We start from the raw sequence: 51590 nt of genomic DNA on the forward strand, positions 1-51590 counted from the left end.
GAAGGACATCAATGGGACAAAATGCCTCCCTAGGTAGCCATTTTTTTTCCAGGTTAGCTCCTCTCTGTCACTGTGAGATCAGTTGCAATCCCAGGAGATCTCCAGCCACCCCCTGGAGGCTGGCAACCACATTTCTAAAATGGAACTTGTCTTGTTTTTATTATAACGGTTAAAAAAAAAAACACCTGCTGCCCAGTTAACCAAGAATGTCGTTTCTAATTGACCAATGTTGACAGATGTTTTGATCCATGAGCTAACCAATTTATTGATCAAAGTTTGTAGGTCCACAAAGAAAGGAAAGAAAGACAAACGTCAAGAAACAAGTACAGAGACAAAGCACCGGGGGAACAAAGTGACCGGGGCACCTCTCCAAGAGTTTTTCCATTCCTGTCCAGCACCATTCCAACCCCGCAGGGAGCAGGTTAGATAATAGGAGGCAGCCTTATGAACTTTACAACATCCGGAGTTTGTCTCCGAGACCCCTGGTGCGATTCCTGTTTCTTAAGGGTCTCGGAGACAGATGTTTCTTTATTTCGGTGTTTATTATCTTATGAAACAGAAAGAGGGGGAAACAAGAAACCCCCCCTGAGAGTTTGATATCCCGCAGTCATTGGCCCATCTGCAGTGGGACCTGTTCCAGTCTCCTGGGTAAACATTGACCTTGGCTGCCCTTCGAACAACAACGGGAACGATTTCTGAAGCGGTTTGTTTGTGTGGTTAAATTTGGACAAGGCTTATGAGAAAATCTTGGCCCTCCCAGGAATCAAATGTCCTTATTTGTCAATAAAGGCAGCAGAAATCTGGAAAGGCCCTGGCCGCACAGTGTGGGACTTTCCTTTTCCTAATCTGCAAATGGGTTTCTCATTTGTTTTCTTGATGCCATCAAGAAACTGTAAGGGAGATTACAGATACGTATGAAATTTGTGACGTGGATTTAGGGTCGGCAGCTCTGGGTTGGGAAATCTCTGGAGACTTTAGAATTTGGCTTTAGATGAAGACTATGATAAGCGAAGTAAACATAAACCGCATACGTTTTGTTACGTGTCAGCGAGACTTTGTGAAGAATTTGTGGCCAGAGACAGTCTCTGGAATTAGCAAAATGACCTGCTATTGTCACTCATTCAGTGCAATCTGCTGTGTTCTTACTTTGGAAACATTGCATGTAATGGGTTGTCCAAGCAAAACGCTTTGCAACAGAAAACTCATCCTGCAAATCAAGAATTCCAAATCTGTTTACAGTCTCAAAAGGAGCTGTGGACACTTGATCCAGAGTTACACTCCCCTGTACAGTCTGTCAGTCCGCTAAACCAAGGATTGTTGTGATTCGTAACGGCTTACTGGGGAGAACAGGGTTTGAATCCCACTGGGAGATCTTTGGGCCAATTGACCTACCACACAGGGCTGGCAGGACAGTAAAATGGGATGCACTCCTGAGCTCCAAGAGGAAGTGTAGGATTAATAGATAAATAACATTTATTTATTCATTTAATTTCTTCAAACGTTTATCGACTGCCTTCCCCCAAGTACGGGGCGTAAAAAGGATTATTTCTATTAATTTTATTCGGTATATTTGATCTGTACATACTCTGGACATTTCCTGCTTGTTCTCTCAATAGCTCATTTTCTTGAAGTGGGTTTTAGGGAATAGTAATTTAGGCACAAAAGTCATTACATTCCCCCCCCCCCCCCCGCCACCAGTTTTGCAACCTGCTGTTTGTTCTTGAGCACTGCTAGAATTCTGTACATGTTCAGGTCGCTTGAGGGCATGCAGAATCTCCTAGGGTGCATCTGCACTGGCACATCAGCACATGATGTTCCCCACCCAAGGCACATTGCTCGCTTGCCCTCCTAGGGCTGGGCCCGCCGTTATCTCTTTCTTCTTGTGTACAGCTCTTGTTTGTCGGAGGAAGTGTCTTTCATGGGCTTCCTCATATTTGTGGCTGCTGGAGCACGCCCAACAGGAGCCGGGCGTCGGGCGCATGCATCACTCACATTGTGCGGCATTTCCCGACACGGCTGAGACACTTGTCCCAGCAACATCCCGGAAGGAGAACAATATCCTAACAAATCAAATCTTGCCCCATAAGTGACCCCAAAAGGTCTTGTGCCCGTATCCTGACCTCTGAAGCTGCCCATGAAACTACAGCTACATACTAATAGATCAGTGGTTCTCAACCTGGGAGTTGGGACCCCTTTGGGGGTCGAATGACCCTTTCACAGGGGTTGCGGCAGGGCAAGCAGCTTGGCTAGGGGGGGGGCACCATCCACACAACAGCCTTGCGGGATAGATTGAGATAGAGCGTTTGTCTGTCTGGAGCAGCGGAAAAGAGCGAGATCGGCATGGTGGGACAACAAGCACCTTGCAAGGCAGGTGGGGCCAAGAGAAATTGCTGTGCAAGAACAGTGAGAACAGGACTGTGACTGCCCCAAGGTCAACCAGCCGGCATCCTGTGGAGGCATGGGGAATCCAGCCTGGTTCTCCAGAATAGAGTCAACCACTCTTAACCCCGATATTACAATGGATTGCAGGTCCAATCTCGGCATCTCCGGTTTAAAAGGATCGAGGCAGCGGCTGCCGTCTGAGCAGACAATACTTTTGATGGACCAAGGGTCTGATTCAGTAGAAGGCCAGCTTCATGTTTGTAAGGCCTTAGGTAAGGCTACCTGGCAGTAACGTTCGAGGCCTCCCATCAGCGATGTTGCCTGACCCTCATAAAAAGAATTTCTGCTTTGATGCTCCCATAAATACACCCCAAACAGTGTCTCGTTTGTTCATCCCGTTGGCTGCCGCCCGTTTTCCTTGCATCGCCCTCTGCCAGCCCCCCCCCTTGGGGCTCTCAGCTCTGGGCGGAAGATCTAAAGATCTTGGCATTGCTTCAATAGGGTTTTTTTTAATGTATCTTTATGGTCTGTCATTCCCCCGCCCCGAAACCGCAGGAATCAAATTCATCTTCCAGGATGACGAGGGTGCCAAGCAGCCAATTCTGGAACGGTCACATCGGACTTGAAAGGCTTGGACGTTATCCCGAGGAACAATTATTTGGGGCTGTTGAAGGGGGGAAAGCGCCTGAAAGAAGCCAGATTGCTAGACGGTTATCGCAAAATCTGGCTCCTTTTCCCCCAGGAAGCTACAGAGCTGGGGTTTGGGGAGGGACCAACGCAGCTATTTTCTCCAGGTGAATTGCCTGTAAATCAGTTGTACCCTCAAGACATCTCCAGGCTCCAGCTGGAGCCTAACTCTACCCTAAGGTATCCTGAGCAAGGCCAATCCTAGCAGATCTCGGAAGCTAAACAGGGACAGCCCTGGCTAGTATTTGGATGAGAGCGTCTCCAAGGAGCAGCAGGGCCACGACTCTGGGGCGGGCAGCAGCAAACCATCTCCAAGCATCAGCCAAACAATCTTAGGGTTTTCTGGTGACGTTACGCACAGGCCCTACGATAAATAAATAAATATCTGGAAGTTGGCAACCGTGAGAGCGAGAATTCAACACCTGGCAAAACGGCCTTCTCGGGAAAGCCCTGCCTGTTAAAATGTGCCTGCGAAAACAGCCTTCATCGAACCTTCTTGCGAATTCATCTACCAATTAAGACTCCCCAAGTGGCACCAGTTGTGCTGGAGATAAAAATCATTTTCGTGCAACTGCACAGCCGAGTTCAAAGCCTGGAAGCCGCGCCTGGAAACTTTCAGGTCAGGCCGCCTCGCGGCAGGTGTGCTCAGTCACCCCTGCAGAGGAACGGTTTCCTTTCTGAAGCCGAGCCAGGGAAACGTGGCCAGACCAGCAGCCCTCTCGAGGGCCCGTGCTCCCTTGGCAGAGAGGCTAATTTGTGCAGGCAGGGAGGCTAATTTGTGCTGACAGGCGCGGTCGTTGGGACCAGGGACCGCTCTGCAGAGTTGGCAGCGCCGCCTCGATGTGCACGCCCGGGAAGTCTTTGGCAGAGCCGCCCTCGGGCCTACCTGTCGACGGAGGCGCCTTAGGAGTCCTCACCTGGCTGACTGCTAGTGCTTGGTTCTCAAACCTTGCTCGTTCTCCTCTTTCATTTCGGGCGGGGGAAATGGCTGGGTTAAGGAGACCCTGTGGGGTTTTTTAAGGTGAGAGACATTCAGAGGTGGTTTGCCTCCGTGTAAGGACCTTGGACTTCCTCGGTGGTCTTCTGCCGAAATACTAACCGGGGCTGACCGTGCTTAGCTTCTGAGATCTGACAAGACTGCTCTCACCTGGGCCATCCCCATAAGGGCAAACCAATCCCAAAGTCCTCAATTTTGCATTATTTTCAGTTTCTTTGTGCGAAATGGTGTGTAAACTTCAGGAAGCTCAACCAGGGCAGGGCCTTTTTAGTCCTGGCCCCTACCTGGTGGAATAAGCTCCCAGAAGGGCTAAGGGCCGTGTATGAGCTATTGTAGTTCCACAGGGCCTGCAAGATGGCGCTCTTCCGCCAGGCGCTTGCTTGAAGTCCGGATGAGGACGAAATCTTGGGTCCCTCCTCTGAGCCCCCAACTGAAGCAATGGGCTGAAGGGGTCTATTATGTTTGGTGGGGGGAGAATGGTAGGGGTTTGGAGGATTTATGGGTATTGTGGGGTTATTGTTTTGTATTTTAACTGGTTGTAAACTACCGCGAGCCGGCTGGACAGAGAGCAGTGGTCAACAAATGCAAATGCAAATGCAAATGCAAATGCAAATGCAAATGCAAATGCAAATGCAAATAATAATAATAATAATAATAATAATAATAATAATAATAATAATAATAATAATAATAATAGGATTTTTCTTCTTTTTTTGCCCTCAACTAAGTTATGGTGACCCTTCATACAATTTTCAAGGCAAGAGATGTGCTGGCCTAACCCTGGATTTCCTTGGTGGTCTCTATCGAAATCCTAACAAGAGCTGACCCTCCTTGGCTTACAAGATTCTGATGAGATTACGCTAGCCTGGGTTAGCCAGCGTTTTAGGCAGGGGAAATTCTGAATCGTTCCTCTATATTGATTGAATTTGAAAGTATGTGTTTGATTTTGTTACTCCCGTGTGTGAGCAGAATCGTTGATTCCTTCGTTGTGGCTCAGTTTATTGTTTCTGCAGCGCATGACAACTTTTCCTCATAAAATGCACGCCGTTTTCAATGTGCATCAGTAAATCAGCGTTGTGCATTATAGATGCTCCACGTTACTTGTATGAGTGCCAAAGTAACTGGTCTAAAACTGAATGATAGTGATATACAGTATGAACAAATCTGCAACATGATCAGGAATGAGCGAAGAACAAGACATGCTGACCAAAAACATAATGAAACCATTGCGCTCAGATGAAAGACAGGGAATCGTCTGGACCCTCCCTTGGAAACGCCAGAAGACAGAGAGACCATTTTGCTGCACGGACGGTTGGTAAACTCAGCGCCAAGTGGATGCCGCCAGCATTGTCGAGCTCTGCTTTCCTTTCCTCAAAGCCCTTCCATCTCCCAATGAAATCACGGGCCACTTTGGCGGGGCCAAAAACAATGTCTGTTCCCGAGGGGGATCATAAATAAAGCTACACATGTCCCCCCACCTCCCTCCTCCCCAGCCAGGCCAAGCGTCTCCTCCGTGCAGAAGGACACACAGAGATGAACAAGTTGCTACTGGTGGCCATGGGCCAACCTTGGGGAAGACAAAAGGGAGTTTGTGGGAAGAAAGAGCCGACGGTTGGCACGCAAACCCTGACTGCAAGATCAAATCAATCTGGAGGAATCCACGCTGGACTCCAAGAGCTGCTAACTGTCCCCACGGGCTAAGCTCACCCATTGTTGATCATTTCCCCCTCTTCCTCCACCATGTCTGGGTGGGCAGTTTGGGATGGTGAATATAAATAGATCTTTTCCCCCACCCCTCCTTCTCCTCCTTTTCCTTTCTCCTCCTTTTGGAGTGTTACAGCCAGGGATCTTCACACTGAGGGACCGTTGCCTCCTGCCAAAGGAGAGATTGTGCCAAGGCCTCAACGGCACCAAGAGACGCCCATTGGTTCCCATGGCAAGGACCGGGTTTGGATGGATGGAGCCAGACCGCCAGCTGGTGTAAGCACCATCTCGGCTCTGGCCCGGCACGTCTGGTCAACACCCGTGGGGGAATCTGACTTTCGCAGCGTTCGGTTTTGTAGCTGAGAGGGAAATTTCCCACATGCTGGCAAAAGTTAACTCAGGTATTGTTTTGAGAGTCAGGATCAATATTCCCTCCATCTCCTCCCACTCCTGAGAAGAATATAATTTCCTGTAATCTTAAAACGGTCAAAGGGCACCGCACAAAGCAATGACCCTTTATTCGTGCCGTTATCCTATTAGAGAGCTTTTGGCGGCTTAATCAGCTGCCTTGGCCATTAAATTAAAATGCATCTATGTACGACCCCAATCAGCGCCTGATCCCCACCCCGATTTTTCAGAGAAGAGGATAATGAAATGTTTTTGTCCCTCCCAAATTGTGGCCTTGGATAACCTGCCCTAGGGGGCTCAGCCGTTTCCGATATTACACGCTTCTCCTCCCAAAAGGCATTGCCGCTGTGCATTTCTCGGGAGCCAGCTGCAAACATCTGTCTCTATCAGCTGGAAGGGGTCAGCTGCCGATCAAGACAAAACCTTTCGAAGTCAGAACGGTCGTGCCTTTTCTAGTGTCAGAGAACAGAAAGGGTGACTGGCGTTTTTGACCCCGAAATTTGGTTCCGGGCCCTGAATCCTTTTTCTTAACTCAGGCTTTCTCAACCAGGGTTTCGTGAAACCCTGGAGTTTCTTGGTAAGGGTGTCCTGGATGGGTGGGAGTTAATTAATTGTTCATATCTTTTTTTAAAAATTGTTAAACGTTTATCAGGTGATACGACCACATACGGTCATGTCGACCCATTTCCCCCTTCCCAAAATGATGGGTCTGGAGGGGGGTGGGAAGGGGAGGGGCATGCCCAGGTGGGCTCTGCTTCCCAACCAAATTCTGCATGATTGTGCCACTTCTGGGGTTTCTCGAAGCCCGAAGAATGTCACAGGAGTTTCCCAACGGTAAAAAAAACCTGAGCAAAGCTGGCGTAGAGTTTGAGAACTGCCTTGATTCTTTTTTTTATTAAGTGTCAACAGAATCCTCTGAAACGGATTTCTTTTTCCACATCTCATTATCGGTCTCCCTGAATCAATTGCAGCTGGAGAATCTCGATTTCGGTACACACCGCCTGTCAACAGCCTTGTCCATTTTGGGGGCTGTGAACATGGAGGTCTGCTTTGGAAAAGCCAAGCCACAGTCCTCATTTCTATTATTTAGGGGGTGGGTAGGGGCAGCAGGTTCCTCTGGCTCTCCCATCCGTGGAAGGCGAATGCTAGGAGTCCTCGAACGAAAGGTATGCTTTTTCCATTGCTGCGTTGCTCTAGCCCGGAGGGCTTTTGGAAAAATGTGGTCATCGTTTTCTAGCTTGCGAGACGCTTCCTGGAGGCTGCCCATGATGGGGGTGTGGGAACAAAAACTATGCTTTCAAAGATTTTCCATGCAAGGGACACCTTGAGAGCCGGCGGGAGCCCCGGGGAAGGCTACGAGATGGCTTGTCACACTGCACACGATGGGAGAGGGGGAGCCGTGTACCGCTCAGCCTAAACTACCTCGCGGGATGTAAAATGAGGAGGGGAGGGCTATGTACATCACCGCCCCTCAGCCTAATATACCTTGCAAGCTTAATGTAAGGATAAACAGTGAGTTCAGAGCCATGTGCAACTGTCCCGAGACCTTTTTCCTGCACCTCACCAAACACTCAAACATCCCAACCACAGTCAAGGAAGGAGATAGTTGTTTTTTTAAAACTGCAAGTTGCCAAGCAGAATCGGACGTCCCCTGAAATAGCCCCTGAGCGGCTCGAGGACATTGTCCAAAAGGACTCTTGCCCATTTGGGGTGTGTGTGTCTCTCTTTGCATCTCCGTTCCACCTCCTGCCCAGTCTGGCATCATTTGGGAAGTCGGGAGTGATGGCCGTCCCTTCCTCAGCTCTCCGGAATGCCCAGCTGGCTGAGAAGTCGTTTTGGGTTTGCGCTTCGCCCTGACGGGCTGGTGCTGTGTGACAGGCCGGCCGCCCCGCGGCGCCTTCAAGCGACAGGCGCTCTGATCCAAAGCGATGCGATGGAGCGACCACCAGGCACCGAGTACACATAGGAAGCAGGGAACTCGTCCCGTGTTAGCTCGCCTTTGCGATGGAGTCACTCAAGTGGACGGGGGGAGCGTGGAAGATTCCACCTCAGATAACCTCTCTTCTCCTGCTTCTTCTCTAGCGAGGTTCCAGGCTAGAAGCTGAGCCCAGCATGTCTTCAGGGGATTTGATCCAAAGTCTGGAAGTTAAAGCCGGGGAGGGGAAAAGTGCATTCTTTGGCTACAAAGCTAGAACCTTTTGTTTTGTAGAACCCTTCCTGTGCAAGGATCATTTGGGGATTTCTTATCCCTGTGCCTTCGACCCCGGAGGGGGCATTTGCAGAAGATCCTTTGGTGAGGTGGTGCAATGCACCATGCGTGGAGAGGCATCATGATTCATGGCTTTCGGTAAGACATGCCACAGCAGCCATCGCGCTGAGACCAAGCAGCGCCCCACCTGGGAATAACCAGGGGAGGTCTTGTACAGGGGCGTTTCTGGAAGAAGAACTGCTTCCCATTCGACCCCGTGGGCGGCTCCTCCTTCGTCACCTTCGCCGGGAATCCTCGTGCAACGGGATCTTCTGGCCTCCAGGATCTGGGCACAGATTTGAAAGGTGACACCTCGGCCTGCCCACGTTGAACTCCTGACTCATCTCTTGTTCTCTGCAGGCCAGAGCAAAGGGATGAGTCGCCCTGGCTATTTATAACCGAGGGCTCCGATCCAAATTATCTCAGGCCACCTGGACTGGCTGATCTTAGTTCATTGCACCCAACGCTTCTATGGCTGCCAACCTCTGGGCGGCAGTGGCTAGAGCTCTTCTGCTATTCCAAATGACCCCCCCCCCCTTTAAGGAGCCTGGAATCACCAGGGAAAAGGCAGGCATTCACCCACAGGATGTGATAGAAGGAGGCAGATTTCTGCTACAAGCCTCTACCTGGGATTAGGGATGCCAGCTTCCAGGGAAGGAGGACCTCCTGGGTATCCTCGCGAATTACAGCTCCAGACTACTAGAGATCTGCTCCCCTGGAGAATATGCTCTAGAGCAGGGGTGGCTGAACTGTGCTTCTCCAGATGTCTATGGACTACAATTCCCATGAGCCCCTTGCCAGTGCTGGCAAAGGCTCGTGGGAACTGTAGTCCATGGACTGCTGGAGAGCCATAGTTTATCCACCCCTGCTCTAGAGGGTGAATTCTAAGGCATTGTACCCCACTGAGGTCATAGAGTTGGAAGGGACCTCCTGGGTCATCTAGTCCAACCCCCCACACTGTTCAGGACACCCACAACCCTAATGCTCATCCACTGTCACCTGCCACCCCCTTCTAAAGGCTCCACCCCCAAACCTCAACCTGAAGCAACCGTATCCCCCCCTCTGCCCCCCCCACCAGTGGTGGTGGGGAAACTGAAAACCCTACCTGGGAACTTTTCCTGAATGCTACCACCCAATCCGCCCAGAACGTCCTTAAATCTGCGGAATTATTTTGGACAGTCTCAGCTAATGGGCATGTGAGCTTGAGTCACTCAGATAGTATTTCGGTGCCGGGAGCCAGACGGCGGAGGGGACGCCTGGCGAAGTTTGGGGCGGCTTTCGTTTCATAACAGCCAAGGGCAGGGTGCCCGTTCCTCTGCCAACCCCGTTGGGAAGAGCCAGGGCATGCGTGGCAACGGTCACATCGTGTTCTCGGTGCCCTAGACAGGGCTGGGCAGCCCCGACCTGGGCTGGGTCCTATGAATCTGCCACAGCAGACCGGCTGGCTCGTTTTCAGAGCCTTTTAGAAAAAGGAATTCAGAATCCTGACTTTATTACCTGTGAAAAGTGTGGCCTGCTTTCTTTTACTGGGCTCGTGATTGATATCATGATTAAGAGCAGTGGCTTCTAATCTGGCCAGCCGGGTTTGATTCCCCGTTCCTCCACATGCAGCCAGCTGGGTGACCTTGGGCTAGTCACAGTCCTGTTAGAGCTGTTCTGCAGAGCAGTTCTGTCAGGGCTCTCTCGGCCTCACCTCCCTCGCAGGGTGTCTGTTGTGGGGAGAGGAAGGGAAGGCGATTGTGAGCCACTTTGAGACTCCTGGTACAGAAAAGCAGCATATAAAACGCTGGCAGGGGCTCATGGGGATTGTAGTCCAGGAACCTCTGGAGGACCACAGGTTGATATGGGACCTTCCTTCTCTCTCTCACCTGCTTGGAGCTATAGCCAGGTAACCATTTTAAAGCCAGTCTGTTCGCAATGCGTTAAATGTACCTCCATGAATAGGGCTTGTAAGCAGTAAGTAAAATTTCTTTCTCTCGTTCCCATTGGAATCAGGTCGTCTCTGTAATTTGTTTGCAAAGCATTTCCCCCTTATCCTGGAAACGTGGAGGATGGGAGAGAGGCGGTCCCAATGGGACCATTTGCCTGCTGTGCCTTGCCCTCATAAAAACACAGCCAGAGGGATTTCGTTCAGGCCGGGTGAAACTGCATTGCAACCAAAGTGCGCCCAGCCGAAACAGCCAGAGATCTGCCCAAGGCACTATGGCATTAGCTTTTACAGTGCATGGAAAACAACTTCTCAAGCATGCGCAAATCACCTTTGGGTTCTACCACCTCTATGCGCAGTGATGATCCTTATGCGGGGGGGGGTATATAATATCAAAGAAGTCCCCCCTTCAAAGCAGCCATTTTCTCCAGGAGAACAGGCCTTTCTGGTCTAGAGGCTAATTGTAACGGCAGGAGATCTCCAGGCCTCACCTGGAAACTGGCAACGGTAGTGCTGGACGGAGCTATTTCTCTCTGCTGCCGTTTTTGACCGGTTCTAGCCTCTTCTCTCTCTTTTTTGGCAAACTGCAGTTTGCAGTCCCTGAGCATTGTTCTATGTCTGATGTATTTTTAAATCCCCTTGGCTAGCTTTCGTGCTGCGCCTGAATGGTGTTATTGTCCGTGATGTTATTTGCTTGGAAGGCTTCTTGAGACGGCCTCTAGAGTGGCAACATGCAAATGTTCCAAAGAATTACTGTTGCTCTTCTAGAAGTAGCATCTGTTCAAGGTAAGAGACCTTCGGACAAAAGCCGGGGGTTTATACCCCAATTTTTCAGTGCCCCAAGGAGTCCCAAATGCCTTCCCTTCCTTTCCCCACAACAGACACCTTGTGACGTCGGTGAGGCTGAGAGAGCTCTAAGAGAACTGCTCTGTGAGAACAGCTCTGAAAGAACTGTGACTGGCCCAAGATCACTCAACTGGCTGCAGGAGGGGAAGTGGGGAATCAAACCCTTTTCTCCAGATTAGAGTCCTCTGCTCTGCAGTCACTACACCACGCGGGATCTCAAGAGGTGATTGGCCATTGCCTGCCTCTGGGTCCCAACCCCAGTATTCCTGGAAGGCCTCCCATCCAAATACTAAGCATGGCTTAACTTCCAAGATCTGACAGGTCCAGGTTAGCCTTGGGGCATGAGTTAATTCCAAAAGGATTCCAACTCATTATTTTAAAAAAAAAATAATTTGTTTTCAAATACATCTCAGGGGAAGGGAGGCGGCCACTTTTAACATTCCTCTGGGGAACTGCATGAAAAAGGCGTCCACTCCCCAAACACTTAGAGCAGGGGTAGTCAAACTGTGGCCCTCCAGATGTCCCTGGACTACAATTCCCAGGAGCCCCTGCCAGCGAATGCTGGCAGGGGCTCCTGGGAATTGTAGTCCACTGACATCTGGAGGGCCGCAGTTTGACTACCCCTGACTTAGAGAGATTCTGGTTGGGGGTGGGCAGGAACTCGACCGTGGCTCTGTGGAAACAGCGGCCTACAGATGTGTTTTCCAAAGGGAGGGATTGCAAGAGGAAATGTTCCCCAATTCTGGGATGCCTGGGAGCAATTTATGGGAGCTGTGAGTGCTGTTTCTCTGAACAGGGGGGAAAAACATGGGAGGGAAGGGGGAAATCCGACGCCCCCCATGGTAGCTTGACGGCTGTCGTGATGCAAGAGAAGAGAGAAGGAAAGAGAAGCACAGGCTTAACTTGTGAATGAGACAGCGTAAACAGCCATCCTGGAGTGGGTCAGACCTCCCTGGAAATGCACACAGAACTGCCAATCTGAGGTTGCCAACTTTTCCCCTTGGTGGAGCACCTGTGCCTTTGAAGGCTGCTGTGGAATCAAAAATCAAAAGAGACGGTGGCTTCTCCCATTGCTGCATCTCTCTGCTGGGGACGATCTCTCTGGGTGAGCCGATGTTCAAGGCACAAGAGCCCTGCTAAGGGAAACAGTTGGCAACCTCAGGGCCACTAACTCTATTCACGCTGGCTTCAAAAGTAAAACCCGTGTCTGGAATCAGAGGGGTGTTTGTCGGAGTAAAGGAGCCGAGGTTTTCTTGTGAATTTGGCCCTCCTAGGTTGCCCCTTTCTTTCCTAGCTGCATTTCTGTGTCTTTAAAGCAGACTAACAGGAAGGGGTCAGGCGCCTGAACCTTCTCCCAATACTTGGTTAAGGAAATCTTTCTTTATTCAGCAAGTGATGAAAATGTGGAATTTGCTACCAGCGGATGCGGTGATGGCCACAGGCACAGATAGCTTTAAAAGGGGATTTGAGGATGGAGGCGAGGTCTGGTGATTAAAGGGAACCTCCATGTTCAGAGGCAGTCAGCCTCTGGATACCAGTGTGAGGAGGCAACATTAGGGGAAGGTCTCGGCCTCTCTGCCCTGTTGTTGGCCCACCAAAGGAACCAGTTGTGGGACAGAAGGCTGGACTAGATGGACCACTGGCCTGATCCAGTAGGAATCTCTTATAGTATATTACAACAGTTATGATTTCCTTTCCAAGAAGATACCACCAGCTAACTCTCTGCTACCACAGAACAGCGGACAGTTTTGGTGTTTGTTTTTACCAAGTATCTTTAACAGAGTTGCCAAATTGTCCCTCTCGATAACAGCAAGATCCTTTGGAATGAACAGACAATCCCGTTACTACCCAAGCCTTGAGAGCAAAGTGTCAGCTTTCAGACCCACAAAGTTTATAGAACAAACTCTAAGTCCCCGGGCACCTGTGATCAGGCTTTAGAAAAGTTTCCGCAGTTCCTCCGGACAGACGGCTACGGAGAGGATCACCAAGTAGTCCGGAAAGCCTGAGAGTTCCCAACCGGCTGAGGACACATCTGGCGCGTCCAGCCACTCCAAGGCAGCCTCTCCGTCCTCTCTCCAGCCAGAGTCCAACTTTTCCTCCAGACGGCACTGCAGTGCCGCCGGAGAGGGAAGGAGGGGTGGCTTTCGCTCTGCCTCCCCTGTCAGAAAGGATTTACGACTGGGGGGGAGGAATACAAGGGAAGGGGAGAAAAGAGAGAGGGGTGGGGGGAACTGACTTGGAGATTTCGCAACTGAGCAGGAGGGGGGGGGATATTCCTGAGCAGGACGGGTGGGGGTGTCTCTGCTGAAGGCGAGTGTGGCATAAAAGCAGCGGCTTCACACTCTCCGACGCAAGCGCTCGAATATGCCCGTGCTCGCTTCCGCCCGCGTCAAGGTTTGGGGTTTAAGGTAGCCGGCGAGGCGCAAGGCATTGCTATGTATGCCCGGATCCTGGTGCTGCTGCTGCTGCTGGCGCTTCAGGGTCTCCGGGGACAGACGATCCCGCACAGAGGTGAGTGGCTGAGACCCTCCTGGTGTCTCTCTGCCCCCTTCCCCTTTTCCTGGGTGTTGTTGGCGTCTGTTTGCCTCCCCTCGAAGGAAACATCAGCGGAAGGGGCAGGGGAGGTCCCAAAGTGAAGGGGAGTTGAGCGAAGGGGCTTCAGCTGGTCAGGGAGGGGAAAGGGAGATTCTCGGGCAGGAGATGAGGCGCTTGATCGGAGCACTCTGCCTTGAGCTGAGAGCCTCAAGCGAGGCGCTCCGGGGGCGCCTTCTGAGGCAGCGGCTTTGGACAGCCAGTTGGGGAAGTTGTGTCTGTTGCTGTCCGAGAATCGCAAAGGCAGGACGCCTTCTTGCGTGCCTGCCAAGAACGGTCGCTTGCTTTTGTGCCTGTTTCTATATGGAATTGTTAGCCGTATACGGGGAGAGGCAGACTGCCCCTTAACATGGAGGTTCTGTTTATTCCAGTTCTCTGCACAGGGCTGCATTCTTAGCAGCAGGCTGCCTCTGGATAGGCAGGTTCCATTTTTCTACATAAGACAAGAGTCTTACAGAGTGGTATACTGCCCTTGAATTTGGAGGCTCGGTGTGCCTATCCTCTGTGAACTAGATTAATCTTCCGTCTAAAATTTATTTGTTTTATTCATTTTGATGATGCCATCTTTGTCCCCAGTGGGGACCCAAAGAGAGCCTGTTTGGTGTTGCGGTTAAGATTGGCGGCCTCTGTTCTGGAGAACCGGTTTTGATTCCCCACTCCTCCTCCACATGCATCCACCAGGGTGACCTTGGGCCAGTCACAGTTCTCTCAGAGCTCTCTCCGCACCTACTTCCCAAAATGTCTGTTGTGGGGAGAGGAAGAGAAGGCAATTGTAAGCCGCTTGGAGACTCCTTTGGGTAGTAAAAAGCAGGGTGCAAAAAAACAGCTCATTTTCAAAGTATCTTCTGTCCTCTCTTCTAACGTATCTTCACAACAACCCTGCGAGGTAGGTGAGGCCGAGAGCAATTTAAATCTGAGTCTTCCAGATCCTAGCTGCCACTACCCCACACGGTCTCTCTGGACAGACGGCCTTCCCCACATTGGTAGCTGACGAATGCCATGTACCACTCTCCATCTTGGGGATCCCTCTGAATCTCCATGCTGGAATCTCCCTCGAAGCTGCTGTTTTGCTGCATCCTCCAAGGAGGCGCTGGGTTCATCAACAAGCCCCGTGGCGGCTTCTGTTTTCAGGGCCCTCTGGAAAAGCTGAGCTGAGATTCTGGCAGGGCGGAATGGTGAGGGCTCAAACTGTAAAAAAGCTACTCCAAGAAGGCAGGCCAGCTGGCTCCTGCCCGGGCCGGCTTTGCCAACAGAGAGGCCGAGAGCGCTGCCCCTTTGAATGCGCACAGGAAGCAGGCGGTTTTATTGCGAGCCAGAACTGTAGCGCTGGATGACAGGAGAGCATCCAAGCTTCTGACAAAGCGGGAATCGCCTGTTGCCAGACATTCCTTAATTAGGCCAAGATTATTCGGCTAAAGGTGGAGGAGAAAGTAAATCTTCTGACTTGGAAGAAAAAGAAGAGCTGGTTTGTTAATAACCCGCTTTTCATCGCCCGAACACCTTTCTCCTCTTCTCCCCGCCACAGGCACCCTGTGAGGCACGCAGGACTGAGAGAGCTCTGAGAGAACTGATTGCCAGCTCTGAGAGAACTAGGACTAGCCCAAGGTCACCCAGATGGCTGCTTGTGGGGTTTCAAACCCAGTTCTCCAGGTTTCATCGCTTTCTTTTCCTCCGTTTTGTCCTCACAACAACCCTGTGGGGTCGGTCAGTCAGAAAGTGTGTCACCCAGTGTGCTTGCATGGAAGAGTGAGGATTCGAACCTGGGTCTCCCAGATCCTATCAGTCAGTAAAAACTACGCCACACTACCGCCTGGTCTAAGTAGGCAAGCAGACGGAGAGAGCGTCATGGTCCAAGCAAGGGATTCTAATTCAGGCCTCTCCAGGCCAACCCAGGAGTGGCCAAACTGTGGCTTTCCAGATGTCCATGGACTACAGTTACCATGGCTCATGGTAATTGTAGTCCATGGATATCTGGAGAGCCAGTTTGATCACCCCTGCTCTAACCATTACACCACTCTGTTTCTCAGGCTGGTTCTGATTCAGTGACCCAGAAAGTCCATTGGTCCCTACTGTTTGCCTGGGATTGTCCTAGCTTTCTCCCAGAATCCTCCATCGCCATCCCTATTTTCGGACGTTAAAAATATCTTGCCAAAATAGTGAGTTGTTTATTTACCCGATTCATACACCACCTTTCTCCAAGCAGCTTACACTCTTATCCTCACGGACATTTTATCCACAGAACACCCCTGCAAGGTAGGCTGGCGAAAACTGCACAACTAGCCCACAGTCACTCAGTGAATTTACAGGTTAGCTGGGGATTTGTAAATCACCCCAATCCTAATCTGACCCTCTTTAGGGGTCAGTTCCCTTCCCCAGGACCTCCAGAAATTAAATATTTCTGGAGGTCCTGAAGATATGCTGGGGGAAATGACCCACAAAAGCCGTCCTGAGCTCCACTGTGCCTATAGCTATGTGCATTAAAGAGAAGACATATGCAAGGCACATACCTATAGGCACAGTGAGTGTGGATGTGGAGCTCAGGCCGGCTTTTGTGGGTCATTTCCCCCAGCATGTCTTCAAAGATGAAATGCCTTTAAATTCCAGCCCGGGACAAGCCATTGCAGTGTCTACTCAGCGCTCAGCAGGGCGTCTTCAGCAATGAGAAGCTGGCATGTGTGCTTAGAAGGTGGGGCTCGGGTGCAATTTTCCATCTTGAGCCGACAGCCGCTTATAAATCCCCTCCCCCCCCCCCCCCGGGGCGTCTTCCTCAGTGCGGCATCAGAGGGTACAACATCGGCTGGGCAACGTTCTCCCTCCGCTCGTGGTGGTGGTGGTGGGATCTGGTGAGGAAGGAACGGCTCTGCTCCATGCAAACTAACACACGCTGGCGTTGGACATGCTGTCCAAGCTCCAAGCCAGCGATGGACTTTGCCCTGAGCTTTTCCCACTGGTGCTTGTGCCAAATTACTGTGGGCAGAGGCAGATCGGATTGGCGGAGGTGGTTAACGGGACTCTGCGGTAGGTCCTGTATCTCTCCCATCTTCGATGACTCAAGAAGCCAGCCAGGAGAGAGGTTAAGTCAACAGGTGGGGCATCTTCTGCCACTCAGAGAACCCTCAGCCCTGCTAAGGAGGGAAGTCACAGGCTCAGGCCAGAGGCCAGAGGCCAGAGGAGAAAGATGCTCTCTTGATCCTGGAGGCCTTACTTTAAAAGGATGTGGACAAAATTGGGAGGATGCAGAAGAGGATGATCCAGGCCCTGGGGACCAAGCCCTGTGAGGAAAGGTTGAGGGGCTTGGGAACGTTCAGCCTGGAGAAGATAAGGTGGAGAAGGGACAGGATGGCTCTCTCGAAGTATCTGAAAGGTTGTCACTTGGAGGAGGGCAGGGAAAGGTTCCTGTTGGCAGCAGAGCAGAGGACATGCAGGAGCCGAGGAAGAAGAAAAATCGGTTTTATACCCCGCTTTTTACTACCCAAAGGAACCTCAAAGCGGCTTACAATCGCCACAGCCCTGATCGCTACAAGCGAGGTTTGGGTTCTATTCCGGGGGGGGGGGGGGAGAAGACACAGTGAAGGAAATAAATCTGTCAGAATTTGGCGCATCCTTGACTCAACCGCAGAGAGCAATCAACAGAGACCCTGCCGCCTTCTCTGTCCATCTCCGCCTCCTAGCTTTCCTCCTCCCATCTCTGTAAGCTGGTCCCATCATGCAAGGAGCACAAACTGAGGGTGATTGAGGCTATTTGCAGAGAGGACGTTTGTAGCCCCGGGGCACTGTGTTGCAAGAGAACATACCAGGAAGCCCTCGACAGCTTCTAATGCATTTCTGGGCTTCCCGGGTCTGTAGTTTCAGGACGAGGGTGGAGTGGGGTGAGGGTGGGAGAAGACGGCTGCATTCCAGGTGCTTACTCTGGACCAGGCCTGTGGCTTTCTGGTGGACTGTGGCATGCAGTTAAGGCAAGCCGTGTTGTTTTGCGGTTCCCTCTCTTGCTGTGAGAAAGCGGGAGGGTTCAAAGGAGTCCCAAAGGTGGCCTACCACCACTTTCCCTTCCTCGCCTTCCCCCACAACAGACATCCTGTGAGGTGGGTGGGGCTGAGAGAGCCCTGGAAGAACTGGGACTGGCCCAAGGTCACCCAGTCGGCTGCACGTAGAGGAGGAGTGGGGAAGCAAACCTGGTTCTCCAGATTAGAGACTACCGCCATGCTGGCTCTCAAGCAGGCAATGGGCAGAGATGTTAGAGATGGGGATGCAGCCTCAGGAAACACCCCCCCCCCGTCGCCCAAAAAAAAAGCAAAGGGGTCCAGCCAGCTGCAGAACAGCCATCCACCCTGAGTCTTATGAGATAGGATGGAAAATAAATGCAACTGTAATTATAATAATTCCTTGCCTTGGCTACTTCCCAATGGCCGACGCTTTCTCCCCAGTCCCTATCCAAGTAGAGAGTAGGCATGCCATTGCCAGCCTCCAGGTGGGAACAGGAGATTCCCCAGAAGAACACCTGATTGCCGCTTTGAAACGGCCACCTTGGAAGGTGAGCTCCCACCAAGGTCCCTTCCTTCTCCAAATCCCACCCTCCCTGAATCTCCCGGAATTTCCCAACCCAAATTTGGCAACCGGCATTCACAGACACACACCCCGCCCCGCATTCAAAACTCCTTTGAGTAAACCTCTCCGGCCCGTTATCCCCCCAGAGAGGAAACACCTTTCCCTGGACAATTCCGAGAAAAACGTCTTCAGCTGCAGCCGACACAATAGCGTTCCGGTTCTGATTGCGCCGTTCAAAGGAGCAGGAAGGTGACTAGGAGAAGCGAAATATTTCTTCTCCCTCGTCATCCTCTCTGTTCTGGGACCCCCCCTCCCCTTTCCTCCGGCTTATTTTAGCTTTTTGTCTCTATTGTGGCTTTCAAAGGCACTTGGCCCTTGATGGACTCTGGCTGGAGAAGAAGAAGCCCACCCCCCTTCTGGTTTTGTAAGCCTTGCCAGAAAAATCCCCTCATTTAGATCTTTCTGCTACGGGTGCCCAGTGCTGAATGCCATGCCCAGAAAGCGCATGGGGAAGATGGCCTGGAGCCAGAGTCCTTCAGGATCTGCCTTCCCGTCCTGATTTCGGCCTTTCTGGGGTTGCAGTGAATTGGACCCTTGATCTATCAAGCTGGGTATTGTCTGCTCCAACTGGCAGCAGCTCTTTGGAGTTTCGGAGAGAGATCTACCAGATCACCTCCTGCTCTGTGATTTGAAGCTGTAGTGCTTGGGATCGAACTTGGGACTTCCTGCATACCAAGCGGATGCTTTACACCTTTCTAAATGAGGCTGCCTTCTGGTGAGCCAGCTTCTTGGTCATTGTCCACTCTGACCAGCAACAGTTCTCTGATTCTTTCCAATCTCCTCCTCCTCCTCCTCCTCTTTCTTTTACAACTGGAGATGCCAGGGATTGAACTTGGGACCTCCTGCATGCCAAGCAGATGGTCTCCCTCTGGGCCACGGTTCAGCACACAGCCCCAGTAACGCTCATGTAAACACAAAGGTGTCGTGCATTGTGCAATCTCGGCCATTTCAGTGCTGGCAGCTGCCAAGGTCTGTTTGGTATGAGTGACAGGCTCATGATGCTCTAGCGCATGACTAGCTCAAGACCTATGACCCTTTTGGTTGTTACATGAATGAAGGACACGGTGACTGCCAAAGGAACGGATTTCACATGCAGCAAAATGTAAGGATCCTTTGGCAGTGTGAATGGGGTGAGGCTCGGGGACAATTCTGGACTGACATCAGAGGTTTCCGAACATGCATTTCCCTGTTCCCCACCCCCTTTCACCCTGGCAGCCAGCCAACAAGACCATTAGGGAGCGTACTGTCTTTCCAGATTTTCACCTTCCTCCCCTGCAGATAAACTCCCTCTGGGGGCAGCTTGCAACAGATTGCAGAACAACTGGAGTAGCCGGTGGATATTGTAACGCTGAATGCAGGAGGATCTGGGAACGGTTTAAGAGCACTCTCTCACTGGGGGACACCTGGAACTGGCCCCACCCTCTCATGGGGACACCTGGAACTGGCCCCACCCTCTCATTAATTAAATATTGCCCCTCTTTGCCCCTTGCTAGACCTCTGTGTTTCATCTAATATGGGACTTCTCTTCTTCTCTCTCTTTCCTGGGCTTGGAGCTGTAGCAAGTTAAGCTTTTTCGGAAGCAACTTTGGGCACAATATGTTAAAGGTCCCTAACATGTAAGGTGCGCTGCTATTTTTGCGCGTAAAATTTCTTTCTCTCGTTACCGTCGGTGTCAGACCACCTTTGTCATTTGTTTCAATGGCAGTTCCACCTTAACCAGGAAACTGTGTAAGGCTTCTGTGTTTTCATGACGGTGTTCCTGTCCAAATACTAGCCAGGGTTGGTCCCGCTTAGCTTCCAAAATCTGACAGACGCAAGCTTGCCTGGGCTATCGAGGTCACCAGCCACAGCAATGCGGGGCATGTGTTAATCCCTGCTTTTGCCTTTCCCAGGTCCTCACCCCTCCATCCCGGATGTAGAAGGGGACCTCCTCTTCCTGTTGGACAGCTCCGGCAGCGTCTCCTACTATGAGTTCTCCCGGGTCAAGGAGTTCATCGCCGACCTCCTCCGGCCCTTCACCTTTGGCCCCCATGACGTCCAGACCAGCGTGGTCCACATCAGCACCGTCCCCACCATGGAGTTCCCCTTTGACCGCTACCTGTCGAGCGGGGCGGTCCAGCACGCCATCCGGGGCGTCCAGCAGGTGATGGGTGACACCAACACGGGGAAGGCCCTTGCGTTTGCCAGGGAGAAGCTCTTCACGGGAGATGCCGGCGCCCGGCCTGACGTGCCCAAGGTCCTGGTGTGGGTCACCGACGGCTTCTCCACGGACGATGTCTCCCGGCCCATGCAGCTCCTCAAGGACTTGGGCGTGACCGTTTTCATTGTCAGCACGGGCCGGGGAAACTACTTGGAGCTGTCGGCCGCGGCCAGCCAGCCGCCGGAGAAGCACCTCCATTTTGTGGACGTGGATGACCTGTCGATCATCATCAAGGAGTTGAGGGACTCCATTGCAGGTAACCTGATGCGCGGAGAATGGGAGATGGTCGTCTTCCGTTGCCTTGAGTTTCTCTTTGCTGGATTGTCCCTTATGCCCGACGCCCCTCCTCTTTGCTCCTTTATTCCCCGGCAGCTGGAGAGACGGATCCGCTAAGAGTTTGGCAATTCGCAATTGTTACTATGGAACAGGGAGGCTTTTCCACCCACCTCTTGGCCGCCCTTCTCCCCTCCCGACTTTCAGGAATGACCTCTCTTCTCAAGTGTTCGCTTGCACAGGGCAGTTCTCCTCTGATGGGAGGAAGATAAAAGTTTCTCAGCATCTGCTTTCTCCTCCCTGAACAGAATTTCTGACCGATAAAGGGATGGGACTGGGGGGGGAGGAATCCATTCATCCCTATGGATTGATCTATGGCAGCGGTGGCCAACCTGTGGTACAATTGTAGTCCATGGGCATCTGGAGAACCACAGTTTGCCCCCCCCCAATCTATGGAGTTTAAAGAATTTGGTCCCCCCCCCTACAGCGGGTCTTTTTCCGAACAGGCAAAGTCTAAACTATTCTAGGATAGAGAGAAGAGGCGGGAACGGAACGGAGGTGTTCCATCCCTTAGAAAGCCCATGGCTTTAAATTTAGGCTCTTTGGGGGGGTGTATTTCCGGAAGGGAAGCAGCAAAGAGAGGCCTAATGTAACAGGTACGTTCTCCATTCCCACCCACCCACCCACCCACCCCTCTCATACTCACGCCACATGACCACAAAGAAGAACAAGAAGAAGAGATGGATTTTATACCCTGCTCAGCTCTACCTGGCGTCTCAAAGCAGCTCACAATCGCCTCCCCTTCCTCTCCCCACAACAGACACCCCGAGAGGTAGATGGGGCTGAGAGAGCTCTGACAGAACTGCTCTGGGAGAACAGCTCTAGCAGAACTGTGACCGGCCCAAGGCCACCCAGCTGGTTGCATGTGAAGGAGTGGGAAATCAAGCCGTCCCTCTTAACCAAGCTGGCTGAAGGGAGGTGAGATGTCGCTGGGATCTTCCCCCTAGCAAGCAGGTGTGGCCAAGTTAAGCTGTTGGTGCCAGGCTAGGGTGGATTGAGGAATTCATTTTAGATTCTGTAATTTACTCCACCGCTTGGGTTGAGTGGTCCAGGTCCATTCCGTCCTCCAGCCAAGCTTTTAAAGCATAGAACCAAGCAGATCGGCACTTGATAAAACATGCCGCTTATTTTTAAAATTTGGTTAGGTTTTTTTTTTTTTACAATTGCTCCACACTCTGCTTTGTTTATAGTCTAAGGAAGCCGCCTTGGGGGCATTTTGGCCCCCAGCTGGTCTGCTGGACTTTCAAGCCCAGTTGGTCTAGCCAAGAGTCGGCTGGCATACGCAGAGGACCGAAAGGGAGGAGGGGCCTGCTCCGAAACAATCCCGGCTTGTCCGTTTGACAAAGACCAGCTTTGATCGACTGGTGCGTGATATCATAGTGCAACCTTTGGGCATGTTCCCAGGCTGCCGTCTCGGGGTGGTTTTGGCCTCCCGACCTCAGCCGAAATTAGAGGCTCACCGCTTGTACTTTCGAAGCTTGTTAGTGTGTCCGTGTGGGAAGCCAGGGGGGGCAACCTGGGGCTCTGGCGCACCCCCACCCCCCCCACCCGCGTCCAAAGGAGAGGAAGTAACCAAGTGACCGCATGAAAAAAAACCAAACAGAATCCCACTCGCTTGTGTGTCCCTGAATGCGCCATTGTTAAACGTTGCTCTGCCAGGAATGGGTGAGATGGAAAGGGCAAAAGCTGAATTCATCCTGGGGCAGCGAAAGACATGACAGCCTCAATTCGCCTGGGGGCAATTCAAGATAAGGCCGCCTTTCTCTGTGGTTAAGGTTTTAAAGGGGGAGGGGGAAGCAAAAGTCCTTTAAAAACGGGTCCCTTCTTTCTCTTGAAAAAGCTGATGGGGGTGACTCAAACAGGGGTAAGTCAAACTGCGGCCCTCCAGGTGTCATTCACTCCAGGTGCATTCCACTCCAGGTGCATTCGCTGGCAGGGGCTCATGGGAATTGTAGTCCATGGGCATCTGGAGGGCCGCAGTTTGACTATCCCTGGGTTAAAGCCTTCCTCCCTTCCTCGCACAGCCCCAAGGAGAAACTGAGGCAGCAGCTGCCAGCTCTTTCCTGCGCATGGAGAGAGGCATGGGTTTTCCCAGATCAAGATACCCTTTCGGGGAATAGCTGGACTGACTCTATAGTTGGTGGAAGGGGATTCTTGCTCGTAATCACTCCGCCGATTTTTTTCCTCCAGGTGCAGAGGGACTCGTGCCAGGGCTGGGGAGCCAAGCCGGCTGGCAGGAACGTGTTGTGGGGTCTCTGCCAACCATGACGGCAGCAGGAGGGAATGGGGTGCGGTGTGCAGGTGGGGCTGGCGGTTCCGACGCCTCAGGGAAGCCCAACCGCCAGGATCCTCCTCTTTTTCCCTCTGCGTGCAACGGCTCCCTACGTGCGTCAGGCCGTCAAGGTGGAGACGAAAGCAGAAGAAGAGTGGGGTTTGGTACTCCTCTTTTCACTACCCGAAGGAGTGTCAAAACAGCTTTTAAAACCGCCTTTCCCGTCCTCTTCCTGAAAGATACCCCGAGAAAGCTCTGAGAGAACTGCCCTGTGGGAACAGCTCTAATGCATTGTGACTCATCCAAGGTCATCCCGCTGGCTGCATGTGGAGGAGTGGGGAATCAAACCTGATGCGCCAGATTAGAAGCCACTCAAAATGCAGCTCACGGTCGCCTTCCCTTCCTCTCCCTACAACAGACCCCCTGTGAGGGTGGTGAGGATGAAAGAGCTCTTAAAGAACTGTAACTGGCCCAAGGTTGCCCCTTGTGGAGAGGGGAGAGCTTGGAAAGGAAACGGGTTTAGTTCCTCACAGTGTGTGGCTTGGCCGTGACCATGAAAGAGAGCTACTCTGTGCATGCTCAGAGGCATTACAGACCAGAAAGGCCCAAAGCCTCAAATAGCCATTTACAGAACGATCGTATACACGGACAACAAACCGATTTTGCATCGAGTGGTGCTGCTAGTTCCCAAAAGCAGCTACAGGGACCCTTGAAATGGATTGGGGCCTTGGCACTGGCTAAAGGGACACCCAAGTGTAATTTGGCCATGGCCAAAAGCATCCTTTCAGATGTGGCCCTCTGCTGCCATCTGCTGACCACCCATGTCCCTTACCTCTTCACCCAAAGAGTAATTAAAAAGTGGAATTAAGCAGTGCCAAATAATACGGGGTTGCCAGATCTTGGTTGGGAAATACCTGGGGCTCTAACACTTGCCCGATACTGTCTCCCTGGTTATATGATCAGTTAAAGCAAGGATCCCCAACCAGGGGGTCTGTGGAATCTCTGAAGTGGCATGCTATGGCAGGGGGGTGTCCAAGCTGTCTTCTCATCTCCTTCTCTTCTTTCCAGCCTACATGAGGGAGAGCCGCTATAGCAGTAGTAAAAGCACGGGGGGAGCAAAAGGAGGGCTAAGAGCGTGGGTTGTGATGTCACTTCTGGGGGCGTGGCAGGGGGCGTGGCCAGGTGACATCACTTCCAGGGCTCCTCAAAGTCGGGAAAACTATTTCAGGGGCTCTTCCAGGGTCAGTAGGTTGAAAAAGGCTGGGTTAAAGTCGCAGGAAAGGTGCAAAATCAAACTCCCCAAAGAGGAGGAAGCAAGATTTGAAAAAATGTCTCCCTTTGTGTCTTCCCCTCCAGGGGTCATTCAAGCAAAGCGCTTGCGTGCCACGGACATCTCCTCGCACGGCTTCCGTCTCATCTGGCCCACGCTTCTCACCCGTGAGACTGGCTATTACGTGCTGCAGCACGCCCCTACTGGAGACCCCCGGCGGAAAGTGACCAGGCAGCTGACGGGCGACCACACGACAGTCCTGGTGGGCGGCCTCGTGCCCCAAACCACCTATGAGGTGGCCCTCGTCCCCGAATCCAACGAGAGGTACATCCCGCCCCAGACGACTAGAGTCACCACTTTGGAAGGTAAGTGCCAGCGAAGAAATCCCTGCGTGGGGCAAAGTGGATCTGGTATCTGGTGGGGGACTGGGCCCCTGGCCAACCTGGTTTTGAATCCCCGTTTATGCCAAGGAAGCTCATGAGTCCTGTTTCGGCTTGGCCTGCTTCACAGGGCCTTTCTTGCAGGGAAACGAAGGAGAGGAAAAGGGTGTTCTAAATTGCTTCCAGTCGCAGCTGGGGAGAAAAGCAGGATAGGCCAATTTAAAAAAATATAAAATTGCATGGATTTCAGTTCTCTCCCCATATATCCTGTAGAAAAGTTAGGTTTTTTTCCAAACTCCTTTCCACAGATATGCTAAATCTCTTCTTCCCTGCAGAGGTCATCAGCCCAGCCCGGGTCCTCATCTCGGAATCCAAACCCCACAGCGTCCGGGTCAGCTGGTCGCCCACCCCAGAGAGCGTGGCCTCCTATCAAGTCTTGTACGGACCTCTGCCTGCCAACACGGTCAAGCTGGCGGTGGTGGACGGGAGTCAAAACAGCACCGTGCTGGAGAACTTGGCATCCAACACCACCTACCTGGTGACAGTCTCCGCTATCTATAAGTCCGGGAAAGAGAGAGCTCTTTCAGCCAAAGCCTGCACTCAGGAAGGTGAGCGATGGCCGCAGGGGTGCGCTTTGGACATGCTCAGAGGGCCAGTTGGCAATTAGTTGCTTTTAAAAGGGGCAGAGGCACTTTTGGAAGAGGAGGGTCGCTAAGGGATGAGGGCAATAAAAGGAAAGGCCTAGGAGGAAAGGCCAGAGTCAGGGGCTTTTCCATTTGGAAAAGAGACAACAAGGGGGGGGGATGACATATTAAGGAGGTTTATGAAATAATGCATGGAGGGTAGAGGGTGGCCAAAGAGTGGTTCTTCTGAAGATAGGCTCATTCTTTCCCCTGCTTTGTCGAGCAGAAAACTCCAAGGTGAAGCACCTCCGCTTCGAGGACCTCGGCCCCAACACCCTGAAGGCCTCTTGGGACCCTGCCGACGGCGACGTTCTCGGCTACCGGGTGAGGTGCCGGCGGCAGGCGGGCCCCTCGAACCTCCTCAGCGTCTCGCCCCAGATCCACAGTGTCCTGCTGTCCAACCTGACTGCGGGCAGCACCAACAAAGTGTGTGTCAAGCCGGTGTACAAGAACCTGCCGGGGAAAGGCGTGTGCCGCATGGTGCACACGCAGCCGGGTGAGTTGGAGGCATGGGGTTGTGGCGGTGGGAGTTTCTCTCTCCTGCAAAGGGGCATGAGTAGAATCCGCTCCCCTGGAGTTGCTTGCTGAGCACGTGCTGCTTAAGAATAAAACAGATTTTTTTTGAGAAAAGAACGTCCTTTAGAGGAAAGAGGAGAGATCGAAGCCTGCCTGTCTCTAGTATCTGGGAGACAGAAAGTGCTTAAAAAACAGGAAAATTTCAATAAGCCAATTAAAGAAGGGAGCAATTTGAAACTGGGAAAGGTTGCTGAACCTTGCTCAGCTGGCTTGCTGTCCCCTTTACTGCCCCTGCTGGGTTTCCCGGTCATCTCTCTGTATTTATGCACAGTAGATTTTGCATTTTCCAAGAGGAAAAGCCAGCTTTGGCAGGGCCTCATAGGAACTGTAGTCTTTGGACAGCTGGAGAGCCACAGTCCAGCCTCCCCTCCCTTGTGAAATGAACTGGAATGGAATAGTTTAATATAGTATATAGTACAGTTTAATGATGGTGCTCCCTCTAGTGGAATAAGAAGTAGCCTGCTGGATCCAGGACAGCTCATGGGCTGCAACCCCAAGCACAGTAACTCGGGCAGGGGTCCCCAAGGTGCTGCCCCATGGGCACCATAATTCCCTTCACCATAATTCCCTCCTGGTGCCTGCCAAGGTATGTTTACAGGTGCGCACTGCCTCTCTCCTTGACGTCCTGGGGTCGGCTCCGCCTCCTGCAGTGGCCATTTTGTCTTCACGCCCGCCATCTTGTGTCGACATTCCAAAGGTCAGGGACCCCAGAATGTCGGGACAAATGCAAAAATGAACATAGAAGGAGACTAAGGTCCATGTGATCTCTACCCGTTTGCTATGTGGAAGGGGGTTGCGGATTCCGAGCCAGGCGGTGAAACTGACCCCCTCCCCCTTGATCCCGCCTCCAGCCTCGCAGGTGAGAAGCTATCGACATCGGCCGAGGGCCTGAACCCAGCTGGACTGAGAAGCGCCTCTGTGGAGCAGAAGGAGAAGACGGGACGGGAAGGAAGAAGTGGGGATCTCATGCCAGAAGGGGATTTGTCTCCCCCTTACCCGCTGCCCCCCCTGCACTGGCCCTCAGTTCCCAAAGCTCTGCTTGAGATAGGGACAAAAACCAGCTCTGCTTAGAGGATGGATTCCACCCGCCCCATCCGGCTGTTGGGCTACCGATCTCTTCCTTGCGGGTCAAAGACTGGGGATTCCTGTTACCTAAAACGTACTCTATTTATTTGTGTCCGTGTTTCCGTTTTAGCCGAGGAAAGAAGGAAGGACAAGGGGTGACGGGGGGTTTAATAGCCAGGCTCTTTTCAAGCTTTGATTCCAAACAAGAGAGTGTTTCCCCGGGTTGCATAATCCTGAACTGGGTCGTGCTGTGGTTCAGCGGGAGGGGCGGTTCTCAAAGGCACAAGGCAAAGAAATCCGAATCCTCGGGGACCAGGCCAGCTACAGAGGGAAGGACTAAAATAGCAGCTTGTTGTGTCTTTTTTTTTTAAGAGGAAAAATGCAGCTTGAGAACATAGTCTCTGCTGATGGACCTTCCTGGTCATTTCTCGTAAACTGGAAACTCCCTCCCGGATCTTTCTCAACTTTGCCGTGTAAGTTTTGGGCCCACTTTCATAACGGTTGCTTTTCCCTCTGTTGTAACACATCCTCCGGAAGGCAGTGAATTAAACAGGAGAACAAAGATCCTTTGACCTGGCCAGACGCTTCCTTTCCGAGCAGGGGGAAAGAAGTTTGGCCCAGGGCTTGCCGGGAAGGGAGACAACCGGGGTTGAGGGGGTGGGCGGAAGTCTTCCAGTGGGATCCTGTGGACTTCTGGGATCCTGAATCGATCGAGGGCACATTGGCCAGATTTGCAGATGACGCTCAGAGGAAAAGACTACTATTCAAGGATAACTGAAGAGATTGGGAAATTGGGCCAGAGTCAACAACATGAATTTCAAAAGGGAGAAATGTAAAGTATTACATTCGGGTAATAAAAAATGTGATGAATAAATATAAGATGGGCTTGATAGTAGTACACGTGAATGGAATTTAGGAGTGCTGGTAGGACAGGAAGTTGGAGATGAGCCAGCAGCGTGATACGGCAGCTAAGAAGGCGAAGGCGATATTAGGCTGCATTGCAAGGCGTATAGAAGCTGGAGGGAGGGAAGTTCTAATGCCACTCTGCTCCAAATGGGTTATACCTCATTTGGAATGCTGTGTCCAGTTCTGAGCGCCGCAGTTCAAGAAAGATATAGTTGGAACGTGTTCAGGGGTGAGTGGGCTGGTTCAGGGGCTGGAATCCCTGCTTAGAGAGGTGGGTATGGGTGGGGTGATGGGCTAGCCGTACTTAACTACGTAAAAGGTAGACATGTTGAAGAGGGGACCAACTTGTTCACTGCAGCTTTCGAGAGAGAAGGCCCTACTGCTCAGGGAAGCCCCAAGGATGCGCATGTGCAGCCACCTGCAGGGCCTTCTGCAAGAAGCCTGCTGTTCTGATTTCAGAGACAGGGAAGGGGAAAATGAAGCAACACCAAGCTGGAAATGTCAAAGACAATTTATTCCTTTCGGTCATCTTTGGGAGGAGGGGAGATCGTTTCCCACACCACAAACCCCCCCCACACACACACACACACCGATTGCAGTGGCTTCTCTGGTTTATGAGTTAACCACATCCGAATTTTGCCAGGCTGTCCTGATGTTAAGAATGCATCTCCTCGCATGCTGAGTATGCACGGAGAAAGCTAGTTGCTCAGGGGAAAGGGGCAGCTTAGAACCTTGCCACTAACATACTCCTTTTTTGTCGGAGGAGAGTCCTTTGAATAAGGAACGGGGGTGGGGGGGTTCTGTCTATCAGCTCCACCCCTGCAGCTCAAAGTGGCACGGCCCTGCTCAAGATGCAGCGTCCAAAGCTTATCTGTTTCTGTTTTACCTTTTTCCAAGCGGGGAGGTTATAACCAGGGGGGAGTATTCTGCTGTGCAGTCGCCCCCTTGCAGTCTAGAATGGTGCAGTCCAAGGAGGCTGGGCCATGAGATCCTTCCGAGGCATCAGCCAGCTCCCAGAGGGACAGAGCTCAGCTGCCCCAAACCAGAGGGAAACATCAACAAGCCGTTCGGAAGCACGCTACGAATCGTCTGCACGTTCACCCCGGCACAGGTTTACATTCGGCTGCATCTGGGTCAGGCCATTGGGAAGAACTTTTCGGCCATCCTTTTCTTCCACGCTTTGAAGCACACCGGACCCTGCTGTCTCCTCCCCCCCCCCCTCTCCGGCAGGTTCCCAAAGTCCCTGGTTTGAATCCTGTTTCAGCTGCTCTCTGGGGAGGCAGACCTGGGCCGCTGTGGGGATGCCTTGGAGGCGGTGGCCAGCTCCTGCTGATACCTGCAGATCGATCCCCCATCGGGGCCGCTCCTCAAGAGCTGGTTGTTCTTGCGGGCTTCGTAATGGAACTGAGAGCTTTTGATCTCGTACCTGAAGCAGGGAGAGAAAAGGCTTCATTGGCACTGTCAGAGATTGAAATATGCGGGCTCCTCGGGCGCAGGAGCGGTTTGGGAAGACCCTTTGGGGGATCAGGTATATCCCAAGGCGGGAAAACGGGCCACAAGCCTGGGGAGATGGGGAGTTAGTCTAAAGGCAAGTCATGTTCTCAGATGTCTGGAGCAGGGAAACTCTGCATTCTTGGGCCTTGGGGAGAAACAGTGGGAGGGCTTCTGGAGTTCTGGCCCTGTTGGTGGACCTCCTGATGACACCTGGGTTTGGGCCATTGTGTGAGACAGAGTGATGCAGTGGACATGCCATTGGCATGATCCAACATGGCTTCTTTTACATCCTTATGTCCGGGGTGGTGATGCTCTTTACTCTTGGTGCTTGGGGGGCACCAATGGGAGGGCTTCTAGAGTTCTGGCCCCACTGGAGGACCTCCTGATGGGACCTGGGTTTTGAGCTACTCTGTGACACAGAGTGCTAGATTAGGTGGGCCATCCCCAGAGGCCCGCTATGGTGGCATTGTTGGGCAGGCCAACGGCGCCTTCCTCAACCTATATCCTTGCACTGAGACTCACCACTTGGGCTTAGGGCCCCGAGTTCGTTCCAGCTCCTGCTGCCTCTTCAGTTCCAGTAGCCAGGCCTCTTCCAGCCGCAGGCCCTCCAGCTGCAGGTGTGCCAGCTCATTCCGGTAGGGGGACATACCGATCAGGGCACGACCTGTGAAGCCTTCTGCGAGAGTCCGCAGGAACCTGGGCAGGGGGCAAGAAGGCGTTTTGTGCATCCCTCCAAGGCAGGCCTCGTGACAGTCAAGGGCCTGATAGCTAGAAGCAGTGAAGAGCTTCTGAAGGGCTGCAAGGCCAGGGAGCTGCAAGGAGTGAGGGCATCTGCAGGAAAGTGTGTGTAGGGGGGTCAATTCTATTGTGACCAGTCCCTTGGGAACTGAGAGAAGAGCTGGTTTTTATACCCCGCTTTTCACTACCCGCAAGAGTACCCAAGCGGCTTATGAAAACCATTGGGGTTGGCAGGTGTGGGAAAGAAGATGCCAGGCTAGATGGACCCTTTTCCCAATCGGTTCGGGCTCTTATTTCTGTCGTTACACCATTAGTTGCAGCACGGCAAATCTGCAGAGAGACAGTGCAGACAAAGAGAGGGAAGGAAGCAGAAAGCAGGAGGCAAGGAAAGAAAGGAGGCGGCAGAACACAGGGAACTTGAAGAAATCCCCCAAGGGATTCTTGTTCAGCGAGATAACTAGGAAATTGATTTTTCGCCAGCCACTCATTTTGAAGCTAGCTGAAGGGGAAGGAGAATCTGCTGCTAAAAAGCCCGAGATTGGATTTTAAAACGTCCCTTTCAAGACGGAGTTTACTAAGAGTCATTTTGTGCAATTTGGAATCTGCTGAGCCAGAAGGAAATGTCTTTCTCCACGGGCAGCCTCTCTTAGAAACCGGGAAGAATGCAGGAGCCATATTAGGTAGCTCAGATGCGGGCCTCAATGGGATCCCAGAAAGGAAAAGGTGTCTGTCTAGTATTAGCTGAATTAAATTGCACCTGATGACATTACATATGGAACAGGGTAGTAATACATGGTTGAGCTGGCTGCAGTTTGAAACAGGATGCTAGGTGTTCTTTTGGGCTGAGCCAGCAGAGCTGTTTTGAGAAAGGGATATGACCAGCCAGGGGTGGCCAGACTGTGGCTCTCCAGGTGTCAGACTACATTTCCCATAAGCCCCTGCCAGCTGGCAAGGGCTTATGGGAAATGTAGTCCACGGACATCTGGAGAGCTATGATTTGGCCACCCCTGGAAAACGTCCTGTTACCTTTGATTAAGCTCCTGGGCTGTAGGTGAGGATATGTCAGCAGAAGGCAAACCGTATGGACTCCAAGCATCCTTCAGCACTCCCCCTCCAGTCACCTGACTGGCAGCATCAGGTCTGGCAGCCAAACTTCCAGGCCTGTACAACCTCCATCGCGACTGTCGACTGCATCCGTTCTTCTTCCTGCTGCCTCTGGGTTTCCCAAGCTGTGGCGGAGGCTGAGCGCAGGCATCCGCCTTGGCCGAATTAGGTCTCCAGACGGGCCTCGGGGACTGAGATCGAGACCGGAGAGAGCAGGAGCGTTTGGAAGCCGGGGAATAGGACTGTGAGCGGATGGCGTCGGAACGCCCGAGGCTCAGCGAACGGCCACGGTTGGTGGGCAGTGGTACTCGTTCTGGGGAGCGAGACCTGACAGGGATCTTAGGGGGCAACAGGGACTTGACGCCAATCACATGAGGAGCCCCCAGCTTCAACGGAAAGGCGAGATCCACGGAGTTCCGAGTGCCAATCTCGCCTGCCAGCGTTCCTGCCACTCGGTCGGCTGAGGACAAGGTAAAAGTTGGAAGGCTCAGGTGGGTCAGGGCTGAAGGTTCACCTAAGGATCTGAGGAGAGGTTTTGGCTTCAAGAGCCATTCTGATTCTATGGGTGGCTTTGGTGTCCCTCCAGTGGTAAATTCCACATTGCTCTCTGGCCACCGGGAACTAAAAGAACTTGAGTCACTAGGCAGTTCCTGTTCGAAAGCGTCCTCTTCACCAGAGTGGAAACTTAGACTGGAGGCTAAGCTGTCCACTTGGACCTTAAGCTTCCTCAAGCTCTCTTCCAATTCATCAATGGTCGGTCTCTCTGGGGAGCGGTGAGGTGGATGACCTGCATTTAAGAAGGGGCAAGCTAAAGCATTTGCACATTCTCATTTTCGCTACCTGTCCTTTTCTTCTGCTCCACATCTCTTGTGTCCCCCAGGTGGTCAATATAACATCACATCATTTTATGCCCAGAATATCTCCCTGCAGGGTTTTAATTGTAGGTTTTTATGCCAGACATACAGCAATGTCAAATTAAATTAAAATTAAAGAGATGTTAACTAGAAATTGGCATGCAACTAGTTTTGGCTAGGTTCCTTGCACCTCGTTTTTTGTCTCACACAGAGTACCACGATGGGAAGGTGGTCTAAAAGATTGGCTCAGATTTCCTGCAGGGCCCACGGGAACATTTTGAAATCTCGGATTTCAAACCTAGCTCAAATGAAGCTTCCCAGGCGCCACCCGCCCCAAATCTCCAGGTATTTCCCAACCCAGAGCTGGCAACCCATGTCTCTTACCAGTTTCTCCCTGATCTAGCAATGATCTACCCAAGATGCCATTGTGAAAAGTGTGACTCTTTCCGAAGCTGGAGAAACTCAGGTTAGGTGTCGCACCAGTTCTTTGGCTGCTGCTCAGAAACTCCTTTGGTTTCTCCCTGCAAAAGAAAGAACCAAATGTTTGTATGCGAGTTTTTTTCACTGCAGGACGCCTTTTACTCCTCGAACTGGAATTTATTTCCGCACTTGAGGCATCGCGTGCCTTTCTCGCTCAGAATTGAGGAACATTCCCAAAATTAAAAATGACGCAACTTAAAACAGTATACACCCTGTTCGCTCTCCTGGGGTAGAAATGCAAGAGAATGAGCAGAATCCATATCATAAACCAGGGGTAGTCAAACTGCGGCACTCCAGATGTCCATGGACTACAATTCCCATGAGCCCCTGCCAGCATTCGCTGGCAGGGGCTCCTGGGATTTGTAGTCCATGGACATCTGGAGGGCCGCAGTTTGACTACCCCTGTCATAAACCATGCAATAAAAAGCAGTCTTTCAACAGTGACTGCGGGTCAGAACTGGTAGACTTGTAAGTGGGTTTGAGATCCAGTCAAGCCTGAACTCTCCCAAGGCTCCAGCCCCACCAAATTCTCTCCAGCCCACCCTGCCTCCCCCAGCTCCCACTTCGCAAGCCCACTCCCCACCAGCAGTCGCCCCACACCTGCCGGCGGCACCGCGGCCCCGCACCAGCAGGGCTGCCGCCGCCTCCATCCGCAGGGCTGTCCCGCAGCGTCCCCTGCATCCTCCCTAGCAACGCCATCAACACGCCCGTCGCTAAGGAGAAGGACCGCCTCCCCGCGGTCTCCTCGCTGACGAAAATTGACCCTCCGCGCTCGCCGTACTCCGCCGCCTTTCCGTTTTCCCTTCTTCCCCGCCTTACTTTCTATATCCCCCAATCGGAACTCGTTCTCGCAAGAGCCGGCCAACGCGAGAACCAATCAAAAGGAAAGGAGGAGGGCCACGTGATATGAAAGCCCTGTCTTTTGCTTTAACATAGAGGCCGGAGGAAATGTACAGAACAAACTTCCGGTGACAAATTGAACGGAGGAATTTGGGTTTTTTTTTTAAAGCTACTATCGGAACGCTCCAGGCTTGCATGTAGGGAAAAAATTTTCACTGCAGAACAAAGTTCGAGTCCAGGGGCACCTTGAAGGCCCACAAAACTTTATTTAGCTTCTGTGTACAGACACACTTCTTCAGATAAGGAAGAAACACGCATGCACAGGATAGCTTATTTGTTTGTTTATTGTATATTATTATTACATTGTACCTTGCATAAAACTCTGCTGGTCTTCAAGCTGCCCCTGGACTCGGACTTTGTTCTGCTGCTGCACACCAACACATCCGGCCACCCGAATCTAACAGGGATGCCAATCTCCAGGTAGGACCTGGAGATCCCCTGCAGTTATAGCTCATGTGCAGACAACAGGGATGAGTTCCCCCCGCAGAAAATGGCTGCTTTGGAAGGTGCACTCTATAGTATAATACTCCATTGAGGTCCCTCTCACCCACCCCCCGAAGTCTCCAGGTCTTTCCCAACCCAGAGCTGGCAACCCTGAGACGACACAGCGGGGAACCAGGCCACGTTTCGAGACCGGAAGTGTCGCCCCGGACCAGGCTTTCCAGAGCTCTACCTCTAGGCCCCCATTCACGGATGCTGGCCAATGAGCGTTGGCCAGCGGGCGGAAGGGGCGTGGCGGCGCGTGCGCAGAGGGGCGGCGCGGCCTCCACGTGGGGCGCCGGGGCTTCCTGCCTGCTCGCCTGGCTGCCGGCGCCTGGGACCATGTCGTGGCTCTTCGGGCTGCACCGCGGTGGGGGCGGCGATGCGGGGCCGGGGGTGGGCGCCGGGGTGCCTCCGCTGCCTCCTCCGCCTGGGGGCGCCCCGGGGGACGCGGCGGGCGAGCCGAGCCGCCCCAAGGACAAGTGGAGCAACTTCGACCCCACCGGCCTGGAGCGCGCCGCCAAGGCCGCCAGGGAGCTCGACACCTCGCGTGAGTCCCGCCGGGGGAGGGGAGGGGAAGGAGGGAGCGCCAGCCCCCAAGGACGGTTGCCACCCCGGGTGGGGGGAAGGCCGGGAGGCTTTGGGGGTGGAGCCGGGAGGGACCGGGAGGCTTTGGGGGTGGAGCCGGGAGGGGCGGGAAAGGCCGGGAGGCTTTGGGGTAGGGGCGGGAGACACCTGGAGACTTTGGGGGTGGAGCTGGGAAAGACCCAGAGGCTTTGGGGGTAGGACCAGGAAAGACATGGAAGCCTTGGGGGGGGGGGAGTCACTCTGCATACCATTTGCCCTGTAAATCACATAGCTTTCCCCAAGGCCATAGTGATAGTCTTGACTTGTATCTCTGTAGTTTAGCACAAAGAGACCCCCCCCCAAAAAAAAACACCCCCATGACAAACAACCCTGTCGTTTTGATACCTTCCCCAAACTTAGGAGTGGCAGACTTTTTGCCTGAGACGTTATATGCTGCTTTGCCCCAGCGCTGACCTAGATTCAGTTTTGTAGACCGAGGTGTTGTGTCCTGAGGAACTGATCCCCAAGGACTCCCGTTTCATACAGTCGAGGGGCATCTCCTTACTTGGATTGCAGACGGTTGCATCAATTCCTCGCAGCAGGTTGCCCTTTGACCTCGTAGTACTCACGTGACTCCGGCTTACGCTGTAAATGTGTAATCAACACTGGCAGCCGTGCCAATGCAAATTCCTTTCTCACTTAGTGGATTATGGCCCGCTGTTTTGCAAGAGACTGTTGCTCAGTGAAATTGCTGGTTTTTCCTGGGCACACACTGGTTTCATTAGCAGAGCTAAAAAGGACCTCAGCGAGAGAGGGTGTGTTTTGCATGCAGAAGATGTCAAAGTTCCCAGCATGTTCTGTTTTGCATCATACCAATTTGGGGACAAAGCATTCCCCCCCCAAGAACCTCCCCCTCAAAGCAAACAATTAGGAGATAGCTGAACAATCCCATTAGCTATAAAGCAGCTTTGGTGTCTGAGCACTCTCTCCACAAGGCTAAACAGGCAGGGATTGTCCATTTGGTGAAAAAAACAATTAAAGGAGGCAGACCTTTGAAAATTAGCACACTGAAAAGAAAACAGAATTTAGTAAAGGACGAGACAAATTTGTGGCAAACAGAATATCAGTTATTGTGATGCACTGTGAATGAAATAAATCTCCAGAGACAGTATATCACTAATTACCAATTGCTGAGGGCCAAACAAGCGACGTGCTAGTTTTCTACGTGCATGAGGTTTTAAAATAATATTTCAGAGCAGTCACTGATATGAGCTTCTCGCACACATATACCAAATTGCACCTCAGTCTGCCAGGGCTGTGTGATAGAGAGCAGAGCCCAGATTCAGTGATCCTGGCTTTGGGTAGTTTCAAAAATCTGGAACTGGCATGAAGGGGGGGGGATTGGGAAGGTCTGTCCTAGTCACTTCCAAAACCTGGAGCTGGCATGAGAGAAGAGTTGGGGGCTATTCTGTTTTAGTCACCTTACTGTAATCCCCAGCCACAGTGGTGCCAGGAGAGGTGGAAAGCTGGTTTAAACCCGTGGAGCCTCCTGCTGGGCTCTTCTCCTCCAGCTGTCTTGCCACGTGGTACAGTGGTGCAGTGGGGTTGAACTGCCCCTGGGAGAAACTGACCAGCCACATTCTTGTTTCCAGGCCATGCAAAGGAGGCCCTCGGACTGGCGCAGATGCAGGAGCAAACTCTGCAGCTGGAGCAGCAGTCTAAAGTGAAGGTGGGTCACAGTCTGGAGAAACAAAAGAATCCAACTCAGGCCTCGTTGCAGGAGCGTGGCTCAGTGGCGGTGTACATGCGGCGCATGCCGGGGGTTCTAGAGTCAGCCCCTGCCGTTTGCAGCGAAAAGGCTGTTGGTTAGAAGAAGTGTCATCAATACTCTTTTTTTAAGCCTTAGGGCCAGTGCGGTGGCTCATCCACTCTCCTCCTAAAAACTTCCTATGAAGGAGACTCCACCTCCCTCCGAGGCAGCATATTCCCTCTATGAACAGTCCTCGCCACCAGAAAATGCTTTCTAATATTGAAATGGAACTCCTTTCCCGCAACTTGAACCCACTGCTCCTAATCCCTGCCTCTGCAGCTGCAGTAAACAAATCACCCCCCTCTTCAACAAGTCTCTCTTTAACGTAGTTAAAGCACAGCTCTCCTGTCACCCCTTGCCCTCCTCTTCTCCAAGCGACACAGACTCAAGTCTCTCAATGTCTCCTCGTGAGGCAGGGAGTCCAACCCCTCCGCCACCCCAGTCGCCCTTCTCAGTACAGCTCCCAACTTGTCCATATCCAGAACTGGACACCATATTCCAAATGAGGTCTAACCGAGGTGGAATTAGAACTTCTTTTGCTCTGTGCTCCTAGCGCGGCATCCTAATATCCCGAACCTTCCCTGTGCCTTGGGCCTTCTAGGAGTATGAGGCTGCCATAGAGCAGCTGAAAAACGAACAGGTCCGGATCCAAGCAGAAGAGCGGAGGAAAACGCTCGGCGAGGAGACAAGACAGCAGCAAGCGGTAAGGAGGGGTGGAGGTTTGCGTGGTGAGGAGACGGTAGACGCACGGCCAGAGCATCCTCATTGGAGCTGCCCAGCCAGCTGTCAAAGCCCTACATTCTGCTTCATGCAGTGGACTGGCTTGAATACAGCCAGGCAAGGGTGCGCAGGGGGTGGGCATTACCAAACTTTAGCTGTACCATACCCCCTTGTGAGCATGCAAATGTACCCTGTGCTTCCAGCCGAATCTCTCTTGGACCAGCAATCCAGAACTTTTTGTGCAAAGCTTAACTTTTAAAACGGGGGGGCGGGGATTTTGTGTTTTCTTGCATTTAACCTCTCCCTGTCCCGGTTTCCCCTCCTGTTTCGTTCTCGCAGAGAGCGCAGTACCAAGACAAGTTGGCCAGGCAACGATACGAAGACCAATTACGGCAACAGGTGAGGCCCTCTTCCAAAACGTCACCTTTCCTTGGCCCTGTGGGCTCACAGCAACCCTCACCTGGAAGATCCTAAGCTAGCCAGGCCTGGGAAGCCAGGCAGGGTTGGCCCCGGTTAGATCTCAGGTGGGACATGGCCAGGAAGTGCAGGGTCTCCAACGAAACCCCCCTCCTCCGCCCCCATCTCTGGCAGTCAGAGCTCATTGGGGGCTGTGGTTTTTGTCTTGGCAGCAACTTCTGAATGAGGAGAACTTGCGGAAACAGGAGGAGTCGGTCCAGAAGCAGGAGGCCATGAGGCGAGGTGAGAGCCCAGTTCTTGTCCCCGCCCCACCCCCGGAGGCAGAGTAGGGTTATTAAGCAGCTTGGCGTCGTGGTTAAAAGCAGCGGCTTCTAGTCTGGCAAGCTGGGTTTACAAGACTAAAATATACATACATACACACACACACACATACATAGAAAAAAACTTCCAGTTTTCTCTGTGACAAATCTAATTCAGGTGATACAAACTTAACCTGTGTTTTGCCACAATGCAAGAGGGTGTTCTTCTGTAGGAAATGCTTCCTCTTCCATCCGTGTCTCAAGAGAGGAGCGGACCCAAGGGTTTCTAAATGAGCAGCCTAACAAAGTTTGGGAGATGTCGAACGGAGACCTCCCTGGCCCCAGGTTTACTCTCCGGCCTCTACAACCCCCTGGCTGTCTGTGGAAAGTTTGTTGTCTTATTACCTCCATGAACAGAGGCAGCACACCTGTAAAGAGTAGGCAGAGCTTGGGGACAAGCAGTAGAAGGCCGCTGCCTTTAACTTTTTATAATTCCCGACCGGTCTTTGTAGCAGCTCCACATGGTGAATTAAGCAGAATTTTTGGTGTGCTCCCGCAAGACGCTTCGTGCAGCCGAATGATCTTGCCACCCACCCTGCAGGTGCCTTGCTTCCTGCCCCTTGGAGGGCTACAGAACCTGCGTGTTCCCACTTCCCTCTCTATTTATTTCCCCGACCCTGGTCTCCTGCCCGGTGTCCCCATATCACGGCCCGTAACCCCACGTTTCCTCCCCAGCTACGGTGGAGCGGGAAATGGAGCTCCGGCACAAGAACGAGATGTTGCGCATCGAAGCCGAAGCTCACGCCCGGGCCAAGGCCGAACGGGAGAACGCGGACCTGATCCGGGAACAAATCCGTCTGAAAGCGGCCGAGCATCGCCAGACAGTGCTGGATTCCCTCAAGTACGTTTATACCCGTCAATGTGCCGTGTGTTGGCTTCCCCTGTTGGCTTAGTGGTTTGTTTTGGTCCCCAAATTGCAGTTGTCTCTTACATTTGCACAATCAGGATCGCTGGCTTTAAGGCAGGTATGATATACATGAAGAGGCTCTTGAGAGGCAGCTGGGCATAGTGGCTAAGAGCAGCAGCCTCTAATCTGACAAGCTGGGTTTGATTCTCCACATGCAGCCAGCAGGGTGACCTTGGGCCAGTCACAGTCCTGTTAGAGCTGTCCTCACTGAGCAATTCTCTCAGGGCTCTCTCAGCCCCACCTAGAGAGCCAGTTTGGTGTAGTGGTTAGGAGTGTGGACTTCTAATCTGGCGAGCCAGGTTTGATCCCCGCTCCCCCACATGCAGCCAGCTGGGTGGCCTTGGGCTCATCACAGTACGGATAAAGCTATTCTGACCGAGCAGTGATATCAGGGCTCTCTCAGCCTCACCCACCCCACAGGGTGTCTGTTGTGGGGAGAGGAAAGGGAAAGTTTAAGGCAGGTTTCCTCCCACTATGAAGTAGGTTTAAAGGTTTGCAGCTTCGCTTGAGAGCATTGCTTTCTCCGTTGCCCTGGGCCTTCTCAACTTCGATGCTTTGCGTCCTAGGACAGCCGGGACTCTGTTTGGGGAAGGATTTCGTGCCTTTGTGACCGACTGGGACAAAGTGACAGCCACGGTAAGGGAAGCGCCGCCATCTGGCTTGCTCGAGAATCAGTGGTCTTTGCCTCCTCATTTGAGGTTTTGGGATAGATTGTCACATCCGTCGAGCCGGGCTCAGGATAGCCTGCCATTATCAGCTGGGGGTCTTTGGGTCTTTCCCCACACCAGCCATCAATTCAACAGCTTCTCCATCACCGAGTCCTGAGAACCTGCCTTCGAAACTACATTAATTTGCTTTCTGCCAAGCGAGACCATCATTCCATTTAGCCACACTGCAGCTCTCCAGTCGTTCATGGACTACAATTCCCATGAGCCCCTGCCAACTGGCTGTCTGCCTAAACGTTTGGGGAGGGAGGTGTTTTGTCATAGTGGGCGTTTTGTTTGGGATTTCTATTCCCCCCCCCGCTAGTTGTTCTTGCAGTATCATCACACTAGGTGGCGCCCCTTTCCACCCATCCGCAAGGACAGCCCAATTTGGTTCTGCAGCGTCTTCGGCCTGATTTGCAGAGCTTGGAGCGGCACCTTTCTTCGCCTCTCCCTGGAATCGTCAGCTTGTTCGACTCGCTCTGCCACTGCAGGGAAGCTCACGTTTTCAGTGCCCAGTTCCGCTCTGTCTCCTTTCTGCCCCCCTTACGCCCCACAGTCCTTGCGTAAGGAGTTCAGCCGTTCGGTCGAAGAGGGACGCATCGGCCAAGGGCTTCTTCTGGCCTCCCAGAAGAGGCGGCCAGAGGAGAAGGGAGGAGTTTGTGGCTTCCCTGCTGCCGCCACGGTGACGGTGTCCTCCCCCACCCCAAAACTCTTGGACCCTCCCATCAGTGGCTTCCGGACAGACCCAGGAGGCTGTTGGCCCTTTCAAGGTGGAGCGAAGCCTGTTGTGGTTGCCAAGCGACAACGGAATAGGGGGCACTTTGGGTGTTGCTAGGCAACCGCTGCCCACTTCTTTCCCGCTTGGTGCAGAGCAGCCTGACTGCCAGGTTTTTGGCCCGAAGGCCGAAAGCTCTTGCCAGTCAACTCTGTGAAGATGTTCGAGCGCCAGCAGGCAAAGGGGAGGGAGGGTTAGGGTTGGCCTAACCACGACTGAGGAGAAGGATCGCCAGCCTCGTGCCCCAAGCTGAACATCCTGGGGGTGCCCCGGTTTGATGCCCGCTCCCCATCTCCGTTTGTTCTTCTCTGAGTCCGTCTACCGACGTTCCTCTTATACTCTGGCACCCCGGAACTGGGCTGGAGATGAGCTCCAGTAACATTCAGGGCTCTCTGTCCACTGGCTTCCGCGGACCGTTGCAGTAATTTACGCAAAGCACTTTACCCGTGGAAATGACTCTGTCGATGTTCCAAAGGCATGTCCGATCATTCTTACAGATAAGCCGAACTTATAGATTCGAACGGTTTTGAAAAACCCCAATATCTGAGCATCTGAAGACGTATGCTCACCCACAAAAGGTCAAAGTGCTGTGGGACTCAAACTTTGATCTGGGCGCGCTGAATATCTAGTACGCTTTTAACCCAAAGGCTGGCCCACCCACACGTTTCACGGGATAGCCAGGATTAGAACTCGGTTCCCCCGAATCGTAGCCCTGAGCACTTTGCCGCTCCAACTCTTGCGAGATCTCCGCATTCGTTTCCTTCCTTTTGACTCCGGCAGGTGGCTGGCTTGACGCTCCTGGCCGTCGGCATCTACAGTGCCAAGAACGCCACCGCCGTGGCCGGGAGGTATATCGAGGCTCGCTTGGGCAAGCCCTCCTTGGTGAGGGAGACGTCCCGCATCAGCCTGCTGGAGGCGCTCAAGCATCCCGTGAAGGTGAGCAAACCTGCTTTTCGGCAGCGCCCCCTGCCCACCTGGCGCGGGAGTGCACTTTTTAAGTTTGTTATTTGATTTCAATACGCCGCAGTTAACACAACAGCTCTTGTCTTCTCTTCCTAGGTGGGCAAGCGGCTTGCCAGCAAGCCCCAAGACGCCCTCCAAGGAGTGGTGCTCAGCGTAAGTAATCACAGGCATCAGCGATTGAGCATCCCGGCCCCTTGGGGAGGAGTGCCGTTACAACAACCTTGCAAGGTGGATCAGTGGGGCGTTCTGTAGTCAACCTTACAAAAAAAGCCACATTTTTATTTAACACATTGTCCCCAATTCTTAGCCGTCACTGAGATATATTTATGGCGGGAGGCTCTTAGCAGAAGCTGTTTCCCATGAGAGCAGAGAAGGGAGCCTCCATCTTAAGGGGCACTATATCTTCAGATTACCATATGCTGGAAGCCCTCACTAGAGGAGAGATTTTTCCTTCCTCTGCTGCTTGTGGGCGTCCAGGCTCTGGCCCTTGCAGGGAACAGAGTGCTGGCCAAGACAGACCTTTGGACTTCTCTGGTTCGTTGAGTGCTGTCGTTTCGTTTTCCAGCCCAAGCTGGAGGAGCGCGTGAGGGACATTGCCATCGCGACCCGGAACACGAGGAACAACAGGAGCTTGTACCGGAACATCCTCATGTACGGCCCTCCCGGGACTGGGAAAACACTCTTTGCAAAGGTAACGAGATCCAATTGCAGTTCAGGAGTGGGAAGAATCAGACCTGGCCTGAACATCCCAGGGAGTCTGACATAATTAACGGAGCAACAGGTGACTTGCAGGCGTTTTAATCATTGCTGCGTCCCCCCGTCCCCCTTCTCTCTCCTCCAGAAATTAGCCATGCATTCTGGCATGGATTACGCCATCATGACCGGTGGCGACGTCGCCCCCATGGGGCGGGAAGGAGTTACTGCCATGCACAAGGTCTTTGACTGGGCAAACACTAGCCGCAGGGGGTAAGTTCTCGCACCTGCAGCTTTCGGGAGGCGGGGGTCCTTTCCCTCCCCGTGCACACCTGCCCTCCCAGCTTTTCCTTGCTCCCTCCCCCCTTTCATGCCTCTTGTTCTCCGTCCAGTCTTCACTCCTCCTACTGCGCAAGAGGGAAGCCGGTCCCCATAGCTTTGGTGGCCCCTGCCTGTCCTCTTCTTGCCTCCTCCCACCAAATGGCGCAGTGAAACCCGATGCTGGGGTCGTGGTTCAGCCTGTCCGGCCACTCTTCTGGGTCCAGAGGAGGGGGAGCAGAGGGGCTGCAGAGGGCTCTGGGGCCAGCCGCAAGCGCGGCTAATTGGTGATCGATGCGCCCCCTGATGGGTTCCGGCAGACATCCTCTCCCCGCGTCCACATCGATACTCTGGCACATTCATCACCCCAACATTTCTATTTTCCACTTTAAACCACAGGCGGGGGAGGAGGAGGGGTGGGCTGAGCCAGGGAGGAACACACACACACACACACACACACACACACACGCAAACAAAAACAAGCCCAATGAAATATTTAAAACTTGGCAGAGCAAACTTCCTTTGGCGGCGGCCTGCGTTAGCGCAAACAGAGAGCGAGAGAGGAGAAGGAAGAACCTCGGGGAGGGATGTGCAGATTTGAAATCTGATTAGCGGCCTTTGCTAAATTATTCACGGGCTTTGCAGTCTGCTGGGAGATGGGATGCGCCAGCCGAGACACACGCCCGGGGATGCGGCCGGCAGCCTGGGCCGCCACCTTTTTGCAAACACGCCTTGCAGCGCGGCTGCCCGCTTCCCTTGTGGATTGAATGCTGCGCGGGGTCCCTTCGGAGGCGAAGATAGCTTCCTGCTTGACAGCAGGTTCCGTGGGCACGTCTGCTGCATCCACGGACAGGCACCATCCTCCCCACCTCGTAGGAGGCACACAGCTGCGTTTTGTGCGGCGTAGCAGTTAGGGAGCCAGGCTTGGGTCCCGGGTTCAAATCCCCACTCTGTCGAGGAAGTTCCCCAGCTGACCTCGGGCCAGGCGCATGTCCTCACCCTAGCCCCCCTCCCAGGGTCGTCGTGAGGAGGGTAAGCGGTTCTGGGCCCAAGTTGGAGAGCAAGGCGGGGTGTCATTGGAATAAATAAATCCTGCTCCGGCAGAAGCACTCAAGTTGTCTTTGTGTACAGCTCCACACAGATCACTGAGGTTTTTTTTTTTTGGGGGGGGGGGTTGCGCATTTGAAGAGCAAAGAGGGTCTCCGGGGCCACTTCCTTGCTCGACTTGTCCCTTCCCCTCACTGGGTTTCCCCTCTTTCCTTCCCAGCCTCCTGCTGTTTGTGGATGAAGCTGATGCGTTTCTCCGGAAGAGGGCTACGGTAAGTGTCTTGGTGGCCACCTCCCGTCTCTGGTTGGCTCTCCCCAGCCGGCGGATGGCAGGAGGAGCACGGAAAAGGCTCCTGTCCGCCCCTGTCATTGAGGGCCTCCGAACGGCCGCCTTCACGGTCCACTAAGCACAGAAGGGAAAAGAGCCTGAGTTGCCAATTAGGGAAGCGTATCCGCTCCTCCGCAGGGGGCAAGCTTCCCCTGGTCCCACCTCGACCGTAATGCTGTTGTGATGCAGCAGTAAAGGAGGTGAACGCAGCCTGGGGCTCTATCCACAGAGGCGTCACATCGAAACCCCAAGGTTTGCTGTCACCGGCATTCAAAGGTTTACTGCCCCCATATATGGAGGGTTTTAAGAAGGGAACAAGAACTGTTAACCAATTTTTGTCATTGGCCTCCATATTGATAAGATAAGCCTCTTTTTGTTCAGAGAAATAAATGAAGGTTTGAGGTTTTGGACCAGGGTTCAAATTCCAGGTCTCCCCTGAAGCTTCCCTGACAAGAATCAGAATTTATTACAGTCCCAAGGCCAGTCATAGACAACAACTCACAAAATGTGTGATACATTTAATTAATTAAATCGGTAAAACCCCATTCATTGAAATAGATTAAACAATGTTATTACCTAGGTATGGGCAGTAGAGCTGTGCTTTAGTCCGGACTAACCCTGCACCAGCCACAAAGACCTTGCCTAGCCTACCTCGCAAGGTCGCTGTGGGGACAAGGAGAACTGTGCAGGTTACGTAGAGCTCCCAGTCGGGAGCCTGATTGCTCTTAGGAACTCTCAGCTGCAAAACCGCCTGATGGGGAATATCGTCTCTTGCAGGAAAAGATCAGTGAAGATCTGAGAGCGACACTGAACGCCTTCCTTCACCGGACGGGGCAGCACAGTAACAAGTAAGAGGGGGGCTTCCAAAGGGACAGACGCTGGGCATGGAGAAGGGCCGTCCACAGCTAGTCAATCAGACCGATCTGTGCTCGGCGTTGGGTCTGTGTCGCTTGGGGAAGAGGAAGCCCAGGGGCAGCAGAATGGCTGTCTTGAGCTACGTATGTTGCAGAGGGTGCTTTAGAGGCAAGGGCTAGGAGCAGTGAATTCGGATTACAAAAAAAGGAGGTTCCACTTCAATATTAGATAGCAAATAATAGCCAGGGTTGGCCTTGCTTAGCTTCCGATATCTGACGAGATCCAGCCTCCCTGGGTTATCCAAATCAGGACTGTAGGCAGCTTTGTGCACGCATCCAATCCCACAAGCTAATTTCTGCCTTGTGACAGTCGGGGGCGTTTCATAAAACGAACGTTCACCAGGCCTGCTTACGCTCCCGAGGGGCTCCATAGCTCTCTCTTTGTTCTGGGGTGTCGCAGGCACCGATAATCTTAAACAGGCATGGCTGCCGTTGGCCTGTTTTGGGCCTCATCGCTGCGTACTCTAGAAAAATCCAGCTCTTCCCATCAGTTGAAACCTTCAACAGCTTTGGTTCCCTCAGACGAAGGCAAGCGTGTGCTGACAGCACAGGGATTTGGATCCGGTTGGCCGACGCCACAATAAGCGCATGTAAATCCGCCAACGAGTCCCCCCAGAGCCCAGTTAACGGGCAAGTCGGCTCACCGCTGAGTGCGCGCTCGTCTTTATGCGGCCAATTTCATGCTTCAAGCAAGCCTGCGGGGAAGGCCCAGTCCCGGACACATTGTGCTTTTCCGGGAGCTGTGAGTTGCATTCAAAATGGCCGCCTTGTCACCGTTGTAGGGAAATGGCCCCCCCGTTTCTGAGGCAGAGGCCCTCAGAGGCACTTAACCTGGGGGGGAGGGGGCAGCCCACGCAAACATTTCTCCACAGCTGGTATTTTGCCTCTGCTTTGGAAGATTGGCGGCTCCCTTTAACTCCTGCGTTTTGCCAGTCAGGTTTTCATCCGGTTTGAGAAGCAAATTGATGAAACTGAGGCACATACATGAGCCATGCTGGCTGCATAGTTTGGCTCGGAGTCCAAGCATCATGAGCCACCCGCCCCACCATGGCTGGGGTCCGGAGTTCTGTCCCTACACAGTAAAGATTTCAGACTCCTCCGCCACCCACCCCGGCCGTGTTGTGATTTCCCGCCCCTGCCACCTCATCTGTTGGCTTCTCCCGTAAGCAGGTTGGATCCGCAGCTCTTCCCCTTGATTTCTGTCTCCCCGCGCCGTATTTTTCCCCGCGCCGTATTTTCCCCGTAAAACATGCACGTCGAGCAACTTAATTTGAGGCGCGGATAAAGAGGCATTGTATGTCGTCGTCATAAATTCTGTACGAAAGACTTTGGGACCAAATGCTGCTGTAAATCTGGCAGCGGAAAACGGAGAACGCAAACTACTGGTAAAAGAAAAGAAGATGGAAAAGAGATGAGATGGGGAAGGTTTGCTCACCCCCAACAGAAGCCCATCTTTTAAATGCTACCGAGAGAGACACGTTGGAGGCAGAAAGACAGGACCCCGGTGTGGACAACCACATCGGAAGAGCCCTGCTGGATCAGGCCAGGGAGGGCCCATCTAGTCCAGCCTCCTGTCTCACACTGTGGCCAGCCAGTCCCTCTGGAGGGCCAGCCTCTGGGCCGGGAGGGGGATAGAGAGACAGCCATGCCTCACTGCCCACCCCCCACCCCCAATTCCTCCCTCTTCCCCAGGTTCATGCTCGTCTTGGCCAGCAACCAGCCGGAGCAGTTTGACTGGGCCATCAACGACCGGATAGACGAAATGGTTCACTTCCAGCTGCCGGGCTTAGAAGAGCGGGAACGCCTGGTCCGGATGTATTTCGACAAGCACGTGCTGAAGCCAGCAACGGAGGGCAAGCAGTGAGTATCCAGGACCAGGGCCAAGGGGGTGGGGGGGTCCGGGGGCACATCTGGCTCCATTGCCTCGTTCAGAGGGCCCCACGTCTGCTGGAGCTTCCAGAAAGGTCAGTGGCCACGAAGTCATTTCTGTAGTCCCTTGTTTCCTCTTGATCTACCACTCGTAGAATGTTCTATCGTTCGGAGATGCACCTTTGATACAAAGAGGATAGTTGTGTGAGTAGGGGTGTCAGATTTCCCCAAGTAATAAAAATAGTAATAATTAAGCTTGGTTGGTCTGAAAGGTGTCCCTGGCCTCCCGCTTTGTTCTGTTCCTTCAGATCAACGGTGACCATGGTGCAAACCTTGCCTTCCTTAAGAGCACGAATTAATCAACCGTGTGGCCTCGGTTCACAATTCTTTCTTCTCTCCCTCCCACGAGGCTCTCAGCTCATGCCTTTAACAACTCCATGAACTAGCAGAGCAAAGAGGCGTTATTTGTACAGGGCAATATTTCTTCCCGTCTTACTTCTGTATGAGAGCCTGCATCTTGATGCCCAAATCCTCCTGATCCAAAGTTCCCTAGCCTCTTCGTGTGCCTTTATTCCATTGCCATCTTTTCCCTTGTCTCCCGTGGTACCCCATCCCATGAACGTGGATGCGTTTTCACCTTCCAGACGCCTGAAGCTCGCTCAATTTGACTACGGGAAGAAATGCTCGGAGATCGCCAAGCTGACAGAGGGCATGTCCGGCCGGGAGATCTCACAGCTCGCCGTGGCCTGGCAGGTAAGATCAAACTTCTTGACAAGAAGAAGAAGAGGACGGTTATCAACATAAGGTGTCTGTTTTTGACGTAGGCTATTTTTAACCGATGTCATGTGATTTATTTGGCAATCTTGGTTCTTCCTGGCTTAGTCATTACTTAACCCCGTTTATTCTGCCATAACCGTTATTGGCCTTCCTCCTGGAGCCTGGTGAAATTTGCTTATGTATCTTTATTGAGTGACTTTATAGTTTTTAAGGTTCTTTTTTTAATCGTTCAAGGGACTTCAGAATAGATGTTTCTCTCCTTCTCGTCCCACTGCAGGCTGCGGCCTACGCTTCGGCGGACGGGGTGCTCACGGAGGCCATGATAGACGCCCGGGTGGCGGACGCCGTCCTGCAGCACAAGCAGAAGATGGAGTGGCTGAAAGCCGAAGGAGTGGAGCTCGGCAAGAGCCAGCCGCTGCCCCTCGCCTTGGGGAAGTCCGTGTGAAAGGCCAACCGTTGCACGCGAAGCAAAGGCCGTTGGGGGAAGTGGTGTCTCAGGACCGCGCTCTGGCCAAAATCATGTCAAGCCGACGGAGGCTGTGCAATGGTAAAAGAGAGGGAGGGTGCTGAGATTCAGAACCGGTTTTTACACCCTGGAATAATTATGTCTGTGTGTATCGAGACAGAACAAAAAGCACCTCTATATTAAAAGAGTTCCCTTGCCAAAAACGGGCAGTGGCTTGAAAACCTCTGTGTTTCGTCTTGGTTTCTTCAGAACAGGCCAGCTATGAAGCCATTCACAGCAGAGAAACCAGCACAGCTGCCTTCGAAAAAGAGGGGCAGTTTTGATGTTGCGTACTTCCGCTCTGCCCTTGATCTCTTTTAGCGGTCTCTCACTTTTACACCCCGTCTAAGAACATCAGAAGAGCCCTGCGGGATTAGGCTAGTGCCCCCTTTAGTCCAGCATCCTGTCCAACACAAGGGCCAACTGGTTCCTCTGCAGGGCCAAGTACAGGGCATAGAACCCGAGGTCTTCAGAAGGACAGAAGAGCCCTGCTGGGTCAGATCAGGGAGTGTCCCCCTAGGCCAGCATCAGGAGTTTGCTTAGAATCAATAGAGGCCCTCTTTCACCAGGGGGAAGGGTTTACTCAGTGTGTTCCTTCGCACCCATTTCTCTCCTGACTTTCTCCTGTAATAGAGCCTCCTGGCTGCTAGCAGAAATTAATCTATCCAAAACAAGGATGGAGAATAAACAACGCAATTAAGAACAATTAGCGGCGGGATGCTAATACGCAGCTTGTAAACGCACGGCAACAAAGAGTCGGCTTACAGCGGGAAGAATGAAAACCTCACCTCGATCCAAATTTGTTCTGGGATTTAAAAAAATAAGGGCATCATGAAACCTTGCGATGCCCTCCATGCATGCAGTATGTGTGTGCTCCCATGTGTAGATGCGCATGTGTGGGGGGGATGTTTTCAAGAATAGCACCAAGGCAATGCAATTCCAACATGCTGGGTCTCCCAGCTCTAAATGAACAGTCTAAGCACTAGCAATCCAGGCTCAAATGTGCAAAGAAAAAATTCCAGTTGCCTTCCCACATACCAAATAATCCACTTTCACTGCACCTTAACATTCATTTGCAGGAGGAGTTTGCTGGGCTTTTCTGCATACTAATTCTCATTTATAAGTTTCTGTTTCTTGGGGCGGGCTCCTATTCTGCGCATGTTTTGCTTCCTCTAAGGTTCTGTTCAACATTATTCTGGTTTATGCCGGCATCTCTCCCTGCAGACTTAAAACTGCAGGGTTTCAGGCCGGATGTAACACAGTGTGGTATCAAATTGGTCACTAGAGGGAGCCAAACGTGCGTGGAACAACAGCGAAACCCAGAAGAAACAGGAACTTGCAAGCAAGAAAAATTAAAATGATAATTTTATTTTTGAATGCCGCGCTTCCCTGTCCAGCTCAGGGCAGTTCACGACAAATTTGGAACAATCCACAATACAGTTATGCTGAAATATTAAATTATTAAAAACAATTTTAAAACCGCCTCCTCTGTTTTAATGTATACCTGTTGTTTCGCGCAGTAAAATCCAGTTGCAAAGTGAAGGGAAAGTCAATTATTCCGCTGGTGTCCCTCTGCCCCTGACACATGCAGTCTGCCTTGGATGCAACACAAACACACATGCCGCTAACAGGTTCGGGTCTGCGCTAACCTGGTTTTTGCACGCCTCGGTTCCTGGAGCCAGCTCCGGCAACGGCTTGCCCATCTTCTGTCCTTTGCATGACGGATCTTTTATCTTCATGTTTTATGCGGGGCAAAGTACAAGGTGGTGATGGATGGTCGGGGGCGAAGGGGTGACGTGCGAGAGAGAACCAATTAGGCTGTCTCTGGATGCAGTTCCCTGCCCTGTCAAAGGGACGCCCAAGCTGGTATCGCTGGTGACGGTCCGTGATGGATATGCTCCATCTCGCTGCCTGTCTGCAGGCTGGCAGGAAATACAGTTCTAATAGAGGGCCATAGAACTGTAGCTGCAGATTTAGAGGCCTTCTTTCCCGGCACCATTCCTAACATCCGGATGGTAGCCAATAATATTTTTTTCTAAGAAACCTGGTAGGGAGAAGCCCATGATTGAGAGGGAAAGATGGCTGTGATCCCCAGTGTCTGCTGGCTCCCAGGCCCTGCGGGAAGTAGAGATTTATGTTTGGGAGCCCCAGTCCCTTGGGTACGACTGTTCTAGCAATGCATCAGAGTTTATTATTACAGCTCAGGCCAAGTTACATAAGCAAAATCATGAGAGACCAAAACTCCGCTCTAGGAGTGGCATCTTCATGTTACCAGTAACACATGGACACTCATACTTGAGCAAAAATATGGTTAAAAAAAACGGCATCTACCATAGAGTTTTTGCCCAAATACCAGAGCGTCCACAAGTCAAAGACATGATGACATCACTTCCGGTTTACACCAGAAGTGACATGTTTATATCGCCAGCGACAGGCCTAGGCCTCAGTTGGCTAATGGTCAATCCCTCCACACACCCCCTCCGGGTACAATTATGCCCTTCAGAGCCAAGCAATTGTCCAGCACGCCTCTGTTCGAGTGAACTAGAAACCATATCATGAACAGAATTCTCAAACACGTTCAGGACCGGTCCTAGCTGGACCGTGAACATTTCCGTCTGGTGTGCACGGCCCCGACAGAAAGGACATCGAGGGTTCATGCTCAAAAGCAACATACACCACTCGAAATGGAGCCGCATCCAGTGATGCGTGAACTGCCCTTGGTCACCCTAAAATTGTGACAAGGCGCCAAGAGCAGCAATCCGGCCAGCTGCCGCGCAGAATGGCCGCGAATGCAAAAACCCGCTTGAAACCGTGCCCATTTCAAATCGAGAACCGATCCTTGATGGGAATATGCCGGGCACGCACTTCGAGAGGAAGACGGACATCGGGAGCCCAGCGCTTAATCTGTTGCGTGGCTGGTTTGCAAGGAATTGAACCATCATGAGTATATAGATGAGCAAGAGAGAGACTTTCAGAACCGTAGAATCCGAAGGGACCATGGGGGGGGGGGAGATGTTAGAGAGGTCCTTTAGGAAAGGCTTGAGCTCTCTGCCTTCAAAATAGAGTTCCCCCGAGCACCACCTCCTCCCACAAACTTTACTTCTGGATGAACATCTGAGCATCAGAAGATTTGATGAGGAAATCCCCGTGACTCTTAGCACCTTCTCATTGGCAGCAACTTGTTCCCAATTGTGCCCACCCCACCCAATTTTCTAGGTCAGGGGTGGCCAAACTGTGGCTCTCCAGATGTCCATGGACTACAATTCCCATGAGCCCCTGCAGCATGTGAAATTTTGAAGAAGAGCCTTTTTTTTGGTCTCTTTTTACCACCCAAAGGAGTGGTAAAATCACCTACCCTTCCTCTTCCCTGCGACAGACACCCATTGCGCTAGGTGAGGCTGAGAGAGCTCGGAGAGAACCGATCTGTGAGAACTGCTCCTAGTGAACTGTGACTAGCTCAAGGTCATTCAGCTGGCTGCACGTGGAGGAGCAAGGCGCTCAAGCCCAGTTCTCCAGTTCAGAGGCCAGTGCTCTTTAACTGCTAGCTACGCCAGTCTGGCTCTCAAAAGATCCCCAAACATTTCACAAAATGTCTTAAAATGCACACACACACACATCCTGAGAAATTAGAATGGATTTGACCACACACACAAACAAACAAAACAGCAACACCTGCCTACTTCAGGGTAGACCTGCTAAAATTCACGGTTTGAGGACCTCATCGCAAGCCCCTTGAATGGCAACGGCACACAAACACAAACGTGAAAAAGTAAGCTGTGAAAA

The 51590-nt window shown here is 52.5% G+C and overlaps 3 protein-coding genes across 4 annotated transcripts; 2 read left to right on the forward strand and 1 right to left on the reverse strand.

Moving 5' to 3' along the window:
- Positions 1 to 13468: 13468 nt before the first annotated feature.
- On the forward strand, positions 13469 to 28054 carry VWA1 (von Willebrand factor A domain containing 1). Its single transcript, XM_077311911.1, has 6 exons — positions 13469 to 13710; positions 20289 to 20852; positions 24558 to 24836; positions 25187 to 25459; positions 25761 to 26030; positions 26962 to 28054. The coding sequence occupies exons 1-6, from the start codon at positions 13635 to 13637 to the stop codon at positions 27000 to 27002; spliced, it is 1503 nt and encodes a 500-aa protein (XP_077168026.1). The 5' UTR covers positions 13469 to 13634; the 3' UTR covers positions 27003 to 28054.
- A 546-nt stretch (positions 28055 to 28600) lies between these two features.
- LOC143824641 (uncharacterized) lies at positions 28601 to 33509 on the reverse strand. 2 transcript variants are annotated; one of them, XM_077312103.1, is made up of 5 exons: positions 33352 to 33509; positions 32656 to 32792; positions 31340 to 32204; positions 30098 to 30271; positions 28601 to 29507 (listed from the first exon to the last, which is right to left on the reverse strand). In XM_077312103.1, the coding sequence occupies exons 1-5, from the start codon at positions 33399 to 33401 to the stop codon at positions 29342 to 29344; spliced, it is 1392 nt and encodes a 463-aa protein (XP_077168218.1). In that variant the 5' UTR covers positions 33402 to 33509; the 3' UTR covers positions 28601 to 29341. The 2 variants fall into 2 exon arrangements, with proteins under 2 accessions (XP_077168218.1, XP_077168216.1); XM_077312101.1 differs by having other exon boundaries at positions 33335 to 33473.
- A 924-nt stretch (positions 33510 to 34433) lies between these two features.
- LOC143824462 (ATPase family AAA domain-containing protein 3-like) lies at positions 34434 to 47989 on the forward strand. Its single transcript, XM_077311807.1, has 16 exons — positions 34434 to 34681; positions 36351 to 36427; positions 37110 to 37211; positions 37568 to 37627; positions 37858 to 37927; positions 38680 to 38845; positions 39478 to 39547; positions 41174 to 41329; positions 41453 to 41509; positions 41922 to 42047; positions 42198 to 42322; positions 43635 to 43686; positions 44520 to 44590; positions 46349 to 46516; positions 47170 to 47278; positions 47580 to 47989. Exons 1-16 carry the CDS (start codon positions 34474 to 34476, stop codon positions 47745 to 47747), a joined length of 1785 nt encoding a protein of 594 aa, XP_077167922.1. The 5' UTR covers positions 34434 to 34473; the 3' UTR covers positions 47748 to 47989.
- Positions 47990 to 51590: the final 3601 nt, after the last annotated feature.

The sequence above is a fragment of the Paroedura picta genome, chromosome 15, assembly GCF_049243985.1.
Source record: "Paroedura picta isolate Pp20150507F chromosome 15, Ppicta_v3.0, whole genome shotgun sequence".
In the NCBI taxonomy this organism is placed as follows: domain Eukaryota; kingdom Metazoa; phylum Chordata; class Lepidosauria; order Squamata; family Gekkonidae; genus Paroedura; species Paroedura picta.

Excerpts from the sequence above, each read along its gene's own strand:
- VWA1 (XM_077311911.1), top strand. The coding sequence starts at position 13,635 with ATGTATGCCCGGATCCTGGTGCTGCTGCTGCTGCTGGCGCTTCAGGGT. Across the intron at positions 24,837-25,186 it reads TAGAGTCACCACTTTGGAAG|AGGTCATCAGCCCAGCCCGG; the intron begins GTAAGTGCCAGC and ends TCTTCCCTGCAG. Across the intron at positions 25,460-25,760 it reads CAAAGCCTGCACTCAGGAAG|AAAACTCCAAGGTGAAGCAC; the intron begins GTGAGCGATGGC and ends TTTGTCGAGCAG.
- LOC143824641 (XM_077312101.1), bottom strand. The coding sequence starts at position 33,450 with ATGGCGTTGCTAGGGAGGATGCAGGGGACGCTGCGGGACAGCCCTGCG. Across the intron at positions 32,205-32,655 it reads GCTAGATCAGGGAGAAACTG|GTCATCCACCTCACCGCTCC; the intron begins GTAAGAGACATG and ends TCTTAAATGCAG. Across the intron at positions 29,508-30,097 it reads CGGGGCCCTAAGCCCAAGTG|GTACGAGATCAAAAGCTCTC; the intron begins GTGAGTCTCAGT and ends TCCCTGCTTCAG.
- LOC143824462 (XM_077311807.1), top strand. The coding sequence starts at position 34,474 with ATGTCGTGGCTCTTCGGGCTGCACCGCGGTGGGGGCGGCGATGCGGGG. Across the intron at positions 37,212-37,567 it reads AGACAAGACAGCAGCAAGCG|AGAGCGCAGTACCAAGACAA; the intron begins GTAAGGAGGGGT and ends TCGTTCTCGCAG. Across the intron at positions 38,846-39,477 it reads ACAGTGCTGGATTCCCTCAA|GACAGCCGGGACTCTGTTTG; the intron begins GTACGTTTATAC and ends TTTGCGTCCTAG.